Raw genomic sequence first — 70,338 nt, 5'->3', positions numbered from 1 at the left:
AACCTCATTTGGAGTTTTCTTGGCAAAGTACTGGAACGGTTTGCCATTTCCTTCTGCAGCTCATTTTACAGATATGGAAACTATGGCAAACAGGGTTAAGTGACTTACCCAGGGTCACACTGCTAGTAAGTATCTGAAGCCAGATTTGAACTCAGGAGAATGAGTCTGCCTGACTTCAGGTCCAGGACTGGGCTACCTAGTTGCCTCTAAAAGATGGACTAAGTTTAAAGGCCATGAATGAAAGAATAAAAGTACTGGACAGGCAAAAAAAGGAAGATAATGAAAAGAATGAGAGAAATCCTTTTTAGAAAAAGGTGCAGAAAATGAAATTATAATAAACTAGATAGGGAAGGAGAGGAAGGGGGTTCTGTTTACTTAATTGAGGAGAAAAAAAGCAGGGAAGATTTAACTGCATAAAAGCAAAAAAGAAAAAGGAACTAACAAGTAAAATTCCAAAAGTAGGGGAAGGGGCAAAAAAAAGGGGTGGTAGTGGTGGTGGTATGGGGTTTCATGTCGAGGGGAAACAATGCCGATAGGAATTGAGTTGCTTTAAAATAGATTAAGCTAAAATGTCTAATGAGACATGTTACTCTTTTTATAGAAGAAAAAGGGAAGTAGTAGGAATTCTGTTTTAGAAAAGAAAACTTCAAAAAATGGAGAAAAATATAAACTTGATTCATGACTTTAAAAGTCAATGGATTAAATAAGCAAAAGGAAAAGAGTGAAAGATTTGATGACAAAATAAAATCCCCAAATCTCTTGTCTATAAGACACTATTTTTTTAAAAGACATATACAGAATAAAAATGTGGTACTAAAGGAAAAATTTTACTCTGTTATCAAGAAATCCAAAAAGCTGTAGTTACAAAGATACTAATCAAGACAATAGCTTCAACAGAGTTGTAGGCTATTGAAGAGAATCTCAAGAGCCAACTGCATTTCTTTGTAATAGTAACAAAATCCAAGAAGCAATGAAAGGGATAGGCCATTCCAAAAACTTCAGAGTGCTTAAAGAATCTGTTGATCAATCTACCAAAGCACAAAAAAGACACAAATCTAATCATGAAATGCTCCTTAAATAAAGAACAACTTAAATAGCTGGAGAAATATTCAGTGCTCATAGGGCCAGGCCAATATAATGAAAATGACAATGCTATCAAAGCTAGTTTACACATTTCATAACAATCAAATTACTGAAAGTAATACTTTATGGAACATAAAGAAACAATAATTCATTTAGAAAAACGAAATATCTATAATGACAAGCAAAATTACGTAAAGAAGTAGGGATAAAGAAAGAATGGGACCTCTAGTCCTTAATATTATGAAGCAACATTTATCAAAACCATTTTTTATGGGTTAAAAAATAAAGAAGTAGATCAGTGGAGGAGACTAGACAAGGGAGAACCAGAAACAATGCAACTCAATTACTCAATAACCTCAATATACCATCAAACAAATTACTTTGAAAAGAACTTTCTATTTGATAAAAAAATTGCTGGATAAAATGGAAAGCAGGCTGGCAGGAATTAGGCTTAGACCAGGATCATATTCAGCATTCTAAATGGATATATGACTTTGCTGCTAAAGACTGCACTATTAAAAATGTAGAAGATAAGCAGATTATATACCTCCTATAGCTGTAGATAGGAGATATATTCTTTTTGCTGTTGTTGTTGTTAAATTAATTAATTTTGTTTTCAACATTCACTTCTATAAGATTTTAAGTTCTAAATTTTCCACCATCCCTCCACTTCCCCCTCTCCAAGACAGCATACAATCTGATATAGACTATCCACGTATGATCATATTAAACATATTTCTACATTAGTCATGTTGTGAAAGAAGAATCAGAACAAAAGGAAAAAATTATGAGAAAGAAAACACACAAAACAACAAAAAAGAGAAAATAGTATGCTTTGATCTGTATGACCAAGAAGAGATAGTATGAGATATCCCATTTAAAATACCTAGACAGTATAAAATACCTGGGAGTATACCTGCCAAAACAAACCCAGGAATTATATGAACAAAATTATTAAAAAAAAAAAAAACTATAGTCAGATTCTTTTTTTGTTTTCTCATTTTTCCAGACTATTTATTGATTTTTAATTTTATATTGTTGTATTTTTCTTTCACGGTTTTCAGTATTCCTACTAAAAACAGCGAATGGTGATTTAGAAGTCTCCTGTGACAACTGGATAAAGGCCTTTTAAGGAATTAATGGGATTTCAAGCCTCATTCCCTCTAATTAGTTGAGGTAACTGGAATACTCCTTCCTTCCCACTGTCACTTCCAGGTTCTCCCTTTCCCACTATCACTTCAACACACATCCTCTTTTAAAAACCCTAACCTCACATTTCCTCAATTTAATAATTTCACACTTGATCCTTCCATCCTCACTATCATCTTACTCTTGCACTGCACTCCTCCCTCCCCCTACCCCAAGATGATCACCTTAGATTTTGCCATCACTCACAAATGCTCCATTTCCAGGTTCATGAACTTTAAAATACCCATATCTCAGTCAGTCAATCAATAAACATTTATTAAACACCAACTATGTGCCAGCCCCTATTCTAAATGATGGACTTGTAAAAAAGAGGCAAAAGACAGTTCTTGCCCTCAAGAAGCTAATAATCTAATGGGGGAGACAACAAGCAAACAAATATGCACAAACTGGCTACATACAGGATAAAAATTCAGAGGGGACAAAACCCTGAGGGACACCTAGAGTTGAAGAAAGTCATCTGGATGAGGCTCCACCACAGGAGACTGAGAAGGAACAATTAGATATGTAGAATGAGGAGAAAGCATCACCCTAAAAGCCTAGAGAGATGAGAGCATCAAGGACGAGAGGGCGATCCACTGTGTCCAGGGCTGCAGAGAAGTCAAGGAGAATGGGGACTGAGAAAAGGTTTGGGTGGAAGGATGAGGTCGGAAGCCAGCTTGTAATGTGTTAAGAAGAGAATGAGAAGAGAGCAAGTGGAAATAGCTGTAGTAGGCAGCTTTTTCAAGGAGTTTAGCTGCAAAGGGCAGAAGAAATAATAGGATGACAGTGAGGATGGAAGGATCAAGTGTGGGTTTTTTGAGGATGGGGCATGTTTGCAGGCAATACAAAATAAACCAACAGGGAAAAATTGAAGATGAATGAGAGTGAGGATGACAAACTGGGCAATCTGTTGCTGGAGATGAGATGGAATGTGATTGCTTGAAGAGGTCAAGGGGTTAGCCTCGGTGAAGAGCAATGTCACAACATTATGTGAGACAGGTAGGATGACAAGGTAGTGGCAGATGGCATCTGAGTGATAGATGAGGAAAGGGAAAAGGAGTTTTCAGTGAATGGTCTCAATTTTTCTGTAAAACATGAGGCAAGGCTCTCTCAGCTTAGAGGGGAAGGAAGGGGTAGCCATGGGATGTTTGAGGAGGGATGAAAAGATTGAATGAACCATTTTGGAAAGTGAGATAGTGAGCTGATGAAGGAAGTATAGTAAAATTGCCTAGTAGCAGTGAGGGCCCCGTTGAGATTGTATAACATAAATTTGCAGTGAACCCAGTCAGAATTATTGTATGATTTTCTTAACCTTTTTCAGAAGCACTTATGTAGGAATGAAGGCAGCAAATAGTAGGATTGATCCAAGGGGGCTTGGAATTCAAGAAAGGAGAACAGTATAGAGTTGAATTGGTTCACCAAGGGGCCGAGAGAGGAAAAAAGAGGAGAGAAACAGCACAGGTGGTCTGGGAGAGAATTGAGGGGTCAAGGGATTGGAAGTTATGTGTAGATGAAGAGTATGGTTTCACAAGGGGATGCAGAAGGAAGGGTGGGAAGCCAACAGATCATGGTTACATAAGGGGATTTTGGTGAGTGATGGTAAGATGGTAAGATGAAGAGTATGGCCATCATTGTGTGTGGCTAAGGTAGGGTGGAGGAATAGGTCATGGAAAGTGTGTGGGCTGAATGAGGGGTTAAGATGTTTAAGAGAACGTCATTATTTATGCTGGTGTCCCCTAGTGAAAGTTGGGGAGGAAAGAAAAATTGTGAGTCATGTATGAACTCATTGAAGGGAGGGGAGTGACCTGCAGGCCTGTAGACAACAGATACCAGGATTTCATTTGGGTGGTAGAGATGAATAGCATGAATCTCAAAAGAGGAGAAGTTATTAAATGATGGAGTTAGGGAAAGAACCTGGAAGTGGCAAAGTGGAACAAGGAGTATTCTCTCTGCCTTGACCACTGAGCTGAGTGGAATGAGTGAAGGTGCTGTGTCATCAAGGAGGAGACATGTTTCAATAACAATTAGAAGATAGAAGTAGGGGAGGAAAATATTTAGGATGAAGGGAAGTTTGTTTTCTATGGAACAAGCATTCTAGAGGGCCCAGTGGAAGGAGAGGGTGCTATTTGATTGGACCTTGGGTTGGCAGGGTTCAGGGGGATAGAAATAAGGAACTGGGTTGTGAGAAATGTGCAGTAGGTTTTGGATGGCGACCTAGTGGGGGTTCAGAATCACTGAGGTGTGCAGACTATGACCAGGTGTGAAAATGTTCATCACTGAGTCGAAGATACCATTCCTCTTCCCAAAGCAGTCTGGAGTTTGGATTTGAGAAAGGAAGCAGTAAATGGAAGGAATGTGGTCAGATTGTCAGAGGGGAAGTCCCATTTCACTATTCTTCTTCCCTGCAAATGCTGGAGATTTGGTAGGAGAATGTCAGGAGATGGAAGTCCTTCTCCTCACCAAATTTCTTCTTCCTTAAAAATTCAAGGAAACGGGGTAGTAGGAGTTGAAATATCCAAGGTCAAAGGGAAGGTTGCTCCTCTTTGCACCAGAAGTTCTCCAAGTCAAGGTTGGGGGGGGTCATGTTGACAGCAGGAAGTGGGAGTTGACTTGTGGCAACAGAAGGAAGTTGGCCTGGCCTATATCCTTGCCACCTTCTCCCAGAGGACACTCACAGCAGGCAATGGAAATCATGTAGTCAGGGAAGGGTCTTGCTTTTCATCTCACCTGAGGTTATAGGCCAGGAAGTGCCAGTAGAAGTGATAGACTCAGGCTCAGCAAGAAGTCTGATCATAATCTAGTGTCCTTCCACCTCACCTTCTGCCTTGCAACCCTAAACTCAGTATCACACCATGACATCCAATCCCTCAACCCTTCAGTTCTTTCCCAGGTCATCAATAGTTACACTCTCCTCCCTTCCCCAAACTGATCCCTTGATGAACTAGGCCAATTCTACGTTCTTCTTCAGTCTCTTATCGTCAAATATTAAGAGTATTGTTGATCTTGCCTTTCCAGCCCTCAAGTTCTGATCATTATCTGTGCTCCAATTAATTTTAGATTTTGATACTTTGTTTTTAATATCACCTAAATTTACTCTAATATCTCTACTTCTATCACACCTCAGAAAGACATACCTTTAATAATCTTTAAGAGAAATATAGAGACAAGAGAAAAAAATCAGCAAAACTAATCAATACATTGAAATTCTGCAGCTAAGCTGTTATCCTTTGAACACCTCATGACTTTGCTCAGTTTCCTATTGTGAAATGCTTGTCATCCCTACTCTTCTGCTAAATTCTTATATCTTCTTTAAAGTCCAAATCAAATGTCACCTCTGTTCAGTAAGCCTCCCCTTTTTCTTCACATAGGGCTTTGGTTATACCCTTCTTGTTTTTATTGTATTATTTTTTATTATAGTTATTTGTGTTTGTGACATATCCTCAAGTCACTGAACAAGTCATACAATGAAGTTTACTTTGCGAAAACATCAGATATGCAACAAGGCTATCTAAAGAAAGGGCCATGTCCTATGAAAGAATGAAAATACAAAAAAGGATGTAAGTGCTAACTTAAATAGTGGGGATACAAAGAGCAAAACAAGACAGAGGGCTCATATTCTAATCGAGGGAGACAACACACCATGAAGGTTCAGCTGCAAAGGAAATGACAAGACCCAGTGGTTCTTAGGATAGATAAGCAGGGTACATGGCAATGCTTAGAGGCTTGAAGGATGTAGTAGCCAGGGGACCATCTTTCTAAAAGAATTGTAGTTGGTGACTACTGGCTCATTAAAGTGACCTGGTCCCAAAACTTTTAAGAAGGGGGATCGAGTTCAAGCCTTATAGTCCAGAGCCTAGACTCTGTACTCCTCACAGTGGTTAAAAATGATGCTGGATCAATGTCCCTCTGTGAAAGAAAAATGGAAAGGACACCCTGGTAAGAAGGTTGGGCATAAGGGATGGTCCTGGTGGAATCTAGGCAAGAGGCACAGAATTACGGAAAAGGCAAGAGGTTGAATCTTGTACTTTCTATGCTGTATATTTTCTCTCAGGTATAGCATGATCCTGCACAGAGTAGATATCAAAAATTGTTTAACTGGGGCAGCTAGGTGGGGCAGTGGATAGAGCACTAGAGTCAGGGGGACCTGAGTTCAAATCCAGCCTCAGACACATAACACTTACTACCTGTGTGACTCTGGGCAAGTCACTTAACCCCAATTGCCTAACCAAAAAAAAAAATTGTTAAACTGAAGTGAGTATAAAGTGATATAATTTATTCTTAATACATTTTGGTTATTATAGTTATGACTAGAACATAGAAAAAGACTATTAAAATGCTTGCTTTCATTCAACTTTGTTTTGTTTCCAGGTTTGTGATTTCATCAATAAACTAAGATTCTCCCTAGTCAAGAGAATTTAAACCAAGGTTCCAATTTATGAGAATGATTGGGTGGGTGGATGGGAGCGGGGTGGCTAATGGGAAAAGTTAAAATTGGAATGGGCGAACCAGAGTTGTCTGTTTTAATTTTCTCTAAATACTCATATTAGTCAAGTAATACTTTATGTGTGACCTTTGCAAGTTACTTTACCCCTCTCTAGGGTTCAGTTTCTTCATCTGTAAAATGTAGATGACACACTCCAAGATCCTGTCAAACCCTACAATTTATAATCTTATCATCATTTAGTACAAGAATGACAGAAAAGAATGAGACACTTTAGGAAACACAAAAATGTGCAAAATGAAACTGCACCACACCCTGAAATTTGAAACAGAAAACACTTTCTTGAATTATTTTATTTGAAAAGTACATTAAGTTGGACATAAAACTAGAACTATTTAAAAATTTCAAAAGCTTCATTTAAAATACTTAAACCAGAAACTTTAATGCAAAATGACACTGTCATTTCCTGTGTTTTGTTCAATGTGATGTATACCAAAATCTCTTCCCAGCGGCAAATGGGTAACTGTCTCATGGAAATTTTGTTCATAGTTATGAAGAATCATTTACTAATCAATTATGGTTCTTTTCACTCTTATATGGTCAAAACTAATTAACTTAAAGTTGAAACTTACACCTTGACTAGAACAATATGAACACAAATAAATACAAAGAATTTTAATTTCACAAGACTGATTACACTTTAAACTCATCCTTATCCTAGCACAATGTTTCTCATGGAAGTGTTTAGCCAAAACAAAACAAAACAAAACAAAAAAGTGATTTGAGAGAAATGGCCCAGACTCAACCAATACTTACTGTTGTTAATTATTGTAAAGATAATTTAACAAATTATTAGAGATGACATTTTAAGTATAAACAAAAGCACACATTTATTGATAATTCTTCCAAGTTCACACAGTATAAACCTACGTTGTTATTGCTGTAATAAACTCTATTGTTAAATGTTGGCTTTATTGGAGCTTTTTTTCTTTTAGATTTAAAACTTGCCCAAAACATTATATTACAGTACTAAACAGAAGGAATGTATGAACACAATGGAGGTATATGTACACTTCTGTAAGCCATAGGAAAAAGTTAAAATTGTGCCAACTCATACATGCTACAAATTATTCCTTGACTAACATTAAAAAATCAACTACATACAATTTCGGCCTTTAAGTCACACTGCATTATAGCTTTTAAAAATGTGGTCTGCACAATTCAAGATGAAACGAAACCACTCATCTCACAAAAGATACTTTAAAATTTCCACCCATGCAAACACAAAAGAAATCTAGAACCTTTTTAAGTTACTTGTGAAAGGAGATGCCACACATATTGAAACCCATCTATTGGCAGACAGATTTCTCTCAAATATGATAAATTTCTTTTACATGAATGGATTTTTCCACTTGAAAATTCTAAGTTTACAAGATTCAATTTTTTTGGGGGGGGTGAGGCAATTAAGTGACTTGCCCAGGGTCACACAGCTACTAAGTGTCAAGTGTCTAAGGCTGGATTTGAACTCAGGGCCTTCTGACTCCAGGGCTAGTGTTCTATCCACTGTACCACCTAGCTGCCCCTAAGATTCAATTATAAAATTATAAAATTGATTTAAATTATGGAGTAGAACTATAGCAAAAGACAGGCAATAGCATGACCATGGTCAATAGGCATGATCCTATTGTCTGCTCTTGTTAAAAAAAAAAAGCCTTAAAAAGAACATAAAAATGAAAAATTTCTTACAAATTTTGAATGCTGGTTCCTGGCTAATTCCCCACGGTTAGAACTAATGTTTTACTTAAGCTGGAAAAAAAAAACTCCCCAGGACAGGATGATCAACCTTACATATCATCCAAATATTACACCTAAAAGTGATTTCTAGTGTTCAGATAACTCCTCAGTAGAAAATAAGGATCAAATCTTGAAGTTATTGTTTCATAATAAATTTCCTACACTAATTTTATTATTAGTCCTAAACTTCTAGCAGTCAAAAGAAATATGAACACAGGAGCCAGGAACATAAGAAAATATCCCTGGGTATTAAAAACACAACAAAAAACTAATTCCTTCAATATATTTAAATAATATTCATAAAGGACATATAGAAAAAAGCAGTATTAAAAGCAAAGCAGAAAGGTATCACAGTGATACACTTTTTAAAAAAAACAGTACCTTCACTCCCTCCCACCCCCCAAGCACCTTTTATGTGATACTTCATGGGCACAAAAATGCTTGATAAATGAGTTTACTGTAAAGGCACAGATGAAAATTTCTCTTACCTCTAATAGGGTATGATAAAAACCATACATACAAAAAAATTAAAGTTAAACATTATAGCCATTTAGTTATACACAGGATACAGTACTTAATTCTAGGTTCACAACAACATTTATTTATGTGTAGTATTTACAACCAAAGCACTCAAACAATTTATCAAGAATGAAGTTCTTATGAAAATCTATGAGAAAAAAAGTGTTGGAGTTAATAAAAAGCAGATCTTATTTGCTAAAGAACTGAAGTCCTAGCATAGTCATTAAAATCTTAAGAAAAAGAGCAACAGAGACATTTTTTTCTAATAAAATTATTTCTCTCATTTCTAACATACTGGTGTTAAAAATCCTTTTTTTCTTAAGTTTGCTAAAAATGATTAATTTTCACAAAACTAAGTAGGAAAATTTCCCAAACCTCAACTTCTCTATTAGTATCACACAAAGCTACTTCTGCAAGATAGTAACATACAAGCTGTAAAAGTATTAATTTACTATATTAGTGGAGGTAAACTTTCTGGAGGTTTTTAAAAAAACATCTCTACCAGAAATTTGATTCAAGAAGGAAAATATGGGTGCACATATTTCTGGGGGAAAAATGTGCCAGAAAAAAAACACTCTTATGTAGGTCTGGTAGGCTTATTCTATAATTGTATTACAAAACAAATCACATTAGCCTGAATGAAGCAGGCAGCCAAATGAAAAGGGTGCAGGTACAACCCTATCTAATCAGTCTGGGCTAGCTAGTTCAAATATTAAGTGCACATATGGCAACAAACCATGTTCCTTAACACACTGCATCCCCTAATTTGCAGTCCTGATCATCGTGGGTAAAATGTTTGTTGCCGGCTACACGAGGTAGACTAGATAATAGTGTGGATGGCTTTTCATAAAAACTATTGCCATATGTGTGACTTCTTTAAAAAGAACAGTGCACTAGTAGAATCTGCCAGCTGCTCCTTTATTGCTAAATATAGCCAGAAAGCAAAAAACAATTAGCTACTCACTTGTAGCATTTCCATGTGTTAAAACATTTAAAGAAATCATTTCACCAAATTAATTAGATGACAGAGCTCAGCTAGCTCACCTAGTCATTGCTGGTATTCTTTCAGTAAGATGTTCAAGACACACCCTTCACTTAAACTGATTCCAAAAACAGTAATTTTACAATTTTAAATTAGTTATTTTTGACATTCTTTTCAACTTTTTGTAGGGCTTACATTGTTTGCTACAGAAAATGGCTGAGAAAACAGTAACAGTAACAGTAAATCTTGCTTTTCTTGGTATACATATAGAATAGTAGACATTAAGTATCAGTAAAATCAGTTGTTTCTAAAGGAACCTAAGACAATACGCTTTCATCTGGAAATTCAATTCTACCCCCTCTTCTACCAGGAGATTTTATCTGATCTCTTTGTGATAACAATAGCTACTATTTATGTAATACTTTAAACTTCACAAAGCACTCTATATATGTAGCATTTGTTCCTCACAACAACCCTGTGAAACATTTGAGGAAATAAGCTAAAAAAAAGTTACAAGACTTGTAGTTTTTAAGTGTCTGATGTAGGATTCAAACTCTTGTCAATTAAATAATGTTTCTTGAAGATCATCTTTTTATTAGTCCAGATTAAATTATTCTATTTCTTCAAAAGCAATTTTTAGGTTGGCAGCTTTTTCCTATTTTCAGAGAAGAAAAAAGTCTGAAGAAACAAAGTTTGAGATGCTTTATACTATTGACCCATCTTTGCTTTGTGCTGGTATCATCACAGGAATAGCTCCCATTCTACTTAGATTAGATGCTGCTACCTTAGTTGGTTGGAAACTCGGGCTCTGTGGAGTACGATCAAAGTCTTCACTTGGTACTTGGTTATACTGAGCTTTGGAATAGCCTTCTATGTTGGAAGGAGACATTGATCCCAGAGATGAATGATTGCTACCAATGTAGCTTCTGGCTGTCGATGTACGGCTCTTTGGAGGAGGAACATCCTCTCTAGAAATGAAAGTCCAGATATAAACATTTTAAAATTAAGCTTATAATTATGCAAACTTCAATCTATGTTTTAAGATGTATCATAATAGTGTGTACCATACTGGGGGGAAAAGTAGGAAATTTATGAATTATATTTCTATTTACAAGGTTATCCTCTAATTTGCTTAAGAAATTAAATTCTGCATTCTATTAGTTGAGCAAGCAAAGAGTAAATGCACAACTCCAAGATCTTGTGACTTAAGGATGTTTGAACTTTGTAAGTCATACATTCAAACCAGCAAACCACACTCAAAAAAAGCTTTTAATCTGATAAAATTAAAAATTAAAAGATCTTAGTTAAATAATTTGCTGTGCAAATACAGTACAAATGCAGTAACATACTAACTTTACTGAACCCTAGACCAGGAACACCTTTTCAGGTCATACAAAAATGATATCACTATACCTTCAATCCTTCTGAGGAATTACACACCTATACTAATTCACTAACCTCCCTGTCTACACACAATTACAAAAATTAATTGTACAACACATGTTTTTGAAAACTTACTGGCAGTGTGGTATGGTGAAAAAACACTAGATTTGGAGCCAGAAGACGAGTTCAAATTCTGACTGCCACTTGCTCAATATGAGGTAGGCCTCACTTAAACATATGTACAGAGATAGGTCAAAATCAGTCAATGCTAATATGAGAAAATAGTATGCAATCCTCAGGGAAGATCAAAAGACCTGTGTTCAAATATTTTTTTTTTAGGGGCAGCTAGGTAGCACAGTGGATAGAGCACTGGCCCTGGATTGAGGTAGACCTGTGTTCAAATCCGGCCTTACACACACAACACTCACTGGCTACGTGTCCCTGGGCAAGTCGCTTAACCTCAATTGCCTTGCGCAACAAATGAATGAATAAATAAATAAATAAAGTTAGGGGAAAAAAAAATTTCTTTTACTAAATAGCTATGTGTGACCTTAGCCTATTCACTCACCTACTCCAACCCATAGTTCTTTGGATCAGTAAAATTAGGTTATTAGGTTAGATAATCCTTCAAGCTCTTTCGAATTCTAAATTCTATGATGCTAAGTTGAAGCAAAGACCTCAGTGATCAAATTTTTACTAATATTTAGCAAAAGTAAGTAAATTATTGATTAAAATGTTGACATTCACTATTTAAGATTTCAGCATTGTAGTTAATTGTACCTCTTATAGAAGCTTTTTTAATGGAATTGTTTATTTGGGGAAAGCTTGTTTCCAAAGGTTACCTGATATCATGATGAACTTCTTTTTCATATTTTTCCTCCTTGTGTTTTTTACAGCAGCAAAAGATTAGAAGACCCAACAGCAACAGGGCACACAAAGTTCCTATGACAGCTCCAGCAATTGTACCAGCAGTGTTTGAAGCTACAACAATTAAGATAATTAATAATTAATAATACAATAATTAAGAACACCTTTTACAAGGACTTTGGACTGAAATGACTACAAATAGCAATTTAACTTCCCTTCCTATCCAGCAAGTTAACTGGCATAATTTTTCTATACACATTTTTCCATTTAAAATAATTATTTGCATAATTCTAATAGTGGAACACAAGTTAATTTGATGCCTTCCCCACCAAAAAAAAAAAATCACCATAATGAATGATAAGAACAATGTATTAATAAAATATTCTCTTTAAGCTGGGAAGGTAAAACGCCATCTGATAAAACTCTCTGATCTCATACACACACATGAAAAAAAAAAATCTTTTATCCTACCCTCTTCATACCACCCCAAAATCTGCCCCATTAACAAATCAAATTAAGGGGCATACCAAGAAATACTTTAAAAATGGAATATGAAATGAATACAAAAACTTATTATTAATTGCCAGAAAGATGAGAAATAGCAAGTGTCTGGAGATAGGCACCTGGCAGTGGCAATAGAATATCTGAGTTCAAATCCTGCCTCTGACTGGCTATATGAACATGGGACACTATTTAATCCCCTGGGCTGCTCTCTAAGATTATGAGATGATAGGTCATAGACCAGTTGCAAAGGTAGTAAAATCAAAGGTGGAGGTGACACCCTCTTCCCTCCCCTCCTCCCCTCCCCTGGTAAATATAAAGAATATACTTACGAGGAACAACATTCACCCTCAAAAGGCATTGATCAACACCAACTCTGTTTTTAACTGTACAGCTGTATGTGCCAGAGTACTCTGTAGTGGCATTTCGTACAGAAATAATAGATGGGTTGAGATCTATGGGTAGAAAAACAGATTATTTTCTTAACTATTTTTGAAATACAACTTTATTACTTGGGAAAGGAGGCTGTATATTGTCCAAGACTGCAGAAAAGTTTAAAAAAGAGAGATCTTTAAGGTAAACAAAATACAGAAGCACCCCATGATAAGTACACTCTATCTAGACAAAAAGTGCTGGGAAAACCGTAAAGCAGTCTGGCAAAAATATTAGCAAATAACACACTACATTAACCCTAGCAACTACCAACTAACACCCTACATTAGAATAAGCTCTAAATATCCATGACCTAAATATAAAAGGCCATATAATTTTTTTAAAAAATTAGCGGAGAAATGAAACTTTCACATCTATGAATGGAAGAGAATTCTTGATTTAAAGGGGCATAAAAATAATCACAAAAGATTAAAAAAAAACAAGTTTTATTACATAAAGTTGAAAAGTTTGTGCACAAGCAAAATCAATACACTCAGGAGTAGGAAGGAAGTCATTAAGCAGGGAAAAATATAACAGATTTTTCTGATAAGAAGTAACAATATCACAGATGTGAAGCTGTAGGCAACTCTAGAGGCCTCTTCTTAACAGATGAAGAAACTAAAGTCCAAAGAAGTTAAACTGCTCACCAAAAGCCACAGGTGGCAAGGGAGACACTTTCTGCTATGCCACTCTACCTTCTCATCTGATATTCAAAATACAGGTATCCGTTTCACATTGCAACTTTCCCCATCGTGGTTTCATTATATTGTGAGTCAGTATATGAAAATATATGGGGATTTTGGGGAAGTTGTGCCAAAGCTGCAGATGACATGCAAAGGCCAGTAGACAACATAGAAAAGGTTCAGAAATGCATACAATATACATATAGTATTATATAATATCAACATATTTTATCATTTAATACCATAATAATTCAGACTTCTTCTCTGGTATGAAAGGCCAAAAAAATTTTACCTGGATTTTTCAGATTGCAGGGGCACTGTGCCCCTGACCCTTTCGATGTGGAAGGGATAACTGTATATAGAAGGAAATTGATACAAATATTTAAGAATAAGGAATAATTTCCCCAAGAGATAAATGGCCAAAGGATACAAAATGTCATTTTTCCAATGAGAAATACAAGCTATCAACAATCACATGGAGGCTGATTGCCTACCTCCCACGTAACTAGTTCAGCAAAACCTTGAAGTGTGCATCAGACTGAATAATGATAATATTAACTGAACTAGAGCAATTCCATTCCAGAGATGCTTAAGAGGTCAGCCAGAAGCTCACATGTAATAGGAAAGAAAGGGGGCCCACTAGCAAAGAAACTACTGATATATGGTAGCCTTCAAGTCCAAATAGACCAAGGACAGGTGTAGATTGCAAGGCCTTGTCCAAGCAGGAGGCTTCCTTGAGAAAAGTCCCAAGGTGGTCTGAAAGCCCTGGAGCAGGGACCTTGTAGTCACAGCAAACACAAGTGAGGGGTTGCAGTTCTCAAAACAGGACCTCTGAGGATAAGAGCTGTAACATAACAAGACCTCTGTCTTAAGGAACCAGTGAAGGGTCTCAAGATGCAATGGTCTAACCTCACAGATCCAGGGAGGTAACTCCAGGAGGGATCAACAGAGGAACCCAAGAAACCAGTGCAAGATATCACCCAACCAAAAATCAAAATTTTCGGTCAGTCAGTCTGTCTCCTTCTCCTTTTATCTATCTACCTCCCAAAAGGAGGAACTACATAAGATCTTCAAACAGTGATTCAAAGGAGGAGAAAAAAAAAAAAAGACTTTCCGCTACATGAATTACTACCAGATTACATGAATTATCACCAGAAAAACAAAAGATTAAAAATGAAATAAAATGAAGAACTAAAAGAAGAATAAAGTAAAAATTTCATCAAGATGAAAAAAGGTGTGTGTGGGGGGAACTCTCTTCTGTCTCTCTACTACCTCACTTGGTGATTTAATTCGCTCCATGGATTTAATAATTATCTCTGTGCTGATGATTTTAAAATCTACCTACCCTCCTCTGTAGACTTCCAAAACTTTTTCATTCATTTTGAACTGGATTGTCCAGTAGACATAAAATTTTAAACTCAATGTGAAAAACTTATCTCATTTTCCCTCCTAACCTTACTAGTACAGTTGAATTCAATGCCATCCTCCCAATCCCTCAGGTTTGCAATTCAGGCTCAAGGCCTCCTGATTTTTACCTTTGCAGTATCTTTCAAATATGTATTCTTCTCTGATACTGCCACCCCCTAGTATAGGTCCTCATGCCTGGATTCAACAGTCTGCTAATGGGTCTGCCTGCCTCAAGTCTCTCCCTACTCCAACAAATGCTTGTTGAGTGACTGACCATTAAACATTCCAAGGAGCATGAACAGATAGTTCTCATAAGAAGAATGATAAACTATTAGCAAGGCTGGGAATGGTAGTCCATGCCTATAAGCCCTACTATCACGAAGGCTGAGGCTAGTACATCAAGGCTTGGGGATCTCTTGATCTCAGGAGTCTGAGCTATAGTAGGCTAAGCCAATTGGGTGTCCACACTAAGTCCAGCAACCAACGGTAAGCCACCATGAATGGGGCTGGGGTGGGGGTGGGAGAGAGGGGTACATGAGGCTAGGGAGAGACAAATGGTTGGAAACAACATATCCAAACTTCCATGACGAAAAGTAATGGTGATTGAGCCCATGGCTGGTCACTGCCCTTCCATGACAAATGAGATAGGGATGAGATGGGGAGATCTAGTCTTGGAAAAAAACAACACAAAAATAAATTAACAATCATATAAAAAAACTGCTATATCACTAATAATAATAAGACTGAAAACCAAAATAAATCTCATACATATTAAATTGTCAAAGATGACCACAGTCAATGCTGGAAAGAAGAGAAGCACACTAATACACTGTTGGTGAAGCTGTGGACTGGTACAACCCTTTCGAAAACAATTTGGATTAAATTAAAAAAAAAAAAAGAGGAACAAAAGTAGCCATTGTCTTAAGAGATTATGAGTGCTAGGTATATATCATCAAAGAGGTGGAGAAGTAGGATAAAGTGCTGGGCCTGGAATCAGGATGATTGGTTCAAATCTAGCCTCAGACACTTACCAGCTGTGTAACCCTGGTCATTTGACCTTTGTCAGTTTCCTCATCTATAAAATGAGATAATTATAGCACCTACTCTGAATGAGATAATAAAGGTCTTTGTAAACCTTAAAGTGCTTGCTAGATGTTGCTGTTATTATTATGGTTGTTGTTATTGACAGAAAGATCCCATATGCATCAAAATATTCATAGTAAAACTTTTTATGGTAGCAAAGAATCAGAAATAAAGTAGATGTTCATTGATTGGGGAATGGCTAAACAAATGGTGGGTTGCTGTTCAGTTGTTTTCAGTTGTGTTAAACTCTTCTTGACCCCATTTGGAGTTTTCTTGGCAGAGAAACCAGAGTGGTTTGCCATTTCCTTCTCCACCTCATTTTACAGGTGAGGAAACTGAGGCAAACAGGCTTAAGTGACTTGCCCACTTAAAAAGAGTCTACTGTGCATAGGTTTATATTGTCACAGACTTGGATGATTCCTTCTCTCTCACCCCCTGTCTTTTTTACTCTTCGTTATAAGTAATGACTGTGTGTGTAGGGGATTATTGAGGGATATGAAGAGAATGAAAGGTGATATAAAAAGAAAAGACATCAATAACATTTTAAAAGAACAGTTTCTTTCCAATTATCTTGCCTGTGAAAGAAACATATAATCCTTTTGAGGTTTTCTAATAAGTATTATTATTATTACCGGGGTATGAGTAAACATTTTCCTTCCATTTCCCTCCCCTCTACTCCTCAACAAACATTTAAACAACCAGAAACAAACTTCATGTGCATTTCAATGAGTTCCTTAAAGAATGGGGGAATAGGCAAAAAGTGAGATAGGACAGGGACTACAGATACTACTGTGGAAACTAAGGTTAAGTGGAAGCATCGTCTTACTTTCCCATAATTCCTGTCACTACAGACCCCAGCCTTGAAAAATCAATGAATATCAGGGCAGCTAGGTGGCGCAGTGGACAGAGCACCGGCCCTGAAGTCAGGAGGACCTGAGTTCAAATCTGGTCTCAGACCAAACACTTGACACTTACTAGCTGTGTGACCCTGGGCAAGTCACTTAACCCCAAATGCCTTAAAAAAAAAAAAAAAAGAAAGAAAATAAATGAATATCAACTTAAAAGATAAGGACTGGAGGGCATTGAGAGTGGGGGTAAGTGGGGCAGCACACCTCAAGCAATGACAGAAAAAAGAAAGAAAATAAATGAATATCAACTTAAAAGATAAGGACTGGAGGGCATTGAGGGTGGGGGTAAGTAGGGCAGCACACCTCAAGCAATGACAGAAGTGAAAAAGAAGGTCCATGATTGAGATATAAAGGCTGACACTATAAGCAAACTGAGAGAGCAAGGAATAGTTTACCTGTCAAATTTATGGTGAACAGAAGAATTTATGACCAAACAAGAGATAGAGAACATTATGAAATGCAAAATAGATAATTTTGATTACATTAAATTGAAAAGTTTTTGCACAAACAAAGCCAATGCAACCAAGATTAGGAGGGAAGCAGAAAACTGGGAAGGAATTTTTACAACCAGTGTCTCTGATAAAGGCCTCATTTTTAACATATATAGAGAACTAAGTCAAATTTATAAGAACACAAGTCATTCCCCAATTGATAAATGGTCAAAGGATATAAACAGGCAGTTTTCAAATGAAGAAATTAAAGCTATCTATAGTCATGAAAAAATGCTCTAAATCACTATTAATTAGAGCAATGAAAATCAAAACAATTCTGAGGTACCACATCACACCTATCAGATTGGCCAACATGGCAAAACAGGAAAATGATAAATGTTGGAGATGGGGGGAAATTGGAACATTAATACATTGTTGGTGGAGTTGTAAAATGATCCAACCATTTTGGAGAGCAATTTGGAAATATGCCCAAAGGGCTATAAAAATGTGACCCTTTGACCCAGCAACAGAATTTCTAGGTCTGTATCCTAAAGAGATCATAGAAATGGGAAAAGGACCCACATGTACAAAAATATTTATAGCAGCTCTTTCTGTGGTGGCAAAGAATTGGAAACTGAGGGGATGCCTATCAATTGGGGAATGGCTGAAAAAGTTGTGGTATATGAATGTAATGGAATAGTATTGTGCTATAAGAAATGATGAGCAAGCAGACTTCAGAAAAACCTGGAAACACTTGTATGGTCTGATACTGAGTGAAGTGAGCAGAACCAGGAGAACATTGTACATAGTCACAGCCATACTGTGTGATGACTGACTGTGACAGACTTAGCTCTTCTCAGCAATTCAAGGATCTAAGACATCTCCAAAAGTCTCATGATGGAAAATGCTAGCCACATCCACAGACAGAATTATGGAGTTTGAATGCAGATCAAAGCATACTATTTGCTTTTTTTTCCTTCAGTTTTGTTTTGTTTCTTCTTTCTTGTGGTTTCTCCTATTGGTTCTAATTATTATTATTATTGTTATTTTTTTGGCTAGGCAATGGGGTTAAGTGACTTGCCCAGGGTCACACAGCTAGTAAGTGTTATGTGTCTGAGGCTGGATTTGAACTCAGATCCTCCTGAATCCAGGGCCAGTGCTATATCCACTGTGCCACCTATGGGTCCCTCTAATTCTTCTTTACAACATGACTAATGTGAAAATAAGTTTAACAGGAATGTATATGTAGAGCCTTATCAGATTGCAAGCTGTCCTGGGGAGAGAGGGGGTAAAAAATTTAAAACTCAAAAGCTTATGGAAGTGAATGTTGAAAACTAAAAATAAATTAATAAAAATTAAAATAAAGAAGTGAAAAAGAAGGGAATGGAAGAAAGGTCTTTAAGAATAACAATAGCTGAGAGGGCATTTCCATTTGGTTGAATCTGGGTAGGGTATCTTTTCCTGGGTATTATTTTAAGAACAGAATTCAGGGACTATCTCTTTTTGTGACCAAATATGAGTAATCAGTAAAAATGATAAATACAAGACTATCGTCTCTTTTGAAAGTGTAAAACTTGAATTCTGTCAATTTTCATATTATTTTAATAATTGTATACAAGCATAACGTATTCACAGTGTGCTTTTTGTAATATATCCTTAAAACAACTCTGTAATGTCGATGGTAATTTTACTTTGTCTTCATTCCCATTTAAAAATTGAGGAAGTTCAAGTTCAGTGAAAAAGACAAAATTAATGACTTACCTAAGATAACACAGCCAGGCTTTTAACTGAGAACCAGACTCAACTTCTAGATGCAAAATTTAATATTCTTTTCATTATAAATACACATCTGTCCCAAGACAATCTCAAAAGACACATGATGAAAAATGCCATCCACCTCCAGAGAAAAAGCTACTGTTGTTTGAATACAGACTGAAGCATACTATTTTTTTACCTTCTTTTTGTCTTCTTGTACAAAATGATTAATATGAAAATGTTTTACATGATTGTACATGTACAACCTATATCAGACTGCTTACCTTATTTGAGGAGGGAGGGAAGGGATAGAATTTGGAACTCAAAACTTAAAAAAAAAAACAAAAAACAAAAACCACAATGAATGGTGATAAGTGATTTGTTATTTAGCTGTTAATAAGTAACTTGTCTGAACCAATTTCTCATTTCATAAATGGGGTTATGTAAGTGTCTCTAAAAAAGCAAATTTTTTTAGCCAAGTAAATAGACAGTCTATACTCTAAAATATAAACAAATAAATTACAGTATTAGCAATACCTGAAAAGGACACAGCAGGAAATTTTTCTGTGTTGGGCAATTTTTGCCATTCATAGTATAAAGGAAGTGAACCTTCTCCTGATTCACATCTTATTTTAAAATCACTGCCAATCTCTGATGATCCATCAATGTAACATCTTGTTCCTGAAGGCTTAACTGAAAAAGAAATTGAATCATTTAATTAATTTGTTTTATTTAATACTCTCCTTTTACCCAAGAGTATATATACACACACATACGTATAATTTATATTTTTTGAAGTAAAAAATACATTAAAAATTTCAGGATGTATCTATATCTACATAGTTATTTATTACTTATTCCAAAAAGTCTTCCTTAGCTTAATTCCATTTCTGCTATTCAGTGAAAGAAGAATAGAGCAGGAAATACTTAGACCAGTGTCATTTAAGACTCTGGTTTCCTATAAAGTTTCTCCCAAAGCTCCATGATGGTAATGAAGGCAAATAGAAGACAAGCACAGTAACAATTTTAGCTCCTCAAGTTGACTTGAAAGCTGCTTCCCCTCCACCCCCCAAAAAGCATAAGTATGTCCTTTCATATTTTATTACTCTAAAATTCAACATCCATTCCATTGATTAGAGGAGAATTTTAGGTGTCCTGGGATATCCATCATAATGCTTAAAAAAAAATCCATAAAGTTGACTTCTCTGCCTCTTATAAAACAATGTTGTCTCCTTCCTCAGTTATCTTAAAAGAGTAATCATTAAAAACAGGGCTGTGGGTGACATAGTACGGACACCCTCCCCCACCTCATTCCCAGTTCTGCTTCTTTCTTGCCATAACAATGCCATAAGACCGCCATCTGCTTCTTACCTGGGATCATCTCTAGGCTCCTGCAGCCCCTGCCTCCAAATGCTGAGTTCATGAACACAGGATTTGGATATTTGCCTGTATTTGTATTCCCAGTGCCCATCACATAGTAAAGTGCTTAAAAAATACTTATGATGTGATGGAAAATGCTATCCACATCCAGAAAAAGAACTATGGAGTCTAAATGCAGATTGAAGCATACTATTTTTTTGTTTGTTTGTTTTTTCTTTTTTGTGGTTTTCCCCTTTTGTTCTGATTCTTCTTTCACAACATGACTAATGTGGAAATATGTTTAATATGATTGTACATATATAGCCTATGTCAGACTGCATGTCATCTTGGGGAGAGGAGGGAGAAAATTTAGAACTCAAAATCTTATAAAACTGAATGCTGAAAACTAAAAATTAATTAATCAAAGAAAAGATAAAATACTTACAATGACTTTTTTTTTAGACATGAATACCTCAAATCCTATCCAAGCCTATTCTAGGAGCTAATCTTTCTAAGTAAATGAAAAATCAGTTTCCAGATACATAAAAGAATAAGGGTAAAAGTCAATTAATGTCAAAGTAAACAATGACAATAGACATGCAATATTGTCAGAAAGCTTCCCCAAAACAAAGTATTACAAGAAAGTAATGTTCATGAAATTCTACATTAGAACCTTCTGCTAATGCACATCTTATTCATGCTTACTCACATTTCACTCTTCTAATACCCATCAATGTTAAATTTTGTCCCTGAAGATTTAGTAAAAAAAAAGCAGAGGGCTTCTACATTTTCAGGTTAATTAGGACTTGTTCCAACATCACCACAAAATGATAAAATGTTGTAGAAGTACATTTCTAATTTTGCATCTCAAGTTCTATAATCTCTCAGAGACTATCTAGAATAGACCTGTATCTACTAGGAAACTGAGGCCCACCTAGAATAGCGAATTTTCCCCAAGGTCTCACAGCTAGTTGGAGGGAGACTGGATTAGAACCATAGTCTTCTATTGGTCTCTGCCCTTTCCATCATACCATATTATTATTTTTTATTTTTTGGTGAGGTAATTGGGGTTAAGTGACTTGCCTATGGTCACACAGCTAGAGTCAAGTGTTTGAGGCTGGATTTGAACTCAGGTCCTCCTGACTCCTGGGCTGGTGCTCTATTCACTGCGCCACCTAGCTGCCCCTCTATCATATTACACGTGATAGAGGACTCTGGAGGAGTCCTTCCATTCTTCACTGTGGAAGCTCATCTTTGTTGTTGTTCGATTTTATCCAACTTTTCATGACCTCAGACTCTTCTATCCTTTACTGTCTCCTGACATCTGTTCAGGTTCATGTTCATTGTTTCCATGATGCTATCTAACTACCTCACTCTCTGCCATCCCCTTTTCCTTTTGCCTTCAATGTTTCCCAGTATCAGGGGCTTTTCCAGTGGGTCCTGTCTTCTCATTATGTGACAAAAGTATTTAAGTTTAAGTATCTGAAACTTCCAATGAGTAGTCTGAATTAATTTAAGTACTTTCTTTTTTTTTTTTTTTTTTTGCTGAGGTGATCAGGGTTAAGTGACTTGCCCAAGGTCACACAGCTCGTAAGTGTTAAGTGTATGAGGCTGGATTTGAACTCAGGTCCTCCTGATTCCAAGGCCAGAGCTCTATTCACTGCGCCACCTACCCGATTTCTTTAAGTACTAAGCGATTTGATTTCCTTGCTGTCCAAGAGACACTCAAAAGTCTTCTCCAGTACCACAATTTGAAAGCATCAATTCTGCAATGCTCAGCTTTCTTTATAGTCCAATTCTCACAGCCATATGTTGCTACTGGAAAAACATAGCTTTGACTATAGAGACTTTTGTTAGCAAAGTGATGTCTGTTTTTCAGTATACTGTCCAGATTTGCCATAGCTTTCCTTTCAAGTAGCAAGCATCTTTTAATTTCATGACTGCAGTTACTCTCTATAGTGTCTTTGATCCCAAGAATATAAAATCTGACATTACTTCCATTTCTTCTTCCTCTTTTTGCCGGGAAGTGATGGAACCAATTGCCAAGGACTTAAGGTTTTTTGATGTTAAGCTTTGAGCCAGCTTATATACTCTTCTCTTTCACCCCCATCAAGAGGCTTTTCATGCTTCCTCACTTTCTGCCAGAACGGTATTGTCTGCATATCTGAGATTGTTGGTATTTTCCCCGGCAACCTCAAATTTGGCTTTTGATTTGTCCAGCCCAGCATTTCACATTATGTATTCTGCACATAAGTTAAATAAGGTGACAACATACAACCTCCTTTCCCAATCTTAAATCAATCAGCTGTCCCATGTTCAGTTCTGTTACTTTCTGACCCACAGACAGGTTCCTCAAGAGACAAATAAGATGATCTGGTACTCTCATCTCTGCGAGAACTTGCCACATTTGTTGTGTTCCACACAGTCAAAAGCTTCAGTGTGGTCAATGAAGCAGAAGTAGATGAGTGGATGTTTTTAGTGGAGCTCCCTGGCTTTCTCCACAATGAAGAGAACGTTGGCAATTTGGTTTCTTATTCTTCCGCCTTTTCTAAAACCAGCCTGCTCTTCTGGTAATTCTCATATTGCTTAAGCCTAAGCTTGCTGGCCTGTGAAATGAGTGCCATCTTATTCCTTATTGCATGTAAAGATCAAGTAAAAGTTTATTTTTAATAAACTTCTATAAATGAAATACATTTAAGGCAAAAATCACTCATTTTTAAGATACCTTATGCACTCCATAAATCAGAAGTCTTTACAATCCTCCCTATTTCCCTAAACAAAACCTCAAGTTTTCAATCATTTTAATTTCAGCATTCTGGAAGTAGGGACTTACACGTTCTGACTGTCACACAAAAAGCATGGAAGCTTTAAAATGATTAAAATTACTATTAAAACTAGAGAGATTTTGACTGAAATCCCATGACAGCATCTATCGCTACTTTAAAAGATCTTAAAAAAAACTTACCAAGCACAGAAAGCTGCATCTTTTTGTTTGCAACACCAGGAAGTTTTTTTACTTTGCACTGATACGTGCCCACATCTGATAATTGTAAATTTGTTATATTTATTGATGCATCACCTAATTTGGGATCACTGCTTGTAAAATAAACTCGTCCTTTTAGATCTTCAGAATATATATCATAAATGTTGCCTCCAGAATATAAAATTATCTAAAATGAAAGGGGAAAATAACAACTGTTTCATTAAGTTGGCCAATATACCAGTTTTACAGTAAAAAAAAGCACATATACCAGTAAAAAACAAAAACAGAAACAAAAAACTGCAGTAGCATGGAAAAGCTACTATTGCCTTTTCTGGAATATGCTAAAATGGGAACATCAAATTAAAAATGAATTAAAATCAATAAAAGTTATACGATTAAAATGTATAAATATAAAAATGATGGAATTATTTAGATCATAGGAAGGCAGACTTAGAGTTAGAAGAGACATTAGAATTCAACTGCTCTAAACTTTATTTTAAAAGTCAGGGAACTGAAGGCCAGGCTGGTAAAATGACTTACCTGAAGTCACTCAACTAGGAAGGAAGAGGGCAAAGACTCAAATGAGTTTACAAATCCAGTGCTCTTTCTGCTATAATTCAAATGGTACATGGGGAAATCTACTTTTTCTTCAACAAATAAACAAGAACCCCAACCATCCCTTTTCAGGGTTTGTATTCAGTTTAATTCAATAAACATTTATTAAGTGCCTGCTATGTTCTAGACACTGTGCTAAGCACTGGAGATTAAAAAAGAGGCAAAAGACAATTCCTGCCCTCAAGGAGACTAAAATCTAATGAGGGAGACAACATGTAAACAAATATATACAAAGCAAACTATATACAGGATATAAAGGAACTAATTAACAAAGGGAAGGCACTGGAATTAAGAGGGGTTGGGGAAGGTTTCCTGTAGCAGGTGGGATTTTACTCGGGGATTTAAAGGAAGCCTGAAACAAGGAGAAGCTTTCATGCAGGGACAGCCAGAGATAATGCCCAGAACCAACAGATGGGGAGTGCCTTGTTCAGGGGTGGGGAACCTACAGCCTCGAGTCCATACGTAGCCCTCTAGGTCCTCAAGTGCAGCCCTTTGGCTGAATCCAAACTTCACAGAACAAATCCCCTTAATAAAAGGATTTGTTCTGTAAAACTTGGACTCAGTCAAAAGGCCACAACCAAGGACCTAAAAGGCCACAAGTTCCCCACCCCTAGTTTATTCTTAGAAGAGCCAGGAAGCCAACTGTCACTGGATCAAAGAGTAATGGGGAGTGAGATATAAGAAGACTGGAAAGCTAAGAGGGTGCCAGGTAATAAAGGACTTTGAATGCAAAATAGAGCATTTTGTATGGTGGCAATAGGAAGCCACTGCAGTCTGAGTAGAGGGGTAACATGATCAGACCTGTGTTTTAGGAAAATCACTTTAGATGGAGAATGGTTTGGAGTGGGGAGAAGCACAACAGTGCGCTATTTGCAGTAATCCAGGACGATGGTGATGAGGGCAGTGGCGGTGTTCAAGAAAAGAAGGGGGCATTTAAAAAGATGTTACAAAGGTGAAATCAATAGGCCTTGACAAAATATTGGAAGTGGGAAGTGAGATACAGAGTACTCAAGGATGACTCCTACCTTGCAATCTGAGGGAGATGAGGATGGTGTTGACCTCTACAGTAAGTAATAGGGAAAGCAGGATGGAGGAAGGGTTTGGGGGAAAGACAATGAGTTCTATTTGGACTTTGTGAATTTAACATGTCCACTGGCTTCTCCAGTTCAAGATATCTAAAAGGCAGTTGGAGATTGGAGACTGTAGGTGGGCAGAGAGACTGGGGCAAGAAAGGTAGATTGAGAATCATCAGCATAAAGATGGTTATTAAACCAAGTGAAATTACTAGTACAGAGGGGAGAAAAAAAGAAACAGGATAAAACCTTGTGGGACACCTTCAGTTAGAGGGCGTGATTTTGAGAAAGAACCAACAAAGGAGGAGTGGTCAGATAGGTAGGAAGGAACACAAGAAAGAGTAGCATTCAGAAAACCCAGAGAGAAGAGAGTTTTCAACAGTGTCGAAGGCTGGAGACAGGCCAAGAAGAATGAGGACTGAGAAAAGGTAACTGGATTTTGCAACTAAGACATTAGGAGAGAGCAGTTTCAATTTGTATTACTGTATCAAAGAAGCAAGGGAAGTTCCAAAAGTCTTAGTGCAGTTTTAGAATCTAATGGCTATTCAAAGGAGCTCAATTTAATCATAACCATTTAATCAATATCAAAAATTTAAATAATTCAGGCTTCCTCCCAAAAAATTTAATAATGAAAAAATGTCATTCCAGTTTCATGGCCATACAGGAGGGATACAGTAATAAATTAACAATCAAGAACTTTTTTCTACTTTCCTCACTTTTTTTTTTTGTGAGGCAATCAGGGTTAAGTGACTTGCCCAGGGTCACACAGCTAGTGTTATGTGCCTGAGGCCGAATTTGAACTCAGGTCCTCCTGAATCCAGGGCCAGTGCTCTATCCACTGCATGGGTCACACAGCTATTAAGTACTTTTTTCATTATTATTTAAAATTTTGATATGATAGCTCATAACCTCTTGTTAGACAAATTCTAAATATCAGCTAGTGAAAATCAGTTTGACTAGTATCCCCCCAGACCCCCATATTTTAGCCTTTCGCTGGAATGGTACTGCTAGGCTTAAATTCTCTATTTCCATATTCTTCATTCTTTTTTCTCTGTATCTCATCCCTCCCTCCTTATCCGGTAATTTAGAAAATACCTTGACTTTACCTGTCACATAGATAACAGGGTAGTCTCCCATTGGTATCACACTGGTTTTGTCTCAAATTATATATAAGATCAAGGCTTGAGGATCTCTGGCTTTTCAATTGGAATGTGGCCAATACCTCCCCCAATGTGGTGTCCACTGAGGACATGTAGGCTACCCGAGACCGTCCCTGCTAGCAGCCGTCTGCCTTTGTCCCTTGTGAGTAGCAATAAAGTTTATGAAAGCAATCTCCGTGTAGGATACTTCTTCACCTGGACTCTCTTGTACTACACTAAACTACACTGGCTTTTTCAAGGATTCTAAAATACAGAAAGCAAAGCAACTTGAGAAAATACCAAACTGGGAATTAGCTGTGTAAATTTAGTGAATCATTTCACTACTCATATTCCTACCATATTTTATTTTTTTTTACAGGAATGCATTGGAGGCTTAATAAGAATATCTCTAGAGGCAGCTAGAGTGCTGGACCTGGAGTCAGGAAGATCTGAGTTCAAATAGGCTTGACTTTTTATTAGCTGTGTGACCCAGGCAAGTGGCTTAATTTCTATTTGCCTCAGTTTCTTGATCTGTAAAATGGGGATATTAATAGCACCTACCTCCCAGGCTTGTTGGGAGGATTAAATGAAGCACTTAGCACAGTAAGCACGTAGTGAGTGCTATATAAATGTTAGTTATTAGTTATTATTGTTGCAGCCTCCCTCTTTGGTAACACATTCCCATGTTACCTTCTGTATCTTATATTTTTGCTACAAATATCCAACTTGTAAGTTTTCCATCAAATTTTATACACTGAATTTGCACATGGTGCTCAACGAACAGGCTATTTTACAAGTCAATTAAAATTTTAAACACAAATACACTAAATGGTGGTTAAGTTCCTAGGATAATTCATAAATGGCTATAATTTAATGAGCTACTAGACAGTAGGTCATTTCTAAGTTTTTGTTACTGAAAGCAACAGTGGCCCAGTAGAAAGAGGGTTAGTCTTGGAATCACTTAATCTCTCAGTGCCTCAGGCAGCTGCCTAATCTGAATTTTAGATGAGTTGCCAAACTTATCAGTGGAAGGATTTTCCATGCTAAGAGTTTATTACTATGATTAAATCACGGATGGGTGCCCCCAAATTATGATATGCTGTATGTACAGTAGCTATTAAGAAACATTTCTGTTGATACATATTTATTAATACTCACCTCTTGGTCAGCCTTTTGGTTATCAGCTGGTGATTTAATCCACTCAATGTGTAGTGGTTCTTGGTCTTCTGGGGCAATTGTAAATTTACAAGGCAAATGAACTGTTTCCCCCTTGGCTTTTTCAAACATCCCTTCAGTAGTGGTTATAGTCATACTTCTGGCCATGTCTAAAAAATAAAATTTTGTGTACAGATTAAGCATCTATTAATTGTGTACTTTGTTAAAATACTTGGTACATTATAGAAAAGTATTCAATCTTTAATAGAAAATAAAAAAACCACCTTAAACTGTCAGAATTTTACTGAAACAATATTGAATGATAATCTTAATGGCCTACATGCATGTATTCTACACAATCAAGTTTAAACTTTCTGGATTGCTATCCAAGTGGGATGACAATAATCCTATCAAAAAAGTCCTATCAAATTAAATCACAGACTATTACAGTAATTTGGTCCTAAGAACAGTTTTACAGATTAATGGTCTGATTTTAAACTAATTTTGACATCCTTTTCAGCTCAAGGCTTTACAATATTTAAGTACATGTGGTATACTTAAATAAAATATTACTAAGCAATAGATTTTGCTGACTCCATAATTCACAGAAGAAAAATGTGTCAAAATATACATTTTTTTTAAAAGGTACTCTTCATAAGAATACTATCTCTATATGTGTAAATTCAGATAATGATGAAGATATCTTCCGCAATTTTCCATTGTTTTCCCTTTGAAAATTCATAGGTAATATTTGCTTCATTTTAAAAGTTTTTTAATTGTGAAGCTGGTACTCTAGAATGCACAATGGAGAGTCGAGGGAGTTCTGGAATGGGATACAGAGAAGTAGGTTAAGGGGATGAGAATGAGGACGTGTACAGCTGAGGCTGGGGAAGATGTTTCTGATCAATCAGGTGTTCAGTATCACGGGGATAGGGAGTGTAAAAAAGGATGGTAGTATGCTAGCCACTGGGAATGAGTCCAGGTTCAGTAACAGTGAGGTTTGCTACAGGTAATTATAAGGTTCAAGGCTGAGGATATGAGTCAGCACATCCCTCAGTTACCTGACCTGTCCTGTTGTTAATTGAGGGCAAGCCTAGCCTCATTGCCCAGGTGAGAAACCTAGCAAGTACAGGAGCCAGGAAGTGGTTTGATCAAATACTTATTTTCTAGAATGCAGTCATCTTTAATACACACACACACAGAGCAAGTAAGAAAAATAGGCAAAAGATTTTACTATACTGTAAGTATTAACTCTATGGCACTTTGTCTATCTCAGGTCTAAAGATTATTCGGAGTTTGTTTTATAAGGAGAATATATTCAAGTTTAGACTTTTAACTGGATGTAAAATATCTAAAAAGTCTTGTACCTTCATTGAGGAGTACTTTTTCCCTTCTATTATCTTGCCACTTAGCATCAGGAACGAGTAATCATTATGTTCCAGGTAAGAAATGGTTCCAAACTCTTTTCTGAACCTTTGTTTCCTTCTTGATACTTGCAGGTCAAGTCTGGTTTTACTCCAAGCCCCTCCAGTGTACAGTGGAGGGATTTAAAGAACAATTGATAGAGTTGTGTTGCCATCATTCAAGGAAAAAAACTAAACCTCGGTATCTCCAAAGACAGAGTAAAAGGTGGTACTGAAGAGACCAGGATAGTTGAAAACATCTGGAGTCAAGAAGCAACATGCAGTCAGCACAGAATTACCCCCTCCACATGTGATTCTTAGCCATATTCACTTTTCCCTCTGAGGGGGTATTTATGGGAAAATGAACTCCAAGTTTATGGGGGCCGGTCTGTTATTATTTTTATTACTATAGTATTTCATTACATGTTTTTTCTTTGAACTAAGGGTCCTTTTGGATGACTAAACAAAGTAGGAGTCTGAGCTATAGGGTGGAGAGGGTTGTGTCTCACAAGTACCTGGGATAGCTTTCTGAAGTCCAAGGACGGGCATGGGTGGGGAGATGGTATGCAGGTATGGACTTGAGGAAAGGGAGACTGATTAAACCCAGGAATAATTTCTCATCACACAAATAAATTTATTCACCATACACATGGCGTAGCCATACTGATGATAGTAATTTCTCTCTTGTTTTTGAGACTGCTCCCCACTGTGGGCACTATGACACCAACTAGAGGTAGCAACATTAAGGATTAATTAATGATAGGTGAAAACTGAAAGCAATGCTCACTTTGTGGTGAGCAATGTGGTAATATGAATGCCCAGATAGAGATCAGTCTGCGAAGGGAAAAGTCTGAGAAGGTAATTGAGTGTTGAAGTGAGGACAGGAGAGGTAGGTGTCTGCTAATTCAGGGTGTGATTATATCTGTTTAGCAAACCTGTCAAGTGCCGGGAACATATTAAGTGCCCAATATTTCCTCACACCTTTACTAGAATTTTCTAATAGACGTGTTACACAAATACTGTGTAATTTACCTTGTTCCTCTATTTACTGAAAACAAAAAAAAAATAGATTTTCTTATTTAGGAAAGAACCTAGAGACTTGGAAATATTACAGGGTGAGGATAATATCTTACTTATCTTCCACTAGAGTTTATATGTGATTCTATTATACATATCTGTATTTGACAATGTCCCTGTAGAACAGTCACCAAGTGTTGCTAGGATACAGAATAACATGTTGCTAGGATACGGACTTGTTCTGTATATTACTGGAGCTAATATTCTGCTCTAGAGACAAAATAGAAAACTACATAGAAGTTTTTAACATTTCAGTCTTAGAACTATTTTTATCATAAGTAATTTAAGCCATTACTATACTTTAATTTTGCATTTCTTACAATGAATAAAATAATTGGAGAAATGTATCTGCTTTGTCTGCAAATAGCTTCAACATATTTGCCATTTTTCAAAATAAGCAACAACAAAAAAAGAAATGAACAATATGACATTAGCTTGGAAGTGTTCAGCATTTTAATCAGTCACTTCAGCTTCAGATCAGAAATAATGAACAAGCACTATTAGTCTTGAGATAAAAGAAAAAAAGGAAAAAGATCCTATATGTACAAAAAGTATTTGTAACAGCTATTATTGCCATTCAGTGGCTGAACAAATTATGGTGTGTATGTATATATATATATATAACACTTTAAAAAATAAAAGGACAGTTTTGAGAAACCTGGGAGCACTTATATTAACTGCTGCAGAGTGAAGGAGCAGAAAAAGGAGAACGATTTATACAGTAACAGTATTGTGAAGAAAAATAACTTTGAAAGATTTTAAGAACTCTGACTCCAGAAGGCTGATGATTAAAGATGCTACCCACCTCCTGACAGTAGAGTAAAAGACTTATGTCTGGAATCAGACATACATTTGAAAGTATGAAAAATATATGAATTTGTTTTTCTTGATTATATTCATTTGTTACAAATACTGTTTTTCTTTTTTCTTTGCACCCACAAAAAATAAGATAAGTGACACATTTTATAACATGTATGAAAGAGAACAAAGATAAATTCAGGAAGAAAACGGAAAAACAAGACAACTTTGGTGGCTAGGTGGCACAGGGGAGAGCACCAGCCCTGCAGTCAGGAGGTCCTGAGTTCAAATCTGGTCTCCGACCAGACATTTGATACTGACTAGCTATGTGACCCTGGGCAAGTCACTTAACCCCAATTGCTTTGCCAAAAAACAAAAACAAACAAACAAAAAAAACAAACTGCATACTAGAAAGTAACATGTTGAATTACATTACTTTTTTGAAAGCGCAAGCTGTATTGCAACAGATTCCTGGTTCTACATAACCCTATTTTTTCTGCTCTGCTTTGAATATGAAAGTGTTCTCATTTTTATAGGGATCATTAAATTCTGAATTTAAAGAAAAAATTTTTTAAAAACAGATTATGTACAATGAAGTCAGAAACTAAAAGTAGGTTCTGCTATTTATTTACTTTGATGGCTGCAACTTTTTGTCCATAAAGTGCTTTGTTTTCACATAAAAAAATTCAAGATCTTCTCTTGACTGTCATCTCTGACATTTGCCACTTGAGATTGCCCTCTCTTCTTATCGTGCATTTCCTCGATGACCACTTTTATTCCTGTTCTTTGAAGTTCTCCATTGGTTATATTTTGCAACCTGTTTGTGCTTCTCCACCACCATTTATGTGACAGTCACCTTTAAATTTCTGGAGACTGCTGCCATATAACAACACTAGCAGAATGTCCCAGGTATATACACACTAATGGACAAATACTATAGATTTTCCATCCAAACACATGTTGATATGGGGAAGAGTTTTATGTCCCACCTTTTTTTGTTGTCAGAGGGTCACTGAATGGGGTTATTGTTATATCTTTCAAAGGATTTTGAATGATTTTGATGCACATGTTCTTGGAAAAAATGTGAATCAAATGCTCTTTCACAGTCAAGAAATGAAAAACACAAAGGACTCATATACTCTACATCTTTCAACATCAATGCAAAAAAGGTGACTGCCTGTTTCCCAATGTAGAGTTGTTAATTTTTACCTCAGTCACAACTTTTTTCAACACCTCTGGTATCTTTCTGTCTGAGATACCTTACACATAAATTTTTCTTAAATATAAAGGAAAAAAAATGAACCTGTAAATTGCAAAACTCCAAGAGGGAGAAGGGGAGAAACAGAGACAAAAGAGAGAAAGAGACAGAGAGAGACAGAAAAACATGCAGGCATAGACAGAAAGAACCAGAAATGGATATGATGTAAAAACATCACATATAACATAACACTAACATAACACACTTTTCTTTTTTAAAAAACAAACAGTTATCAAATTGCTGATGTTTGTCTTATCATTAAGGAGACCCAGGATAAAAGGAGCATATATTTTGGTTAGGTCTTGAATGAAAATTTGTGTGGGACATTGATAAATGGTAGAAAGATTTTTCCATTATGTTCTTAAGTAAAATTGTGGCTAGGTGGGGACTGCATCAAAGTGTGATATAAAACTGTGGAGGTGAGATCACAGAATCACACAACTTCAGCGCTGGAATGGGCCTGAGGGGTTATGTTGTCCAGCTGGTACTTCACTGAAAATCTCTTCTATAACATACCAAGTGGCCATATTTTCATTTTTTTGATAGCTCTAAATATTAGTAAGTTTTATTTTACATCAGACTTAAATGTACCTCTTTGTAAATTGTAACCCATTAAGAAGTGATAAGAATACTCACTCTTCCACATGAAAACCTTCAAAAACCAAAGTCATGTTAGCTCACATTCTCCCTCAACCTCTAGTCCCAAATTTTATCTTCTCTTCTCCAGACTAAACATAACCAATTCCTTTGGATGACTCATATATAGCAGTCTCAAGGTTTTTCATCATTCTGGCAGCCCTCCTCCGGATGATGTGGGAGTTTTCAATGTCGTTCCTTAACGTGGCACCCAAAACTAAACATAATATTCTTGACGTGGTCTGACCAGAACAGACAAAATATAGTGTGACTATCACCTCCCCAGTCATCTCACATCAAATTGTTGACTCATACCAAGCTTTAAGTCCACTAAAACTCCCAAGAGATCTTTTTCAAAACAACTGCTACCTGCCCATACCCCTACTCCCGCCCCCACCATTTAGTATTTATCCTGCTATTTCAAACCCCCAAGTATAAGGCTACAATTATCCCTATTTAACTTATTCTTATTAGATTTGGCCCAATGATAATCACAGAATTTTTTAATTGAAAGGGACCTAAGCAGCCATCTAATCCAATCCATGCACAAAAAGGAAGTCTGACTATAACATACCTGAAAAGTAAACACCTCCCTTCTGCTGGAAGGTCTCTAGTAAACAGAAACCCACTACTTTCAAGCTACATGGATAGCGGTTAGAAAGTTGTTTCCTGACAACAAGCTGGAATCTGCCACTCATTCTGCTGTATGGATCCAGAGTAAGACCAAGCTCTTTCTTCCCATGATAGTTATCCTGTCCCCCAGGAGCCTTCACCAGACTAAACATCCCCAGTACCTTCAATGAGTGAACCAACTGATCATTTATAAGTACTACATGAGGGTCCCTGCCCCTGAGGGCTTCCCATCTTATGGGACAAGACAACATGTGTGTGAATATATGTATGTATACACAGAATAAATATAAGGTAATTTTGAGGGGAAAGGCACTTGCAGCTGGGGGGTCTCCAGAGGATGTCAAAAAATGCTTACTATAACTTGTCTGAACATTTTTGTTTGTTGTCTCCCTCATTAGACTGGGAGTTACTGGAGGTCAAGGACTGTCTTTTGCTTCTTTTTGTACCCCTGGTACTTAGAACAGATTCTAGTATATAGGAGGTACTTAATAAATGTTGAAACAAGGGGAAAGAAAAGAGCAAGTCTCAACCCAGTTGGAAGAGTGAGGTCCACTTATTCCATTTCCCACCAGCTACACTGCTTTTGGATTTCTTCAGAACTGTCCATCATGCCTTCCCTTCCTCAGGTAACTCATCATTGGGAAATCTAATCCCGCTGCAAGACTCCTCACATATCATCAGTACCTCTGCTCTTCTGACTAGCCTCTGTGATGTAGCAGGTCATGGCCCTCAGGATTTCTATTTAGAGAGAGAGTTCAGCATAGTTTTTCTCCCCATTTCCCACAAGCTATACTGATTTTGGACTTCTCTGGAACTATCCAACATCCCCCCATCTTTTCCCTCCTCTTCTACACCTCTAACTCAGCCTTCTCAGCTTCTTTTTGTGCATTTGTCTTCTTCCACTAAATTGATGACAGGGGCTGTCATTTTTTATTATGTTTTATTATTTTTATTTATTATTATTTTATTATATTTTTATTTGAAATTTATCCCCAATACTAAGCACTGGCACAGGCATTGATTGATTGGTTGGTCATTCCCTTAATCTTGACTCAACATCCTGACTCAGGAAATTTAAGAGTTTCTATGGCAATCAGCACCCAAAAAGGGGTTATAGCTAAAGCAGTCTTTAAAAGAAATATTACATTGCTAAAAACATACATTAGCAAAATCAAGAGAATTGGTGAACTAAATATACATTTTTAAAAATTAGAAAATAAACAAATCAAAATGAGCATAAAAGAGGAAATCTTGAGAATATGGAATAGATAAATTGGAAACCAAATTACAGAAACCAAAATACGGAACTAAAAAACAAAACTATTAGCTGGCTCCTTGAAAAAACTAACAAAATTGATAAACATTTAATCAAACTGATTAGGAATATTCTTTCAAACATTTAATGAATAATAAATAACCATACTACATAAATTATTTTCAAAAATTGAGGAAGCATTTTATCAAACTCTTTTAGACAAATATAATCCTAATAGCAAAGTCGATACTGGAGTCATCTTGTCAAAGCAAGACACACCCATAAATAGGGAGGTTAAATATAGACCAGCTGCCAATAACCCAGGTGTTCCCCCTAGCATGAGCCAAAAACCAATACCAAACCTTGACCTATACCCCAGGTCCAAACTCCTGGCTCCTTGCCCCCACCACCGGCTCCTCTTTAACCCAGATAAGAACTCCATTAAAACACACCCCACTTCATTTGTGTTGAGCACCTAACTCCATCCAGGACTCCAGAACACTGTTTCCTTCATTTTGTGAGCATATCTTTGCTTTCACTTTCTCTCTGTCCAAAATTATCTTGCACTGTCCCCCTACAAGTCAGACTGCAGATCTCAGCACCCTCATCTACATCACAATTTTCTGACTTAGGGAATACAGAATGAAAGGGACATAAAACAGGAACTTCATGCCTTAATGGAGGACAACTCCTTTCCTTCCTCCAATAGCAGGGCTGTAACTAGGAGCCTTACCCTGGACCTCATGTACCTCGGATGTTTTCCCCTGACAACATAAGTTATCAGCTAAGGGAGACTGCCAACTTACTCTTTACTGGAATGTAGTATTTCAAAACTTTACCATTCAATATAAAGACACAGTGATGCAAGGATAGTTCAAAATCAGAAAATAATCAACATGTAATATTAAAAGCAAAAACAAAAACAAAACAAAACCCCTCAACCCACATTATTTTCTCAACAGATGCAGAAAGTCTGATAAAGTACATCATTTATTTATGCCAAAAATCCTTACAAAGTATAGGTATAGATTTTTATCCTAAAAAGTATCTATCCAAAATCAAAAAAGAATCAAATGCAATGGGAATACTCTAGAATCTTTGCCCAAAAAAAGGAGAATCATAAAACAAGATGTCTACTCTCCTTGTTATTATCTGAAATATCTTGAAACAGCAAAGGATGAGAAAGAAATTAAAGGCATAAAGACAGGCAAAGGAGACAAAACGGTCCTTATTTGATGATAGCTTTCTTAGAAAATCCGAGGGAATCAGCAAAGATAGTAATTGAGATAATAGGTTGGGCAAAGTTGCAGGTTACAAAATAAACCTATAAAAATCAAGAGCATATCTTTTTTCTTTAACCCACTCCAATCCAAATATTTGTTAAAAGTTATCATGTGACAGGCCTTACAGAGGTACCTGTGGCACCTGTGTCTATGGCAATAGTTAGTGGGTATCTGAGAAGCGGGATTCCAACAAAAGTCTTTATTGACTCTAAATCTAATACTTTTTCTATGTCGGGTTGATAGAAATATAAAAGGAGGAAAAGGCAAGTTTTTACAGACGATTTTCTATAGTGGTTCACACTGTCATAGACATAGTTGACTAAGATAAGGATGTGTAAACAAGGCAAGAGCCCATTGCCATTGTATTTTTTTAATCGCAAAAAATAAAATTAACATTTGCTCTGGTAGACCAAAACTTAATTTCAAATCCTCTCCAACTAGACTCCTCTGAAGATCATAAAGTAGGATACATTTTCAGAATTATCCTGAAACATCTCGACTCAAGTCTGCCCACTCTGCTTGCATCTGCTGATCCACCTGGATCAAGAAACCTCCACCCCAGGGACACGGGTTTCTCTTCCTTTGGTCTCCCCTCATTATACTGTAAACTACTTGATGGCAGGGACTGCTCTTCTTTTTATCAGTTGTATTCCCAGTGCTTAGTACAGTGCTGGGCACTTAGTAGGTACTTAATAAGTGTTGATTGGATCAGATTGCCCAGGTACCTCATGCCATTCTACTGTTAGTAGTAAGGAGGGAGATCATCAGGTTAGTTGCTCCTTTCTTTTTCTTTTTTTTAAATTATTATGAACCGCTGCTGCTATTGTCTTCATACAGGTATTACTGTAGTGCCTTTCTTTGGGGCTGTGAATTCTGTTTGTTTGTTTGTTTTTGCTAGGCAACGGCGTTAAGTGATTTGCCCAGGGTCACACAGCTAGTAAGTGTCAAGTGTCTGAGGACCGGATTTGAACTCAGTTCCTCCTGACTCCAGTGCTGGTGCTCTTTCAACTGCACCACCTAGCTGCCCTAGTTTCTCCTTTCAATGGGTAAAAAGTAACAGGCAAAGACGGGTTGTACTTGTTCCTCTTCAGAAATGTCATTCATTTCAAATCCAGCCTCAGGCACTTGACACTTACTAGCTGTGTGACCTTGGGCAAGTCACTTAACTCCACTGCCTAGCCAAAAAAACCAAAAAACATAAAACAAAAAAACAAACAAACAAAACAACAAATAACCAGAAATGTCATTCATGTCTACAGGTATAAGAGATAATTCTCTCCCACTCACACAGTAGATACTTCTGGAGGTGTAAACAGCTTATGTCTGACCTGAGAAAAGATCTGGAAAAGTAAAAGTCCTTTTTCTCTCATCAAATAATTCATATAGATAGTGTCACTGCAGCAGTCAAGATCCTTAAGATTTCCTCATAAATTTGCTTGAATTAATGTATTAAGAATTGCTTAAGTTTGAGATGAAAGGTTCTGGTGTTTGTAGTGGCAGAGACTCATTCTTGTTCAGTATATCTCCTTAAGTCCTGCAACAGGTCCACATCTGGCATCTAAACCTTCTCTTCCAACACTGGGATCGTTTCCTTTAGGTCTTTTCCTGCGTCATGACAGAGCACGCTCTTCTTTTTCTTAATGTCTTGGATTTCTTGTGGGCCTGATGTTCCTATCTGGAATATCTCACTGTTTTCATTATCCAGTTCCATAAAATGGTATCGGGTCGTTTTCTTGATCATTCAGGAATTCACTTATTTTTTGAAAATTTTCTTCAAACATTCCTCAACACATTCATTTGTTCTGCCCACAACATAGCCCATGTCCAAGAAAGCTTTTCCTTAAGCATTAGCTTCTGAACAGCTTTTACATTTCAGATTCTCCTGAAGCTTTTTCCTTTAATCCTCAAAAGCTTCATCTAGGGGTAAGCCTCATGCTCCTGGTATACCAAGGAGGATATTCAGAACAGCTTTTGAGCCTGCTGGTGTTTGCAGAATTTGCCCATTCCTCAGGAATCTGCAAATGGTAGTGCTGATGCGGCTCCTCAGTAATAGCACGTTTCCTTTTTCTTTGAAGTCCCCCCCCACCCCCGGCTTTTCCTTGAAGTGGGTTTAAAAGCTCTTGAATGGGAGATATGCCTGCACTCAAGGCAGGAGAAAAGCATGGAAACTTCATTGAAACTTCTGAGACAAGATTGGCAAAAAACAGTGTTTGCAGTCAAAGGTCACTAGGCCTGTGAGAAGGCCTGGACAAATGATGCAGGCAAGCACAACCTAGAGATTTTGGATAATCTCTTTTGAAGTCATGAACCTCAGACAGTCTTCTAGAATGCTTCCCTTCAGTAACTTCGATCCAGTAAGAACCATTGCTCTAATCAGGAATCTCCTGATTATTTCTTTATGATAGCAACAAAATCCAAGAGACAATAGAAACAGGAATCCCATTCAAAGTAACAACAAAATGCTTAAGATATTTAGGATCAATCTATCTAACACACTCGATACTTGTAGAAATTCAATTACAAAACGTTCCTTAAAAAATAAAGAACTTAAATAGATGAAAAACTGTTCGGTTCTCATAGCTATGCTGTGCTTATATAACAAAAATGAAACTACTGTCAAAATTATTTTTACAGATTTAATGGCATACCAAAGTCCTAAAGGAATACTTTCTAGAACCAAATAAAAAACAAAATTCATTTAGAGAAACAAAAGATTTAGAATATTAAGGGAAATTTTTTTCTTTTTGGTGAGGGGATTGGGGTTGACTTGCCCAGAGTCACACAGCTAGTGAGTATTATGTGTCTGAGGCTGGATTTGGAGAAAATTATTAAAAAGTATATATGACAGAGGAACAGAATACTTCAAAGCCTCAAATTATGTTACAGAGTAGCAATCATCACAAGCACTTGGTATTAGTTAAAAAATAGAAAACCTGATCAATGAAACAGATTGGACTAGGGAAAATCAGAAATAATGGAACTCAATAACCTAGTGTTTGATAAACCCCTAAAATTCTTTAGGAAATAACTCACTATTTATTAAAAACTGCTGGGAGAAAAAAGGAAAGCAGTGTGGCAGAAATAAGGTCTAGGAAAAAATTATATTCTGTAATAAATTAATAATGTGTCTGCAACTGAATATTAAGATTGTAAATTCAGTCAAACAAGGGATAGTAAATCTTGAATATATGAAATCAAAAGCTTTTGCACAAAGCTAATGCATCTAGGAATAGAGTGAAAGTTAACAGAGAAAACATCTTTATATCAAATATTTCAGCTAAGGGCTTTGAAGCAGTTCCGGAAAGAATAACAAACTATTAACAACCATATGAAAGAACAGCCTATATCACTAATAAGAGAAATGCAAATCAAATCAGAAATTTGGCAAAGATGGGAATAGTCAATGTTGGAGGGGCTGTGGAAAGAGAGGAAAACTAAAGGAGGACTGTGAAATGGTACAGCCATTCAGGAAAGCAATTTGGGAATTATGCGAATCAAGTGATTAGCCCAATGATCAGGGGATTCCAGACAGGCATATTCTGTAAAGAGGTCACTGATGGCAAGGTTCCATATACATCAATTTATTTATAGCATGATTTCCTGTAGAAAAGAACTGGAAAATAGTAGCAGTCCATTGACTGGAGTGTGACTTAATAAACTGGCACAGTAGATAAAACGCCAGGACTGGAGGCAGGAAGACTCATCTTCCTGAGTTCAAATCTGCCCTGACACTAGCTGTGTGACTCTGGGCAAGTCACTTAACCCTGGTTGCCTCAGTTTCCTCATCTGTAAGATGAACTGGAGAAGGAAATGGCAACCCCTCCAGTATCCTTGCCAAGAAAACCCCAAATGGGGTCACAGAAGAGTTGGATATGATCAAAAAAATGACTGAATAACATATGCCAGGCATTGTATTGCATGCTGGGGATACAAATAAAAGAAAGATAGTCCATGCCCTTGAGGAGTTCACAATCTAAAGAGGGAGATGACAAATATGTACAAACAAGCTATATACAAGGTAAATAGGAAATAATTAAGAAGGAAGGCACTAGAATTAAGAGGGATTAGGTAAAGCTTCCTATAGAAGATGAGATTTTAGTTGGGCCTTAAAGCAAACTCCAAATGGGGTCACAAAGAATTGGACACGACGAAAACTTTATGCCCATCATTCTATTTCTGTTCCGAGTCTGGCTGGAGTTCTGTTCTGTTCTGTTCATTTTGAGCCAGCAAGAGTCTGAGATCTGTAATAGAGGGGTTGCAGATCTTCAAGTGAGAGTTGGTTTGCTGTTTATCCATATTCCACTACATCCTTTGTAAACCTCTGACTTTCTGATGTGTCAGGACTTTTCTCTGAATCCAGCTCACTAGATAGGAGTTCAGAAGGGGTGGAGAGAGGAATGTGTATCTGTCAGCCCATCAGCCCCTCCACCCTCACCCAAAGAGATATGCCAGTAAACTGATAGCCTTTCCTTGCATTTCCAGTAAGTCAGTGAATTGGAGTGCTCGGTTTTAAGTATGGAAATTACAGTCATTATTGTCTTAAGATTCTACCATGATAACAACTAAAGAAAAAGCTACCTAGATTTGAATCTGGATGCTTATGATCAATGTGAGTACTTAGTGGTGAAGATAGTAAAGTTTTTTTGTTGTGTCAATTTGACCATGAAGAAATTAGCCCTTAATTTAAGTCCCATCTGGCAGAAAACCTTTTATACTTGGGCCTGATCAATCTAGATGAAAAAAGTTTCCATCCTCAATCTTGCAGCACTTGTACGAGTGTAGAAAAATATTTAAGAGTGTGCTATATGTGCCCACTTTTGCTGCTATGACTTATAAACACTGATCAACTTAAGCAGAAATAAATTTTAGAGGAGGTAGCTAGGTGTCACTCAGTGGATAGACTGCTGGGCCTGAAGTCAGGAAGACCTCAGTTCAAATCTGGCTTCAGACACTTGCTAGTTACGTGACCCTAAACAAGTTCCTTACCCTCTGTTGCTTTAATCCACTGGAGAAAGAAATGGCAAAGGAAATGGTAAACCCCTCCAATACCCACGCCAAGAAAACTCCACGAACAGTATGGTCCACGAGGCCACAAAGAGTCGGAGAACACTGAATATTGAACAACAACAAATTGATTTTAGAATGAGTAAAATTTTTTACTGCAAGATAATTTCCCAAATATTTAGGTTTTTAAGCTGTTTTTATTCTGAATTTGGCTAAGCAGAGGATTAGGAAAACAGTCAAATTCAAGAAGGAAGGGTAAAAATGTCTCTGTTCTACTTTTCTGAAATATTATTGGATTTAGGAAAGAATAAGACCTGTTCCACAAGGAGAAAAAGGACTCAGGTTTACAAAATGCATAAACTATTTCATAAGTGTATGGGGTGTGGGTGGGTGTGTGTGGAGAGAGAAAGAGAGAAATTCATTTTGATTTTACCAATTAAACTGGGCAAGAGGGGTGAGAAGGATATCAGCACTCAGTATTTTGATAACTCTTTTCTGACCATTTACTATTACAGTTACAGGAATTATCAGTAGTTTCTCTAATTACTTTCTAAGTGATAGACATTTATTTCCTTCTTTGTTGCCCCAGGACATGGGAAGCATTCTTGTTTAGTTAGAATAGAACGATGAAGTCTGTTTTACTGTGTTAAAAGACTTGTTAAATAGAAAGCATAATACCATTTTATTAGTGTGCTTTGTGCAAGTGTTTACTATAAACAAATTATACTCCTCTCTCCACTTCCCCTCATTTGGCTGAAGCAATGATTTTTTTTTTTTGGTTGGTCTTTAAATTAACCCTTCCCTAGCATGACCAAGGAATACTTTATTGTATGTGTTGGGGGAAGGGGCAGAGGATCATCGCATTTTGTGTCTTAGCAATGTAGATAGTGTTATATTTCAAATGTTTGGAAGTTTTCTTGTAAGAATGTAAAACTGCATTATGCTTTGAAAGATTTTACATCCCTTGAATAACAGTAAGTATAATTTTGAAATCAGAAAGCATATATAGTCAGAGTAAGTCAACCTTAGAATGGTCTAATATTTGAAAATTCAATTCTTTTATTAAACAATGAGACAGGATAATTTAAAACCTTGACAAGGTAAAATCTGAGTATGGTATGAATTTAAAATCAAGTACAGAAAGAAAAAAGGATTCCATTGCTTTGAAAAGACAGTAGCAGTGTTAAGACTTGAGACATTAACTTCCTCAAATAATACCTATGTTTGGTGTCTTAAAACATGTTAGTAATATTTTATTCCCTGTTACCTAAAAAGTAATTTCTTTAATTAGCCTATGTCTATAAGACAGAACCAAAAGATAATCTTCAGGGTCCTCATGTAACCAAAACAGTCCTTTCCTTAAAATTCTTCTTGAATAAGATGTCTTTCCTATACATTTTTTGAACTTGTATTTTTCTCTCTCTTGCTCCATCCTCAAATTTGTTTCTGCCATACTAGCAGTCATGGTAGAACTGGATTCCAGAATTAAGATAAAATCCCAAATATATAATCATTAGATAATTTTATTATCTTGATCTAAAGAATGAACTATAATGTGAATATATGGCATGAACACAAGTAAAATTATGAACTTGATTGCTATCTTACCATGGCAATAAACTCAACAAACTAAATTATACTTTGTGATAAAGTAGAATCCATGAAATAAAAACCAAAAGACTTTTCATAGAAAGCTTAAGATAAGTCATGATTGTTTTTCAGAGTTTTACTTATTTAATAGCCTGCACTGACTTTTAGTGAGATTAAGTTCAGTTTGTGTCTAATGTTATTTTAAAACAAAGGTGAAAGACTGCAAACATTAAGATATTAAATAAACAATTAGTAAACAAAACCTCCCTCTGTTTGAATTTTATGATTGCTCTACTACTTTTCAAGAAAATACCATTTAGTTTAATTGTAAATTGCATGAGAGGAGAGGGGGAGAGAATCTCCAATCCTCCTGATCTGTATCTCACCACTGAATCCAGATGGCTCTGGAGGAGAAAGTGAGGCTGGTGACACTTACACAGCCCTCCCTCACTTAAATCCAATTCACTTGCAAGTCATGACATCTTCCTTATGTAATGGTCCTCTTTGAGAAAAAAGGACAAACAACAATAAATTACATGGAATAATGATGTGCAGAGTATATGACACTACTAGAGTAATATAGTACAGTAAATTACTATTATGTATTATTTTATTGTTCATTATTATTTATATTATTGTATAAATTATTTAATTATTAAAGTCAAAGAATCTGATAAAATGGAAATGAGACAAGATGTATGTAGTGGTTTGAAATAAAATATCATTGTGTCCTTAGTCACTCTGATATTTAAAACAAACATGCATCTCTAATGACCTAGGATCACAAGTAACCCCTTACTTGCTGGTGGTCATGAAGGGTATGTGTATAATAATTTTTGTTATTTATTATTGGTTCTTAAGTATTTGTTTTTGGGTTATTAAGTACTGATTGTTGAATATGGATTATTGGCTTGGGATTGTTATGGAATCAATGGATAATAACTGGATACTTATTTTGCCTTGTAGAAAATTATTCCCTCATCCAGTGGCATAAATTGTAAACTATCTGGTAAACTCCGGACCTGCCTATAAAAACATAAAGTTCAGATATTAAAAAAACACAAAGCAGTAGACCATCTTTATGTATGAAGTTTTCAAACTGTTGTACAGATTGATGTTGTGAAAAAGACTTTGATCTGCAGGGACTAAAATCAGCAAGCCACTGAGAAGAAAATCCACCTGGAAGCCTGTGAAAGAAATAGCAGTACCTTTCTGATGGTCTACCAACAGCATTATTGAACATTAGGAACTTCAAACTGGAATCCACTGATATTACTTTGAGGTTGACATTGAAATAGAAAGTTAGGGTGAAATCTGCAGGTAAACCTCTCCCTTACCCAAAGGACATTCCATCTTTCAGCTCCCAGCATTTTCTCTAGTTGTCCCCCATATCTAGAACCTCTCCCTCCTCCACTCAAGTTGGGAAAGAATCCAGAGACCACCTAGTCAAACCTTAATAAATAAGAATTCCCTCTATGATAAGTTCTGCTATGAGACTTGTTTTGAGAACATGAATTTGTTCCAAGGCGACTTAAGTATTAGGGAAAATTCTGAGCCTAAAAACAAAATCAGCAGAGGAAGGGTGGGGTACATTTCAGGCATAGTTCTGGAATAGCATGAACAAAATCACAAAGGCACGTTAGTTTACTTCAAGAATAGAGTAAAACAGGAGCAATGATGAGGCAGCATTAAAGGTAGAGTGGTCCCAGATTGTCTAGGGTTTTAAATATGAGGACAGGAAATCTGAATTATAATTCAGCAAATATTAAGAACATACTACAGTTAAAGCACTGTGCTAGGTACTGGATATGGTATGTTCAGAAATAAAATAAATAGAAGATAATAATTAGATAATTTGTGGAGAGAGAGGGAGGGGAGAGAAACATACACTAATAAATGGAAGGAATTAACCGTAATTTAAGAATTGCTTCAGTGCTGGGCTATGCCTAGGGCTTCCTCTTGTGACAGGGTTCTGGGACCACTTGGGATCCTATCCCTCAGTTGTCGGGCTCCCACCACGAGGTTCAGGGACTGTTCTGACTAGCCTTTGTCTAGGAACCTTTTCCAGAAGCTGGGCTGGGGCCACTGGTATTGTATCGGACCTCGCCTGGAATACCCTGAGACCACTCTCTGCAAGGTTAGGGCTGAGTTTGGGCTCTTTTGGGTGATCTCAGGCCTTGTTTCCCAGTGTTAGACCAGCTGGGAAAGTTCTCAGGCAGCCAGCCGTGGGGTTGGGAAAGGCTCAGACTGGGCAGGGAGTGCCATGAAAGACTGTGGTGAAAACCTCAAAAGTCCAACAAGCATTCCCTGAGGGCCAGGCTTGCCTGGTCTTAGGCACTGCAGAGCTGAGGGCAGGAGTGCTGGAACTGTACCAAAGACTCCAGCCAGTGCTGACTGAACTCTAACCCTCTGCACTTTGCCCAATACCTTCTCTGTCCCAGAATCTCTTCAGGACTTCAAGGGTACTTCTATAGATTCTTGGATTGGTTGCTCTGACTAGATGTCTTATTTTTACTTATTTTGTTAAATATTTCCCACCTAGATTTTAATCTTGTTGATGTACAGCAGGCAAGTGTTCAACATCTCTGCCCTAGATGATTTGCTACCACTCTTTTTTTTTTTCCTGACCAATTGGGGTTAAGTGACTTGCCCAGGGTCACACAGCCAGTAAGTGTCAAGTGTCTGATCTGAGACCCGATCTACCACTCTACTATTAATCACTGTTCTTTTAGTCTATCCTATCACTGTTCTTTTAGTCTAAGCTCCAAGCAAACATGCCTTTTTTATATGCAATTTCCTATGCTAGGAATGTCTCCAATTTTAAAGTACTATTCAAATATTATTCTATGAAACTTTCCTGTGATCCAGTGCTGTTTCTATTTCAATCAAGTTGTAGGTAGTACATGCACCCTCTTCTGTTCTCCCTCTATACCACTTTACTTGGTGATCTCATCACCTCCCATGGATTTAATTACCATCTATCTGTATGCTGATGATTCTCAATTCTACCTATTCTTCCCCCCTCCCCCCAACCTCTCTGCTGACCTTCAACCTCTAATTTCCAATAGCCTTTCAGGCATTTAGAACTGCATGGCCAGTAGACATCTTAAACTCAGTATGTCTAAAAACAAACTCATCATCTCCCCCCTCCCTCCCACCCACTTCCCTTTTACTGTAGAGGCTAATAGCATCCCCCAGTCCCTCAGCTTGAAACCTAGGTGTCATCTTTGACTATTCATTATCCCTCACCCCCATGTCCAATCTGTTGTCAAGGCCCCAGATTTCACTTTTTAACACCTCTTCAATATGTCCCCTTCTCTCCTATAACACTACCACCTTTCTGGATAGGGCCTTATCACCTTAAGCTTACAATAGCCTGCTGGTGTTTCTGCTTGCCTTAAGTCTTTCCCCACTCCAATCATCCTCCATTCAGACATCAAAGTGATTTTCCTAAAGTGCACATCACCTTCCTACTCAAACTCCAGTGGCTCCCTATTGCCTCCAGAATAAAATACAAAATACTATTTGGCATCGTCAGCCTTTATAACCTAGCCTCCTCCTACCTTTCCAGTCTTCTTACATCTTTCTCCCACACCACATACTCTTCACCCCATGACACTGAAATAAATCCTTGCTGGTCCATGAACGAGATACTCCATCTCTTGGCTCCTGGCATTTTTTCCGGCTATCCCCCAAGTTTAAAATCCTTTACTTCATCTCCACCTGTTACAGGCTTTTCTGACTTCCTTTAAGTCCCAACTAAAATCCCATTTTTTACGGGAAGTCTTTTCCAACCCCTCTTAATTCCCTGCTAACATATAAACCTGTTTATTATTCCTATTTATCCCAAATAATATCCCTATTTATATATATACATGTAGTCTTCCCCAATAGATTATAAACTCTTTGAGGTCAGGGGCTACCTTTTGCCTCTTTTTGTATCTGCAGCATTTAGAACAGTGAGTGAGTACACAGTAAGTCCTTAATAAATGTTTATTTTTAATTGATTTTGATGATAGGTAACAGTAACTCTGAACCCCAGTTAAGTATATTATCCTCCCCAAAAGAATTCCATTCTTCTCCCTAGTAGATTCATATTATAAGAAAATTGTACTCAATTATTATAATATTTTTAATTTCATCAATAAAAAATTTGTGGGAATGTTTTCTCTTTTATTATATAAGTACCTACATAATATCCTTGATTTTGTCTTTTGGTTCACAAAGCCTAAAATATTTACTATCTAGTCTTTTATAGAAAAAAATTAGCTAACCATGATCTAGGTAATTTCTAACCTTTCCCTGGCCACCACTCCTCTAATTGTGTTATCTTCTCCATTAAAATGTAAGCTCCTTGAGGATGGAAATGGCCACTGCTTTTGTATTTGCACCCCCAGCACTTGGCATAGTGCTTGGCAAAAGCATTCATCCATTCCTTCTAACTACTACCATGAAGGAAAAACTCATATAATCTTTTCATCTCTCCCAGAGACTAAGTATAATGATGTGTACACATCAGATGTTTAATAAATGTTTGTGCAATTCAGTTGAGATATCCAGCAAGCAAGTGGAAATGTAGGACTAAATCTCAGAGAGAGCTATCAGCTAGATATAGATATGGGACTCATCCAGAGATGATCATTAAAACCATAAAGGTGAAGTCAAAAAGGAGAGAATATGTGTAATTAAGATGGTCTGGTACACATACAGAAGAAGAACTTGGAAATAAAATTTAGAGCAGGAAAGGACCTCAGTCAGACAAATGTAATCTAGTCCAATTCCCTCATTTTTCAGATGAGAAAATTGAAATCAAAGATATATGTGACAGGCAGGATATGAGCCCAGGTCTTCTGAAGATGGTGGTGAAGGGAATAAGCATTTATATAGTACCTACTATGTGCCAGGCTCTCATTTTATCCTTGGTACTACAAGGTAGGTTCTATTACTATTCTCCCATTTTACAATGGAGGAATATGAGGCTGGAAATATGAGGCAAACAGAGGTTAAGTGACTTCTCCAGGGTCATATGGATCACATAGCTAGTAATTGTCTAAGGCTAAATTTGAATGTCTTCCTGACTGCAGGCTCAGTATTCTATCCACTGTGCCACCCAGTTGCCAATAAAGCTGACAAAAACCAGTACTCTTTCCACTATACCAAGATGCCTTTCCTATGATTAGAAAGGTAAGAGACCAAAAAAAAAAAAAAGGTAAAAGAGAGAACTAAAAGAATACAGTGTCATAGAATCCAAGGGAAGAGAAAAGAGTACTTAGAAATGCTGCACAAAGGAGATGTGGCAGCAAGCCCTTTGATTCATAGTTTAATCTATCAACTACTTTCTAATGGTTATAGTTTTACCTAGGCAAACAAAATAGTGTGTACATTGACTATAGATGATCTTGATGGGGTGCTCAGGCCCTACCCCTAAGATCATGTCTCTGGAAGCCTCCCAATTTCAGTAGGGCCCTGTCCTGTGAGAAAAATTTCTCTTGTTGCATAACACATTCTCTAATTAGGACAGACAAAGGGGTGCCTGGCCCAAGGTTTTTTGTCCCTGGCTGCCCCCTCCAACTAGATCCTCAAGTTCCATGCCTCTGACAACTCCCTCAATGTCTGGTATACTCCCTACACTTTTCCACCCATAGCTCCCAAAGACACCCGGACCCTTAGATTACCTAATCAGTATCCCTGGCATTCCTTTCCTATGCCTCTTTTCCACATAAACCTCAGCACCATCCTCAGTCTCTTGAGGGTTCCATAAGGACCCCTGCCCACTTTTGCTAAAGAGTTAAAATAAACTTTTTGCCACTTGACTAAGAGAAGGCTTGAGTGTGTGAATTCATTCCAGTTAACTCTGCCTTGGCATTCTCAAGGTCCCAGCACCCCAACAACCTCTTCAATCTTACTAGAGGATTTCTAAAATTGTCACCAAGAAATCTGAAAAAAGGGCAGGGCTGGTACAATGGAAAGGACTTCAGATTTTAACGTTAGAAGACCTGGGTTTGAATTACCCCTCTTCCACTACAGGTTTCCTCATCCATAAAAGGAGGAGTTAGGTTCAGTGATCACTAAGGTCCCTTTCTTAAACAATGATAATTTCATACTGCTATATGACACTTTGAGTTCCCATTCCTGGGAAAAGAATGTGAATTTTAATGTACAATACAAAATATTACTAGCAAAATGTTGAATTCTAGAAAAAATGTATCTACAATAAAACAATTAACTAGCTAAGCCTATTTAAAACAGTTTGCTGAAGAGATCATCTAGATGATCTGTCCATTTCTCCATTTCAATCCTCCAAATGTGACTGCTTTCACCTAAACACTCTCCCAAGAGATACAGAAAAAACAATAAAGCTATTTCAAAAATGAGTAGTCTATGGTTTTACCAAACAATTTAAGTCAACTTTAGGTAACAAAAACCAGATAGCGGTAAAGTTTCAAGCCAGTAATTACTTTCAAAATAAAATTTCCATGCCATGAGTAATATTCACAGCCATGACAGCAACAATGGATTTCACATTTCAACAGGAAACGGAAAGTGCCATCCCAATTCTGCTGCAAAATACAGTTAACATTTAATCTTCCAGGTGCTGTGCAAAACACAAATCACAAAGTTGTGAAATAGGGAAGTCTGACAAAATAAACTGAACCATTTTATTTTCAAAAGAGTTGGCACCAAAAAACACTGCTTCCACAGGAATAAAAACAAAATGCTAGGTCTACCTCTGTTCCAAATACACACATATATGTGTATATATATGGGTATATAATAATATGCAGATATTATACTTCCCTCCACAAAAAAAATCCTGCATAAAGTGCTTTAAAAATTTTTAAATCCCACATGGCATTTTATCCAAAAGAACTTTACTAATTAGAAATTAAGAAATAAAACAACCCATTCTTCTTTAATGCATTGATACCTTTTTTTTCCCCTACAGAAACTAATCCTTTTGCAGGAAATCTCCATTTGATTTTGTTTGGAAGAAATGGTTCCCGCTTAGATCATTCACAATCTACACTAACTCCTGCTAATGTTTACTCTGTACCTTGCTCTAAAAAAACTAGTGGATCACAGGTGCCACCAGGTCACAGAGACCTTTTAAAAACGGCAAGCGTTAAATATCTGCAATTTCACCTTCTAGGACTTAAAATACAGGTGTCCCAGGCCGGAAACGATAAAATGACAAACAAAAGTGGGCCAGAGAAACAGAAAACCAGTGGAAATGCATCGATACCACTGAAGGAAGGAGAAGAAAAAAAGATAGGAGCAAATTAGGAAGAGAAAGCAAAGAGGTGGCGGTGTCGGAAAAGTCCCTTCCCAGGCTAGTTCATCCCCCCCACCCCTCAGTTTCCCTTCCCCCGCCAAACACATCAATTACACACACCACCCATTTTGGGAACCAGCCCTAGAAGAGAGGGTGGTCACACCATTTCAGCTTCCCTGCAGTAGGAGTTCAATCCTGAACCCCTAGGAGACCGATGCATTTCGATAATTTCTTTGTTTCATGGCTCCCTCGGGGCCTCTTTATCTCTCCCACCAGGCTGTCTTCCCCCAAACCAACAAACAAGCCCCGAGGTCCGGGGGCACCTCCCGATGATTTTCCCAATCACCACGTAAAGGACCCATAGCACCTACACGCCCCATTCGCAAAACCCCCTTCAAGCCGCTTCATTGCTACCCCGGGTACGGAGTCCCAGTCCTTTGTCTCTCCGCCCCATTGCACCCAGGGTGAACACGGGCGGGGTGATTCCCGGACCTGCAGGAATCCAGTGGGGATCCATCCTCTTTCCTCTACTCACCCGCGGTCCAGCACAGGAGCGCGACGCCCAAGAGCAGCTTCATGGCGAGGGGCGGCCCGGGATCTGCGCTCCGGCCGCGGACACGCACACGCACACGCACACGCACACACACACACACAGGCTGCCCTCACTCCGGTCCGCACTCCCCCGGCCCTCCCGGCTCACCCACACCTCGCAGCCGCTGCCCTCTCCCTCTCCCAGCCCGCACTAGGGCGAGCAGGTGAAGCTGGCGTCACTTCCGCTCGGGTTGCCGAGCCTGGGCTTTAACGCCTCGCCTGTGCTCGAGGGTTCAAGGTCTGAGCGCGCTGCAGAGCTTTCTCGCCCTGCGCGGCGAGCCCCGCGCCGGCGCCCCGGGACCACCCTCCTGGGGTCTGGGGACCCAGGTGGTGGAGAGCAGGGCTGCAAGTGCCCGCCGGCCGCGAGTGAGAAAAGGCACCAACAGCCCGAGGGTGGTTTGGCTGGAGAAATTGGAATCCCCTCTGCTCAAGCCACCGCCCTGCTCGGGAGTCTTTTCTTTTAAATAGGTCAACCAACAATTACAGTTTGTTTTTTTTTTTAGAAAAGGTATGGCACACTCAAGACCCCCTTCGCTTTTGGCTGAGAGAGCTGCATTCCCTGAGCGAAGTCTGGCAGCTATCCCCTGGAGATAGGATACATTTTTCTGACTGCTCGCAGACAGATTTACACTTCATTTTACCTGACCCCCTGGATTAAAGAGAGCCTTAAGTAATGGACACAAGTGTAATTAAAAGGAGAGCCTGGCTCTCGTTGTATCCCCTGGGAAGAAAGAAATCGCCTTAAATTTCAGCGAAAGAGTACGAAGTGGAAAGACAAAGAATTTTCTTAACCCTAAACAGAGTTGACAGCTAAGACCTGGACTAAGTATATTAAGCAAAACAGGTTGTGTATATTATTTACAGATGTATATTAAAAGGACGCAGTTGGAAGGGAGGATAGGCAGATTTCTCTTAACAAAAAGCAATATTCTATATATAGTATGCTATATATAGTAAGTACTATATAAACACTTTAAGAGTAGTTTAAACGTGTTGGATAACTGTTAATGTTTAATTTCCAAAACTGCTGGATTTGCCCCCAGTTCATTTTTAGGGTGGGCCTCTTCAACAGTTTCCCTTCAGTCTAGCTCATCAGAAGGCTACCTCTTTTCAGTTATAATGCAGTTAAAATAGTGTGCAATAAACTTCAGGGCAGGGACTATAGGCGAAGTGGAAAGGGTACTGAATTTGGAGTCAGGAAGACTTGGGTTCAAAAGTTAGCTCAGCAATTTACTGCCTCCACAACCTTACCAAGTCCCAATTTCTCTGAGATTGTTAACTCCTCCGTAGAATGTTGAGATTATACTAAATATATATACTAAGGTCCTTCCAGCTCCAAATTTATGATCCATATGTGCCCCACAGGGTCTTTCTTACTCTAAGCCCCTAGTTAGTCATCCTAAGTTCTAAATATTTGGGGTTGGGGAGGGTGAGTTTTTTTTGTTTTTTTTTTTTACAAACTATAGCTGACAACCCCCCCCCCCCCCCGCCAAAAAAAGATTTTACTTTTACCAGTCAGCTATAACAACACAGTATGTAAGAGGTATTTTAATTAAATCAAGTAATAATATAACATTCTTCCCATAAAAATTGAGTTTCCATGAGTACATACATACTCAATGAGAAGAGTGGATGGACATCGGTTGGAATTAGAAGTGGGGATGATGCATCCACACTGCAAACGCGTCCAAGGTCTTTCTATTTACCCCCACTCCCACCCTCCCAACTCCCCATGGCTACCATTAGACACAAATAGGTGTATATTTGTGTGTATGATTATATAAAGTTATCATGTAAATTTCTTTTTTTTCTTTTTCCCTTTTTTTTCTTCTCTCCCCCCTCACTTCCCCCCAGGATGTACACATTGAGATGGGATGATATGTATTGGAGGGGCAACTCACACCATTGACACTGCAAAGCTGCCAATGTCTTCTACAAAAGACATCACACTGCCATTGTCCAGACCAACTTCTCCTTTGTTCTCTAAAAAACATTTTTTTACATTCCAGATGGTCATCAGCTCTATTTTCAGGGTCATCTGAAACAAGGTCCACTATGGAAACTGGTTACAGCTTTTTCACCATCTAAAAAGCCAGCTGCTCCATTCACTGAGAGAGTGCAATGATTGATTAATGTGCCTCTCTTCAACAGCTTCCTGTTGCTTCAACTGTTGTTCTGAGATAAAATCTTCAGACCACCTGAAACTCTATAATACATCAGGTTGAAGTGATGTGATTACTAATCCTTTCCTATGAGAATGCTTCTGAGCTAGTCAGTCACACAACAAATATTTATTGTTTTATTAAGCAAAGCACCTTGCTAAACACTGTATATACAAAGAAAAGCAAAAATGCCTTTCCTGTCCTCAAGGAGCACATGTTCGAAATGGAAAGAGAACATATAAGTGATTATATATAAATATAAATATGTATGGAAAATAATCTCAGAAGGAAATCATTTGGAATCGGGAAGGGAAGGGTGAGTGGGTAAGGGAGAGACCAAGAAAGACACACTATAGAAGATGGAGTTTTAAAAAATTATTTTATTTTTAATTTATGAAACAATACAAGCATTTCCCTAACATAGTATAATAATAAAAAAAGATGATTGCACATAAAACTGCAAATCTATTATGTACAACTTGCTATTCCTCTTAAATATATAATAAAGTTATCATGTAAATTTCTTTTTTTTTTCCCTTTTTTCTTCCCCTCCCCCCCAGAGATGGCTGCCATTAGGCACAAATAGGTATATATATATATATATATAAAATTATTTTATACATATTTATGTTTACCAGTTCTTGAAGATGGGATTTCAATTGAATTGTGAAAGAAGCCAAGTAGTTGGGAGTTGGGAGAGCTTTCCAAGGACAGAGGGAGCAAGTGGAAAGGCACAGAAAGGAAATGGAGGGTTATGTGTGAGAAACAGCAAGTTGGCTAGTTTGACTGGTTTTTCAAGTACATAGAGGGGAAGAAATGTGTAATGAGACTGAAAGGTAGAAATGCACTAGGTTGTGAAGGGATTTAAAAGCCCAAGAGAGGATTTAATATTTGATCCTAGAGGTAATAGGGAGGCATTGTAGTTTATTGAATGGAGGTGATGTAGTTTGGGGTACTGGCTGTAAGGGTACTGGGCATGTCTGCCTAGAAAGAATTCAAGCACTCAAGCCTTCTTTCAGTCAAGGTACTGAGGTTTATTGTAACACCAATAGATCAGGCTGTATTCCCAATGAATCTGGGGCTTGATGGCAGGAGATTGATACTTATATACAAAAAAAAGACAATGAGAAGATCTGGATGGAATTAAGGAGTGGTGGCCCAGGTGTGCCAGTAGTCTAGGCTTGATGTGATTAGGGTCTATACCATGTGTAAATAAAGAAAAGGGGATGTATAGAAGAGATATATTTTTTTCCCTTTGTTTCTCCCCCCCCACCATTAGACACAAATATGTGTATGTATATGTGTGTGTGTGTGTATATATATATATATATATATATATATATATACATGTGCTTGGGTGCACGCTCACATATGCGAATGCACACACACACACACACACACACACACACACTCAGTTGACTAAGAACTGACTGAAGCTGTCTTGGTCCCCATTCCCAGGCCAATGAATTGTCTGAGGTTGATCAGACTGTGTCATTTCCAGCCTCTGGTTATGTTGTAGACCTCCCAAACTCCCCCCATCCCCCAGATTGCCACCTTTCTTAATGGACTTTTGCTTGTTATGTAAAACAGCTTACCTTGTTAAACTTTGAGATGTCTAACCCCTCCCACCTGCAGCCTTGTCATCCTCTCTGCCTTAGTACCCTATAAACCCTGTTCCCAGTCCCCTCCTTGGGTACCCTAGCACTTGCTGTGTGGCATCCCAAGCTGCAACTCACTTGCCTGGATTAAAGATCTCAATTTTGTTGTATTGACCGTTTTCATTAAAATTCAAGTTCAATGAATACACACCCATACACATATATGTATATACATACAGGTACACATATACATACATGAATATACACACATATTTATATTTGTATAATCATTTTATGCATCTATTTATCAGTTCTTTCTCTGGATGCAGATAGCATCTTCCTTCACAGGTCCTTTGTAGTTAATTTGGGTATTTATAATAGTCAAAATGACTTGGTTGCTCAAAGTTGTTCTTAAAACAATATTGCTGTTACTGTATACAACATTCTTGTTCTCTTGGTTCTGTTCATTTCTCTCTTTGTTATTTCATACAAGTCATTGCATGTTTTTCTAAAATCTTTGAGCTCATCATTTCTAGCACAGTAGTATTCCATCAAAATGATATACCACAACTTGTTTAGTCATTCCCCAGTTGACAGGCATGTCCACAATTTATAGTTCTTTGCCACCACAAAGAGAGCTGCTATAAATATTTTAGAACATGTTGGTTCTTTTCCTTTAGAACCTATATGTTCTTTTCCTTTTTCCCTGATCCTCTTTGGAAATAGACTCAGTAGTGGTATTGCTGGGTCAAATGGTATAGACAATTTCATAATTCTTTGGGCATAATTCCAGATTGCTCTGCAAAATGGTTGGATCAGTTCACTGTTCCACCAACAGTGAATCAGTGTCCCAATTTTTCCATATCACCTCCAATATTTGTCACTTCCTCTTCTATCATTTTAGCCAATCTGATAGACATAGAATGATATCTCTAGTTTTTAGTCTGCATTTCTCTAAACAACAGTGATTTAGAGTATTATTTATATGACTATAAATTGTTTTGATTTCTTCATTGGAAAACTACTTGTTCATATCCTTTGGCCTTTTATCAATTGGGGAATGATTTGTATTCTTATAAATCTGACTTAGTTCTTTCTATATTTGAGATATGAGTTATCTGCTTTCCTTCTGATCTTGGCTGCATTGTTTTTATTTGTACAACCCCTTTTTAGTTTAATGTAATCAAAATTATTCATTTTATACCTCACTCTGCTCTCTAGCTCTTGTTTTTTTCATAAATTATTCTCCTATCCATAAGTCTGCTAAGTAATATGTTCCATGTTTTTCAAATTTTCTTGTAATCTCTCTCCTTATATCTATGTCGTGTATCCATTTTGATCTTATCTTGGTAAATGATGTAAGATATTGGTCTATGCCCAATTTCTGCCCTACTGCTTTCTAGTTTTTCAACAATTTTTACCAAAAAATGAATTCTTATCTTAAAAATTTAAGTCTTTATACTTGTCAAATACAAGGTTACTATATTCATTTGCTGCTGTAACTTGTATGTCTACTCTGTTGTTCCACTGATCTACCTTTCTATTTCTTAGCCAGTACCACATAGTTTGCATAATTACTGCCTTATAATATAGTTTAACATCTGGTGCTGCTAAACCTCCTTCCTTTACATTTTTTTTTCCCATTAGTTCCTTTGATAATCTTTACTTTTTGTTCTTCCAAATGATTTTTTTTGTAATTCAGTAAAATAATTTTTTTGTAATTTAATTGGAATGACATTGGATATATGAATTAGTTTAGGTAGAATTGTCATCTTCCCCAACCCTTCCCCACCTCCCCAAGTCTTCTTATACTTTACTCTTCCCCACATACTCTGATTAAGTCAAACTGGCCTCTTTGCTATTCCTCATACAAGACATTTGATCTTCAAACTCCAAGCCTTTTTGCTGGATATGCTCCATGCTTGGAATGTTTTCCCTCCTCATTTCTGCCTCCTGGCTTTCCTGTCTTCCTTCAAGTACTAGTTTAAATCTCACCTTCTATAGGAAGCCTTTCCCAATCTCTTAATTTTAGCACATTCTCTATGTTGATTATTTCCTATACAATCCTGTGTATAATTTGTTTGCATATAGTTGCTTTCATGTTGTCTATCTCATTAGACTGTCAGACCACATGTGGCCTGTAGGCTGCAGGTTCCTCACCCCTGAACTGCCTGCTGTAGACCTTTACTGACTAGGAGTTGACTGAAGCTGACCTTGTCTCCATCCCCAGACTCACAGAATGCCTGAGGCCACCAGGTGTTACCACCACACTCCTCCTCCCCCCAACCCTAGCCTCTGGCTATTTTGTAAATACTCAGCTCTTCCCTGGATTCCCCCCACTCCCCATCCCCCTTTCTCTAAGGATTTTTGGTTGTTATGCAAAACAATTCATCTTGTAAAATCTTGGAATGTCCCAAGCTCCTCGCACTTGCTGTAGAGCCTTTCCAAGAATTATACTCCTCTCCCTCTGCTCGGTACTTTGTAAGAACCCCATGTCCAACCCTCACCTCACATACCCCAACACTTGCTGCTATGTGGCACCCTGAGCTACAACTACCTTGTAATTTTTTACTAAAGATCACAATTTTTGCTATATTGGAACTCTTCTCTTTAATTCAGATTGACAGTGTGTATATAGTTTGTATATGATTTACATGCACATGTTATTTCTTCCCAATAGAATAGAAGCTCCCTAAGGTCAGGGACTCATTTCTAGTTTCCTTTCTTTTTTGGGGGGGGAGAGGTCTTTGTGTTCACAGTAACTAGCTCAGTGCCTGACACACAATATGTACCAAATCAATACTCAATTTATAGATTCAGTTTCCCCCATTCCTCACAGCAATACATCACAGCCCTGCATCTCCCTCTGGACTCTCTACACATATAATGCACTTTATAGTATTTTAGAGCTAGCAGACTTGGATTACAGTCTGCCACTTACTGTGTGACCTTCTGTAAGTGACTTCCCTCTGTCTTTGCCTGTTTCCTTAGCTGTAAAATAAAAGATTTGGACTAGTTGAATTGTAAGGGTCATTCCGCTTATAAATTTAAAAAGGCAACTTAACATGATTTGGGTCAGTTTCAAATGTGACAATTTTCTCAGTGACATTTTCCCAATTATTTAGGTCTGTATTTCTGTAAACAGTTGTTTGTAGTTATATTTATATAGTTCTTGTATATTTTGGAAGGCAGACTCTGAAATATTTTATATACTTTACAGTATTTTAAATGAAATTTCTCTATCTCTTCTGGCTGAGTATTACTGATTTGATTATGACTGTTTATATGTACTGAAATTTCACTGAAGTTATTAATTGTTGGAATTAATTTTTTAGTTGTCTTTCTGGATTTTTTTATGTACAATTTGCTTTTCCTTTTAAATATATAATAAAGTGATAAAGTAACTTTCTTTTTTTCTACTCATCCCCCCTTCCCTTGCCCTAGAAATGGCTACCATTAGGCATCAATATGTATGTGTGTGTGAAAATATGTATATACATATGTATATACACATATATAAATATATAAAAATATATTTTTTTTCACACACACATAAAACCATAGTATACTTCTATTTATCAGTTTTTTCTCTGGATGCAGATAGCATTTTCCTTCATAGGTCCTTTATAGTTAATTTGGATGTTTTTAATAGTCAAAATGACTTGTTTGCTAAAAGTTGTTCTTAAAAGAATATTGCTGAGGCAGCTAGGTGGCTTAGTGGATAGAGCAACTGCCCTGGAGTCAGTAAGACCTGAGTTCAAATGAAGTCTCAGAGACTTAGCAGTGATCCTGGGCAAGTCATTAACCTGACTCCCTCAAAAAAATGTCAAACCAATATTGTTAATACTGTATACAGCATTCTCTTGGTTTGGCTCATTTTGCTCTTTACTATTTTGTGCAAGTCTTTCCACATTTTTTCTAAAATCATTGAGCTCATCATTTCTTATAGTGCAGTAGTATTCCATTACAATCATATACCACAACTTGTTTTGCCAGTTCCCAATTGATGGGCATCCCTGAAATTTCTAGTTCTTTATCACCACAAAGAGAGCTGTAAGTTTTCCTCTTGGGATCTCTTTCTGGAGGTGTTTGTACTTCACTCAGGCCAAATCTCTGCCCCTGGAAGTCTAGTCTTTCCTGAGGTCCTCTCAAGCTGTCTTAGGAGGACAACTGTTTTAACCTGACTGCTGCTCTGCATTCACTGTGAGGCAATGTTCTGTCTTTTTTTTGTGGACGAAATTTGGAAAGCCTAAAGTTTTCTATCTATTCCACCATGTTCCCAGAATCTTCTCTTAGATTCTGATTTTTAATCCATTCTGTGATCCATTTCTGCTTTATGGGTGAGTTCATCCAAAATTGTAATTACTATTTGTATAAAATAATTACTATTTGTGTAATTACTATGCACATCCAAAATTATAATTACTATTTGTGTATTTCCCACCATTCTATTTTTCCTCACTGTTATCCTTCTCAATCTCCCTTTTTATGCTATCCCTCCTCAGATATCTAGTTTGCTTCTAACCAGTACCTCCCTAATTCACATGTTTTTAAAGAATCCCTTCCTTATCCTCTCCTTACCCTTCTCCTTATTCTACTTACCTCCAGTCCCTCTCTTATCCCCTCCCTCGACTCTACTAAATCTTAATCTACACACCCTTCTAAAAGTCTTTCCCTTATCCTGTCCTTAACCTCCGTTATTCTTATTACTTTATACATTGAGAAGGCTTTTATAACCTTCTAGATGTCTATGTTGTTCCCTCTTTACCCTAGATCCCATTAGAGTAAGGTCCCAGCACTACCAGTCCTCCACTTCCACCTCCTTCCTCTGTATCAGTCCTTTCTTTCATGCCTCATTTGTATGAGATAATTACTCCTTTTTACCTTTTCCTACCCAGTTTTGGTTTTTAGCATCACCCCATCATACTCAGCTCAGCTCCAACCTTTCTTCCAAACTACCCAAGTAATAATGACAATCTTAAGAATACTGATAACATTTTCACATATAAAGAGTGAACAGTTTGATGTTATTGAGTTCCTTATAATTGGTCTTTAATGTTTACCTTATATTCTCCTGGATCTTATGTGTTGATTTTTCCATTAAGTTCTGGTCTTTTTGTCACAGATAGCTGAAATTCTTTTAGTTTGTTAAATATCCATTTTTTTTTTTTCATTCAGGATTATACTCAACTTTGCTGGGTGAGTTTTTTTTTTTAATCTCTGTTTTTTTGTCTCAACCCCAGCTTTTTTGTTCTTCAAAATATAATGTTCCAAGACCTGTGGTCTTTTAGTGTGGAAGCTCCTAGGTGTTTGTGTACTCCTGATTGTAGCTCCGCAGTGCTTAGTTGGTTTTTTCCTTGTTGCTTGTAATATTTTTTCCTTAACCTGGGAGCTTTAAAACTTGGCTGTGATATTCCTGTACGTTTTCATCCTGGGATCTCTTTCAGATGGTGAGCAGTGGATTTTTTCTATTTCTACTTTGCCCTTTTATTCTAGAACTTTAGAGCAATTTTCTTTTATTTCTTATAATATTATCTCACTATTCATTTTTTGGTCATAACTTTCAGGTAGTCCAACAATTCTTATATTGTCTCTCCTTTATCCATGTTCCAGATCAGTTGTTTTTCTGATGAGGTGCTTCACATTCTCTTCTATTTTTTCATTCTTTTGATTTTGTTTTGCTATTTCTTGGTGTCTTGTGATGTCATTCACTTCCCTTTGCCCAATTCTAGTTTTCATGGAGTTACTTTCTTTCTTAAGTTCTTGGATCTCTTTTTCCAAGTGATGCGGTTTAGGGGTTCAGGGGTTCTGGGTGCCCCAAAATCACAACACGCAGGTCCTGCCTGAAAGAATTCGACCTAAGCCTTCTTTCAGCCAAAGACAAGGTTTATCAGAACATCCATCATATTGGGCAGACTCTTAAAGAGTCTGAAACCTGGGTAAGCAGTGGTTAGATTATAAGAATCTAAGTTGTGGCTAGATTATAAGAACCTGAGCATTTTAATGGAGACAAGGTGGACTTTATATACAGAAAAACTGTGGGAAGGTCCTAGGAGTGGCCAGTAAGCTGGGGTGAACAGAACTCCTGGGACCTGGACCTCATGGCCAAGGGAGAATGGAACCTAGTTAGGATTAAGGGTTGGAAATGGTGGGGGGAAGGGGGGGCATACATGGGGAGGTAAAACAAAGGAAGGCCAGGCTAGGTTAACAGAATTGGGAGACTGGGTGTAGCCACAATGAAAGGCCAGTTGATGGGATTATAGCCTCAGGCAAATGCCAGAGATTTGGCCATGTGGGAAAGTCCAGGGTTTTTCCTTTCTGGGACCCAGATCCCAACCCCATCAAAAGTGGTTGCATGTCTTTTCATAATTTTCTTGATTTTTCTTGGATTGCTCTTATTTTTTCCCTAATTTTTCCTCAATTTCTCTTATTTGATTTTTGAAGTCCTTTTTAAGTTCTTCCAAGAACTCTTTTTGGGTTCATGGCCATTTGATGTTTCTCTTTGAGGTAGAAGTGATTTTTTAAGCTCCACTCTCTTCCTCTGAAAATGAATCCAGATCTTCTCTATCTCCATGGGTTCTTTCTCCTTTGCTTACTCGTTTTTATTTTTGTTTTGTTTTATTTTGTTTTTTAGCAGCTTATTATTGTAATCAGATATGGTGCCCAGGGTATGGTGCCCCAGGCCTCAGTCCTTCTTACTGTTGTTTTCTGAGCTCTGTCCTAAGACCCAACCTTGGGTACTTTTCTCCACCTCTGATCATGGCTAGGGCCCCCCAGCCGCACTGTCCTGCAAATGCTCTTGCTCTCTGTGGTCTCTCCTGGGGCTGCAAACTTCAGCTTTCCCCTCTGTCCTGGAATCAAAACTAGGGACTCTGCTCTCCTGCAAGTGCCCATAGCCAGAAGGGTTCTCACCCTTCTTCTACTGCACTCACCAGGCATATGCTCACTCCTTCTCACCCACAGCCATAGCCTGGGACCTCATCTGGTCAGCACAGCTGTACCTGGCATCCCAAGATGGCAGAGGGTCCTTCAATCTTTCCCTACTCAGCAGTCCAACCCCAACACTGTCCATGAGGTGAATATTCCTAATGCTGAGGCTGCCTCCTGACCCAGTGTTTGTTGTTTCAGTGGAGTCAGCCTGGAAGTGTTTGCACTTGAGTCGGGCCAAACCTCAGGCTGTGAATGTCAAGTCTTTTTTGAGGTTTTCTCCAGTTGTCTTAGGAGGACAATTACTTTACCCCAAAGTTTTGCCATTCTGTGTTTACTTTGAGGTGATGTTCTGTCTTGTTTGTGAAGAAAATTTGGAATTTTCTGAGCCACTCAGGCATATTCCCAGAATCCTCTGCTCTTCTGTATGTTCTTGCCACCTCTTCTTAATCTCTTCTGCTTCTAAGTCCCTCCCATTTTAGTCTTTTATCATGACCATTTTTGCATGTTCTCTTTGATGTCTCTAATTTTCTTAAAGAGATCTCTTGTCTTTCTCATTTTATTGTTTCTTTGCATTGATCATTTAAGAGAACCTTCTTATTTCTCTTTGCTATTCTTCGGAATTCTGCATTCAGCTGGGCACGTCTTTCCTTCTCCTTTACCTTTTCACTTTCCTTCTTTCCCCAGCTATTTGTAAAGCCTCATCATAGAATCATTTTGCTTTCTTCCAAAATCCCAATTTCCCAATTTCTTTGGCATTTTGTTGTTGTTGTTGTTGTTACTGCCTCCTGTATAGTATTGCTAACCTCTGTCCATAGTTCTTCAGGTTCTGTACCGGATCTAATCCTTTAAATCTATTCACCACTTTCATTTCATATTCATAAGGGATGTTATTTAGGTCATACCTATATGATCTGATGGTTTTCCCTACTTTCTTTAAGTCTGAATTTTGCAATAAGAAGCTTATGAACTGAGCTGCAGTCAGCTCCAGGTCTTTTTTACTGATTGTAGAGCACTTCTCCATCCTTAGATGCAAAGTATATAATCAAGCTGATTTTGATATTGACCCTTTGGTGAGGGTCATTTCTAGAGTCACTTTTTGGGTTGTTGGAAAAGACTTTGCTATGACCAGTGAATTATCTTGACAAAACTCTTATTAGAATTAGTGACTCCCTTCTTATCCAAGTCGAATGAGCAGTCAAGCAGCCGTTTGCCTCACGATGTCTCAGGCTCAGACTCTTTTAGTTTACTAAGTGCTTAAATAATTGAGTCAAATGAAATAGAGGATTATTACTATTAATAATAATTAATATAATCAATAATATATCATAAATATGACAAAATAATAAATATTATTAATACGATGTAATTATTAATATAGCTCAGGGCCCACCAGGGCACTAGAGCTAGGCTTACACAGACCCAGTTCAATCCTAGGGGTTTTACCTTAAGAGGTCTTTCTTTGCATCATTTCTTTGCATACTATAATCCCAGCTCCAGAGGTAGCTAGTTGGCACAATGTGTAGAGTGTTGGGCCTGGAGTCAAGAACTGAGTTTGAATAAACCTCAGACACTTATTGGCTGTGTCCCTGGGCAAGTCACCTCTGTCTGCTACAGTTTTGTCAACTGTAAAATGGGGAAAATAATAGCACCTACCTCCCAGGGTTTTGGGGTTGTTGTGAGGATCAAGTGAAAGAATATTTGTAAAGCAATTAGGGCAGTCCCTTGCATATAGTGGGTGCTTAGTAAATAACTCCTTCCTTCCTTTTTTCCTTCCTCCCCACCACCAGAGTTGCTCCAGCAAAATCTATGTGTATACTCGTGAGACAGCTTGTACTTAGATTCCCATCTTTCATACAGTATTAAATGTATAATATAGATTTCAAAGGATAGGGCAGCTGTGATCTCAGGAAAACTAAGATTATAAATAACACAAAGGACAGTGGAAAGATGAGTGTATGTATGGTAGGCATGAATAGGCTAAGGCATGTTTCCGGTAAGTCTTAAGCACAAGAAGTGGCATTAAATACATTATTGAGGAAACATAAGAGGAATTATTGAGGAAATATAAGTTCAGATCTTATGACTCACTAATTATGTCATATGAATGAGTTAGGTAACTAGGTAGTATAGTGGATTTTAGAGTCCACTGGATTTGGAATAAGGAAGATCTTAGCTGAAATCCTGCCTCAGAATGTCCTGGTTCTCTATCCCTGTGTAAACTACTTAACCTCTCTGAGCCTTAATTTGTAAAATGGAGCTGCTATTAGTCCCTACCTCACAAAGTTGTGAGAATCAAATGAGATAAAATTTGTGAGGCATTTAGGAAATCTTAAAGTCCTATATAAATAGTAGCTATTATGGACAGCTCAAGTGGCGCATTATTACTTCCCTAGAGACACTAAGAGAACAAAAGGAAGACTTCCAGGGCTTTCAGTAGATTTACTGTGGAGAACCTTAGGAAAACATGGATAAGAAATGACCAGAATGAAACCAGTGATAATGTTGCACTGGAGATGTTGCAGTATGTATCAGTGAAAGACATAACAATGAAATCATGAAAACTATCAGTGATAATGTTAATGCATAGGTTGACTATAATAAATGTGAAAAATCAGAGAAATTTTGCTTGAAATCAGTTTATACATTAATAAAATACTTATATAAATCAATTATTTTCTTTTGAATTCTTGACATTGGAAATTTCTCTCATTTCTATAATTACAATGTTAAGGGTTCGTAGATCAGGAGCAGCACTATCTTAAATTTGTGGCAATTGTCATCGACAAGCTGTTTATACTGAATCAGAAATATGGGTCTAGATCATGGTCAAGTTTAAGCAAAACATAAAGGTAGCAATCATCCTGTTATAGTCCAAGCTATCAATTTTCTTCGTAATTTAGAACTCATTACTCTATACTCACAATTTTGCTTCTAAAATGATTTGGTATTCTCTTTGCATTTTTTATTCTGAAGGAACTCTATAAATTTAGCATGTATTTTCACGTTATGATACTTATCCTTTCTCTTTTGATTTAAGGTATTATATATAACAGTTGATTTATAAATAGATGAATAGGCTGAAAATCATGAATTCATAAAATCATAAAGTATTTGAGTCATAAAAGACCTCAGAGATAATTTTACAGGTAAGAAAAGTCTAGGCAAATTGCCTAATATCACAGTGTTAACCAGTAGTAGAACCAGGATGAATTGGGAAGAAAAACTTAGTTTGAAAAATTAATTTAATACCAGAAGTGAAAAGGTGCTAAATAATACTATATACGAGGCTTGTATTTTACTGTCAAATGCTTATAGAACTGCTGAAATCAGGGGCAGCTAGAGGGGTGCAGTGAATAGAGCACTAGCCCTGGAATCAGAAGGACCTGAGTTCAAATTCGGCCTCAGACACTTGACACTTAATTAGCTGTGTGATCCTGGGCAAGTCATTTAACCCCAATGCCTAGACTCTCCCAAAAAAGAAAAGAACTGCTGCAATCTGGAATGATGTCTGTATTATATGTCTTGGCAGATGTCACCATCTTGGCAATTTTTTTTAGGATATCAAGACTAATTATAAAACATTTATAATTTTTTAATTTTTAAAATTAGGAGATTTTGAAAATTATTTTTAATATCAACACGTTTAATTTTAATTACTTAATATTAATTATGTTTAATTAATTAGCAAAAATTGTTTAATTAATAAAAAGTTAATTAGATTAATTAACAAAATGTTTAATTAATTAATATTAATATGTTTAATTTTTAAAATTAGGAGAAATTAGTTTAATATCTAGAATTCTTCCTTGACTTGAGCATAAAAAGACAGCATACTTGGAAATAGAGGATACTTACAAATAACTACTATGTGAACAGTATTATTTTTATAATTTTAGAAATCAAATGACATATATTAAAAATCATATGACTCCCCTTGTCCCCGTCCTCTATCTAGTAGATTATCCGCTTCTCATGGAGTTGAACATATGTTCTGGTCTCTTCTGGAAGGCTACATTCTCTGGATCCTTTATAAATAATTTACATGACCAAGTAGTTCTAGTTGGCTGTTGAGTATTCCTATGACTGGAATTATGTCAAAAAAGATTGGCAACGGAGTAAGAAAGAGCTGCCTCCTTAGTAGTTAAGGAGGCTAGGGCTAACTTAGGCTAGTGCTCTTATGGATTAATTCCAACATTTTAATAACATGAAATACTTGCAGGTTATTCAATAGTCAACAGAAGGAGATTTATGTAACCACAGAAGAGGAAGGATATTTAACAAAGATGTTCTCTTAGGAAATCACAATTATTTAGCTCTTCACAGTCTACTAGTATTAGTCAGGTTGTCAATTTAAGGTGAGAAGCCCCGTGGAATACTGGAGCTTATCCTGGAGCTACTGACTTTTTGGATTGAGGCTAACAGGAAGCCATATCAACAACCTGAGCAATCCCCATTAGCAAATTAAGTTTAGAGATAGTCTCAATAGGAGGCTCAAACTACCCTGAGTTGAATGAAAGGGCCTTAGGAAAATCTAACCCAGCCTACTTGGCAAGGTCCTAGGAAATATTGCTCCTAGTGACTACAAGAGCTATGAAAAAGCTGCACCTCTCTCTGGGGGGAATACAGCTTTCCATTAACTTGAAGCAGGTGAGGAAGTGTATTTTTCTCCTGGTTCCTCCCTACCAACAACTCTAAGGGTGGTGGTACAGTCTAATGACCATCAGAATTTAATGAGCCTGAGTGAGCCTGAGATTGGACCTCAAATCTCTGGCTGCCTTTTCTGCTTCATATTTCCTTTCCTGAACTCAGTTTACAAATGGTGATCCTGAGAAATGAATTTTTTTTAAAAATTTAATTTAAATTTTTTCCCAATTACACATAAAAACAATTTTTAACATTAATTTTAAAAAATCTTTGAGTTCCAAATTTTCTCCCTCTCCTCCCCCCCCTCTTTGAGAAGGCAAGCAATTTGGTATTGATTACATATGGTCATGCAAAACATATTTACATATTAGTCATGTTGTATAAGAAAACAAACACCCCCCCAAGAATATAAAGTTAATATAGAGCTAGAAAAAATAACCAATTTCAAATAAAGTCCAGAATATCAAGGGAATTAATGAAAAGAAGTGCAAGGGAAGGTGGCCTAACCATACAAGATCTTAAATTGTATTATAAAGCAGCAATCATCAAACCTACTTGGTACTGGCTAAGAAATAGAGTGGTGGATCAGTAGAATAGATTAGGTACACAAGACACAGTAGTCAATGACTATAATAATCTACTGTTTGATAAACCCAGAGAATCTAGCTTCTGGAATAAGAACTCACTATTTAACAAAAACTTCTGGGAAAACTGGAAAATAGTGTGGCAAAAACTAGGCGTAGACCAAGATCTTATACCCTGTACCAAGAAAAAGTCAAAATGGGTACACAATTTAGCTATAAAGGCTGATACTATGAGCAAATTAGGAGAGCAAGGAATAGTTTACCTGTCAGATTTATAGAAAAAGGAAGAATTTATGATCAAACAAGAGATAGAGAACATTACGAAATGCAAAATGGATAATCTTGATTACATTAAATTGAAAAAGTTTTTGCGCGAACAAAGCCAATGCAACCAAGAAGCAGAAAGCTAGGAAACAATTTTTACAACCAGTGTCTCTGATAAAGGCCTCATTTCTAAAATATATAGAGAACTGAGTCAAATTTATAAGAATACAACTGATAAATGGTCAAAGAATATGAGCATGTAGTTTTGTTTTTTTTTTAAGCAATTGGGGTTAAGTGACTTGACCAGGGTCACACAGCTAGTAAGTGTCAAAGGTAGTTTTCAGACGAAGAAATTAAAGTTATCTATAGTCATATGAAAAATACTCTAAATCACTATTGATTAAAGAAATGCAAATTAAAACAATTCTGAGGTACCACATCACACCTATCAGATTGGCCAAGATGACAAAATAGGAAAATGATAAATGCTGGTGAAGATGTGGGAAAATTGGAACACTAATGCATTGTGGGCAGAGTTTGAACTGATCCAGCCATTCCAGAGAGTAATTTGGAACTATGCCCAAAGGGTAATCAAACTATGCATACCCTTTGACCCAGCAATACCACTTCTAGGTCTGTATCCCAAAGAGATCATAAAAATGGGAAAAGGACCCACATGCACAAAAATATTTGTAGCAGCTCTTTTTGTGGTGGCAAAGAATTGGAAGTTAAGGGATTACCCATCAATTGGGGAATGGCTGAGCAAGTTGTGGTATATGAATGTGATGGAATACTATTGTTTCATAAGAAATGATGAACAGGCAGACTTCTGAAAAACCTGAAAAGATGCTGAGTGAAATGAGCAGAACCAGGAGAACATTGTACACAGTAACAGCAACATATGTGATGACTAACTTTGATAGACTTATCTCTTCTTAGCAATGCAAGAATCTAAGCCAACTCCAAAAGAGTCACGATGGAAAATGCTATCCACATTCAGAGAAAGAACTATGGAGTCTGAATGCATTTTGAAGCATACTATTTGCTTTCTCTTTTTGTTGTTGTTGTTGTCTCTTCTTTCTTGTGGTTTCTCTCATTGGTTCTAATTCTTCTTTACAACATGATTAATGTGGTTATGTTTAATATGAATGTATCTGTAGAGCCTATATCAGATTGCATGCTGTCTTGGGGAGGGGGGAGGGAGAAGGGAAAGGAGGGGGAGAAAATTTAGAACTCAAAATCTTATGGAAGTGAATGTTGAAAACTAAAAATAAATAAATGAAGTAAAATTAAAACAAAACAAAACAAAACAAAACATCCTTTGATCCGCATCCAGTTATTTCTCTGGAGGTGGATAGCATTTTTCTTCATAAGTCCTTCAGAATTGTCTTGGATCATTGTTTTGATTAGAATACCTAAGTCATTCACAGTCTATAATCATATAATAATGCTTTTACTGTGTACAATGTTATACTGGTTCTGTTCACTTCACTTTGCTTCAGTTGATAAAAGTCTTCCCAGTTTTTCTGCAAGCATCCTGCTTATCATTTTTTATAGCACAATAGTATTCCATTGCAATCATATACCACAACTTGTGCCACCTTTCCCGGATTGATGAGCATCCTCTCAATTTCCAATTCATTGGAACTATAAAAGAGCTGCTATAAATACTTTTGTTTACATAGGTCCTTCCCATTACCCCTTTTTTTGATCTCTGGAATACAGATCTAGTAGTGATATTACTGGATCAAAGAGTATGCACAGTTTTATAGCCCTTTTGGCCATAGTTCCAAATTGCTCTCCAGAATGGTTGTATCAGCTCACAGCTCTACCAGTAGTGCAATAGTATCCTAATATTTTCACTCCCTTCCAACATTTATTATTTTCATTTTCTGTCATATTGGCCAATCTGATAGGTGTAAGGTGGTACCTCAGAGTTGTTTTAATTTGCATTTCTCTACGCAACAGTGATTTAGAGTATTTTTTTTCCCATATGACTATAAGTAGCTTTGATTTCTTCTTCTGAAAACTACCTATTTATATCCTCCGACCATTTTTAAATTGGAACTGATGTTCTTATAAATTTGACTCAGTTCTCTACACAATTGAGAAATGAGGCCTTTATCAGAGAAATGTGCTGTAAAAATTTCCCCCAATTTCCTGCTTTCCTTCTAATCTTGGTTGTATTAGTTTTGTTTTTGTTAAACCTTTTAAATTTCATGTGATCAAAATTATTCATTTTGCATCTAATAATGCTCTCTGTCTCTTGGTCATCAATTCTTCCCTTTTCCATAGATCTGACGGGTAAAATGAAGTGATAATAACCTCCTGAATTCAAGAGGTCAGGAGTTCTTTAGTCAGTATAGGTTGTCCGGAAGGAGGTGCTTGTTGTAATTACACTGCTTTCCTAAGGAGAAAATGCACTGCCACCAGGAGAAACTGCCAGGATGGGGCTATTGCTGACAGGACTAATAAATCTTTAGCCATGCCCTAGCTTGCCAGGGGATCTGAGCTTGTGAGTTGTACAGACAATATAGGTCAGAGTTGAAAGTAAAATATCTGTTCAGCAGTCTGACAAAGTGCTTTTACCCTAAGGCACAGTTGAATAGGTGATGAATTATTGTTTCATGTTATTTTTTTAAAAGTATTTATTAAGTAACAAGTCTTTCATATTTATGTTTGTGGTGGAGAAAAGGCTTTAATTCCAAATAACTACATTGTAGAGTGAATACTGTTTGTAGTACATTAATCTAATTTAGGAAAGCCCTAGACTTGAGCCATACCTTTGTTGTTGAAATTTTCCCTGAAACTCCAGGGTGCTGGTATATTCAACCAACATAGGAGTTCATTGTGGGAGGGGAGGGGACCCTAGACTTGTACTTGGCATACAAAAGAATTGAAGTCATTGTTAATTTAGCACCTGGGGGCTCCCTTCATCTTGCATATGTCTTCCCCTAGAGAAGCACCTTCCCCTAGGTTCAAGGCATTCTACTGATGCCTTTATTTTCACTACTTAGCAAGGGGACATGATTCAAAGCAAAATAATTTAATGAAGTTGTACAGTAGGAAAAAAATGTAATAAAACATTTCCTCACAAACATAGGGTACACACTTACAAATGTATATATTATTATTGGGAGAAGTGGACAGAACTAGGTAACACTTACGTAGAGAACATTATTCCTAGTATTATATATATACACATATACATACACACATAATACATATACACATATACACACATACATACATATACATATATACACATACACACATTCATATGTACACACACATATATATATACATATATATATGTAGGTATATATATACAGACTCACAGATAGGACAATTTTTTCTTCCAAAAAAGAATGGGAAGAAAGGATGCAATAAAAAATATATGTGATTAAGAAAAAAAAGATAGACTGATTCTATTGTAAACATAAGAACTTGTATTCTCCTCCACTGGTCTCCTTGTGATAACAGGAAAAAGCAAAGAAGGTTAGTTAGCATATTAGGTGAATCCCTGGTGGTGAACTTATGAAAGAACACGGACAAGAATTGCACAGGTTGGACA

At 37.2% G+C, this 70,338-nt stretch overlaps 1 protein-coding gene across 2 annotated transcripts; it reads right to left on the bottom strand.

Annotated features, from left to right (window-relative positions):
* Positions 1 to 9,927: 9,927 nt before the first annotated feature.
* CXADR (CXADR, Ig-like cell adhesion molecule) lies at positions 9,928 to 50,679 on the bottom strand. Of its 2 annotated transcripts, none has more exons than XM_027843572.1 (7): positions 50,527 to 50,679; positions 27,785 to 27,951; positions 23,782 to 23,986; positions 19,995 to 20,150; positions 13,091 to 13,213; positions 12,233 to 12,371; positions 9,928 to 10,975 (listed from the first exon to the last, which is right to left on the bottom strand). In XM_027843572.1, exons 1-7 carry the CDS (start codon positions 50,567 to 50,569, stop codon positions 10,711 to 10,713), a joined length of 1,098 nt encoding a protein of 365 aa, XP_027699373.1. In that variant the 5' UTR covers positions 50,570 to 50,679; the 3' UTR covers positions 9,928 to 10,710. The 2 variants fall into 2 exon arrangements, with proteins under 2 accessions (XP_027699373.1, XP_027699374.1); XM_027843573.1 differs by lacking the exon at positions 50,527 to 50,679 and adding an exon at positions 29,149 to 29,167.
* Between the last annotated feature and the right edge of the window lie 19,659 nt (positions 50,680 to 70,338).

This window comes from Vombatus ursinus, unplaced genomic scaffold, assembly GCF_900497805.2.
Source record: "Vombatus ursinus unplaced genomic scaffold, bare-nosed wombat genome assembly UNPS02014924.1, whole genome shotgun sequence".
NCBI lineage: Eukaryota > Metazoa > Chordata > Mammalia > Diprotodontia > Vombatidae > Vombatus > Vombatus ursinus.
This window is presented reverse-complemented; position numbering and strand designations above follow the sequence as displayed.

Coding starts and splice junctions, on each gene's coding strand:
- CXADR (XM_027843572.1), bottom strand. CDS start 50,569: ATGAAGCTGCTCTTGGGCGTCGCGCTCCTGTGCTGGACCGCGG. Junction 20,151..23,781: donor GATGCAGCTTTCTGTGCTTG/GTAAGTTTTTTT, acceptor TTTCTTTTTCAG/TTAAGCCTTCAGGAACAAGA. Junction 10,976..12,232: donor GAAGTTCATCATGATATCAG/GTAACCTTTGGA, acceptor TTTCATTTCTAG/AGAGGATGTTCCTCCTCCAA.